This window comes from Chenopodium album, chromosome 13 (assembly GCF_948465745.1).
Source record: "Chenopodium album chromosome 13, dcCheAlbu1.1, whole genome shotgun sequence".
Lineage (NCBI taxonomy): Eukaryota > Viridiplantae > Streptophyta > Magnoliopsida > Caryophyllales > Amaranthaceae > Chenopodium > Chenopodium album.
Genome location: NC_137846.1, coordinates 23727391 through 23799479, shown reverse-complemented (window position 1 = coordinate 23799479; position 72089 = coordinate 23727391). Strand labels below are relative to the sequence as shown.

Sequence of the window (72089 nt, the reverse complement as noted above, 5' to 3'; positions counted from 1 at the left end):
AATGAACTTGTGTTTCCTGCTGATTTTTATGTGTTAGATATGCCAAATGATGAATCCTCTAATGCAACACCAATCTTATTGGGGAGACCTTTTCTAAAAATATCGAGAACCAAGATAGATGTTCATAGTGGGATTTTGACTATGGAATTTGATGGGGATGTTATCCAGTTTAATTTATTTGATGCCATGAGATACCCCTCTGATTGTGAATCCGTTTCTAGTATAGATGTCATTGATACACTAATTAAGCAAGTATTTTTTCTCTCTGGTCATGATGGGTTAGATGTTGTTTTGACCGAACCTATGGAAAAAAGCAATACACTAACCTGCAGGAACATTTTGAGCTCGAAGATGAGATCAAGGAAGCTTTCTCTTCCTTGGAAGTACTTCCAAATAAGCAAGGAAGGTATGCAGATAAATTTATGAAATTTCCTGTCACATCTAACAGAATTTTACCTTCTGTTGTACAACCCCCTGAAGTTGAACTAAAGCCACTGCCTCAACATCTTAAATATGCATTTTTAGGCAAAAACAACACACTGCCAGTCATAATCGTAAGTAATCTTACTCCGATTCAAGAGCAAAAGCTTGTTAAGGTGCTTGAAGAACATAAAACAGTCTTAGGGTGGACAGTTGCAGATATTAAAGGGATTATCCCCTCTATTTGCCAACATAGAATCTTATTAGAAGAGGGAGCTAAACCTGTGAGACAAGTGCAATTACGACTTAATCCACCTATGATGGAAGTGGTGAAGAAAGAAGTATTAAAGCTTCTCGAAGTAGGGGTGATATACCCTATCTCAGATAGCCCTTAGGTCAGTCCCTTGCAAGTGGTCCCAAAAAAGTCAAGATTCACAGTGGTGGAAAATGATAAGGGAGAAATGGTACCCACCCGAGTGCAAAATGGGTGGAGGGTTTGTGTAGATTACAGGAAACTTAATTTTATGACTCGAAAAGATCATTTTCCCTTACCCTTTATTGACCATAGAACGTCTTACTGGTCATGCTTATTACTGCTTTCTTGACGGATATTCAGGTTATGTGCAGGTTCCTATAGCTCCGGAGGATCAAGAAAAAACGACGTTCACATGCCCGTATGGCACATTTGCATATCGTCGTATGCCATTTGGATTGTGCAATGCTCCAACAACTTTTCAGAGATGTATGGTAAGCATCTTTTCAGATTATCTTGAAAATTTCATAGAAGTTTTCATGGATGATTTCACTGTACATGGAGATTCTTTTGATAGTTGCTTAGAACATCTCACTTTGGTTCTTAAACTTTGTCTTGAAACTAACCTGGTGCTTAATTCCCGAAAAATGTCATTTCATGGTTCAACAAGGTATAGTTTTAGGCCATATTGTATCTTCTCAAGGAATAAAAGTCGATAAAGCTAAAATAGATCTTATTTCTTCTTTGCCTTACCCCGCCTCTGTGCGGGAAGTTCGTTCTTTTCTTGGCCATGCAGGGTTCTGTCGCAGGTTTATTGAAGGATTCTCAAAGATTGCGCAACCACTATGCAGACTACTCCAAAAGGATGTGGAGTTCTACTTTGATGAGGCGTGTAAGCAAGCATTTGATAAGCTGAAAGAGAAGTTTGTCAATGCCCCTGTTCTACAACCTCCTAACTGGGGGTTACCGATCGAGCTGATGTGCGACGCTTCTAATTATGCCGTGGGTGCAGTGTTAGGGCAGCGATTTGGAAAAGTTCCTCATGCCATATTCTATGCTTTGAAGACTTTGGATTCGGATCAAGCTAATTATACTACAACTGAGAAAGAACTTTTAGCTGTAGTTTTTGCTTTAGACAAATTTAGATCTTATTTATTGGGTACTAAAATTATCGTGTTTACAAATCATGCAGCGCTGAAATATTTATGGACAAAGGATGTATCCAAACCTAGGCTAATACGTAGGATTTTATTGCTTCAGCAATTTAATGTTGAAATAAAAGATAAAAAAGGTTCTGATAATAGTGTTGCTGATCATTTGAGCAGGTTAGTTATTGAAGCTGATGAAGGTAAAGCTACAATCAATGAAGAGTTCCCCGACGAGCAACTTCATGCCTTGAGCTCAGGAACTCCGTGGTATGCTGATTTGGTGAATTTTCTAGTATCTGGGAAGTTTCCAACCAGCTACACTAAAGCACAAAAGGACCGGATGCGAAGCATAGCAAAATACTACATATGGGATGACCCATATCTCTGAAAATTTTGTGCTGATCAGCTGATTAGAAGGTATGTACCTTATTCTAAATTTCTTTCTATACTAACCTTTTGTCATTCTTATGCTTGTGGAGGACATTTTTGGACCCAAGAGAACTGCACGCAAGGTTTTGGAAAGCGGTTTTTACTGGCCGTCAATTTTCAAAGATGCATATGAAATCTGTAAGGCTTGTGACAAATGTCAAAGGACAGGTACATTAGGCCCTAGGAATGAAATGCCTCAAACTCCTATTTTAATATGTGAAATTTTTAACGTTTGGGGTATGGATTTCATGGGACCCTTCCCCTCTTCTTTTGGTTTTCAATATATTTTGCTAGCTGTAGACTATGTCTCGAAATGGGTGGAAGCTATAGCCCCCCTTACTGATGATTCTAAAGTTGTTGCAGAATTTTTGAAATCAAATATCTTTGCTAGATACGAATTCCCAAGGGCTATCATCAACGATAAGGGGACACACTTCTGCAATAAGACAGTAGGAGCTCTCTTAAAGAAGTATAATGTGTTGCATTGAGTTTCCACAGCGTATCACCCGCAAACAAATAGACAGGAAGAGGTTTCCAACCGAGAAATCAAGTCCATTCTCGAGAAAACTGTGAATCCAAACAGAAAAGATTGGAGCCTCCGCATTAACGATGCTTTATGGGCGTACAGAACAGCGTATAAGACGCCGATAGGGTTTTCTCCTTACATGCTAGTGTTCGGCAAACCTTGTCACCTTCTGGTAGAATTGGAACACAAAGCCTTTTGGGCTGTGAACCAATGCAATATGGAGATGGATGCAGCGGGTGAGCAAAGGAAACTTCAGTTGCAAAAGCTAGAGGAAATCCAAAATGATGCTTTTGAGAACACGAGAATTTATAAGGAGAAGACTAAGGCATTCCATGATGAGCACATCACACGAAAGATATTTGCAGTGGGACAGAAAGTTCTCTTGTACCATTCTCGACTCACACTTTTTCCTGGTAAACTTCGTTCTCGATGGGTGGGGCCGTTTATTGTTACCAAGGTGTATGACCATGGTGTGGTGGAGATTCGTAGTGAGGACACGGGGAAGGAATTCAAGGTGAACGGTCATCGACTCAAGCCGTACTATGAGGGTCATCAAGTCCAGAACATTGAAGTGATGGAGCTAGAAGTTCCAAATTATGACAACTAGCATGCTAGAAAGGCGTTGAGCTAACGACAATAAATAAAGCGCTCTTGGGAGGCAACCCAAATTTAGGAATATTTTCAGATAGTTTATTTTTAATTTTGTTTTCTCGTCATTTTATTCTCAAAATTTATATTTCTGTTTTGCTAAAAAAAAAAGAAAAAAAATCAGCTTTGAAAATTTCAGTTGCTTTTATTTTTAAGCCCTTTATACTATTCTGGAAACTAATGCTGCTTTGATTTGGTGTTGTGTATTACTAGACATAATTATTGGAGCAAAGCCATCTTGCTAGCAGAGTCCCGGCTGTGCAACACTCTTCCTGTAACAAATAACATCACTGTTGGTACACATTTCAGCTGCGTGGAAACATACAACACAAGTTGAAAGCATTATACATATATTGTCTCTCCACCTAGCATAAGCATTTTTCTAGAAATTGATGAGATGTTTATGAGCAGCTCAAAAGTGTTTCCAACAAGAAAGTGTGAGCAGATCCAAGCTTGGGGGATGCCACCAGGTGAGCTCGTTTCCTTTTCTCTGTCTATTTCTCTCCTTTATTAATCATTTTCTTATTTTCTTGCACAGTCACACATTGAGGGCAATGTGTGAATTAAGCTTCTATTAATGTGATGCCTTTATCTATTTTATTGCCGCTCGGATTAAACGAAGCAAAGGTCACAAGCCCGATCAACTCACATGTGTGTTAACCCAATAATGTTATATTGCAAATAGGCAAGTGGGCCTTGGAGTTATGAGATCCGTAATTTTAGGGAGAAAATTGAGTAATATAATCTGAATTTTGGCGGAGAGTAGGGGATCCAACAGTGAACATAGTAGGTAGACGAACGAACAAGGTGGCTTGGTTCAGTGCTTGGTTACTCTGATCATCTACTGGAAGCTTTGGGTATTTTATATATTTTGTTTACATTTAATTGTCAGCTACTTGTTTTTACTTTGGATTAGCAGTAGAAGTTTTGTTTAGAAATTGGAAATAATAAAGTTAGTGCTTTCTTAATTTGTTCTTGAATGCGTCAGTTACTCTTAGGTAATATACTTTGATTACTTAATATAATTTCTAGTATCTATTTCTACTTTTGTTTTGTTCACTAGTTTGACTATGAATTCTTTATGTTCTATTATGATAACCTCAAGTTTTAGTATGTTAGGCTAAACTTCTTAAGGGTAGGGAGATATATTATGCATTGAACTATTGTATTGTGAGAGTAGATTTGTTGTAATTATTGGGTATTATGCTTATGTCTTGGTTGGATTGATAATTTGGTTTATTGATTTGAATTGGTTAAACTATATTTTAGCCCGGCCATCTTTAATATAATCCACTAGTTTGAATGCTAGGATTTTAACTTGTGGTACGTAATTGTCCTTGTTAATTTCCCTTGGTAGCAATTAGGTGTTTAACAGGTGACTAAAACTTGTCGTAATACCTAAGATTATCAATCCTTTGAGTTGCATAAGTCCGAGCTTGTGAGATTTGTGGCTTAAGTTAACTACTTCCTTATTTTTAATGCTACTAATTAGTCGAGTCTAGAGAGCTTATTCTAAATTATTAGTTAGTTAGACAATACTCCAAGAGCTTGTTTGGTTTATTTGCGATTAAGGGAAGTTTTGAATGCTTGTTTGTATTCATTGGTTGACATTAAGATATAACATGATTTTTATAATTCGATGATCAATTAATATTCCAAAGCTATAATAAGTCTCCCGATCCCTACTTCATTATTCTTGGTTTTATCGTCTTTCAATTTTTATTAGTTTATTTTTCCGTACTTTATTTTGTTATCTAGTTAGTGGTTTATTTATCAGATCATATCATTATTTCTTCAAAACAGGGGTTTCTAACTTACACGAGTAATAACTTGATAATCCAATTCTCTGTGGGATCGACCCTAGCTTACCCTACTACATTTTAGGAGGTTTTAGTTAGGTTTATTTTTGGTAGACACGCGACTCTCAAAGAGCAAGACTGTGAAAATGCATGGCCGTGCTCAGATGAATTTTAGAAACCATCTACTTATTAACAATCGAACTCGAATATTGAGAAACGGACGTAATAAGGATGAAGAATAATCTTACCTATTATAGTTAATGAATAGACATTGAGTGGCATAGGAAATAGGCTATACATTATAAGAGCACTTGTCCGGAAGGACAAGTGGGAGACTGAAAGGAATGGTGTCCTTCGAACAAGTGTATTATTCCGATAGTGGGTTTGGAATTATTAGAAAGCTAATTATTCAATGAGGTCAAGTGATCGGAATGCCTAGCTAGAGGCCGCTTCCAATCAGTAATATTAATGCATAAATTAATATTACAACTTAATCTTGACTAAACCCTTCGGGTCACACCCAATCGAGTAACCAATCCGAGACGATAATTAATCCAAAAGATTAAATAAGACAAATAAAGTATTATGACCAAAGACGTCATATTCTGAGCTTAGAGCATCGAAGCCGAGCGTCGTAAGTCTAGTCGAATTTAGCAATCGATAAAGACGAGAAAAATAATATAAACGACATGAGGGTAAAAACCTTGGTCATAGCTCTATACCGATCTAACATGATGTTGACCGTGTGGGAATAGGCCAAGGATAGCTAGCTAATTCCGCAAGCATGGCAGCTAGGCCAGCTTGTCATGTGTGCAGCATGGCAGCTAGCAAGCACGCCATACGAGGCATGGCTAGCAACTGCACGCTAGCGGCTAGCTAGCAAGCCGGTATGTGCACCAGCCCACCAGCCAGCCCCGTGCGCTGGACTGGTAGCAGCCAACAGGCCCAGCCATAAGGGGTAAGGCTGCCATCATGGCATGCCTTGGAGCCCAAGGCTGGGACTGCTAGCTGGTCGTGCCTCTTAGAAGGCCGGTCATGCTTGGTGAGCAAGGGAAGAGGAACTAGTCCTCCTCCCTTATGGTCCTTACCTACTTCCTCCTTAGCTTTGTGCCAAGTGTCATTTTATTATATAACATGTCTTTTAATTTAATTTAGAATTAAATTAATTGCTTACTTTTCTCACTCTATCATTTCTCCCACATGGAAAGATGATTGAAGTTTTTGGGAGCCTTTGCTGATAAATACCAACTTTAGGAGTTGGGATTATTCACTTGAGTTGAACTCAATAAGACATCTCCCAATAGGTGAAAACCTTTAATTTTGTAATACTCTAATCTTTCTTGGTCTATCCCTGACTAAGATTCGGGGTAGGGGTCGTTCGGGTCGGGTCTCGAGGGTGTGAAACGTTGGAGGCTTGCGCATTTGCGGGGCTCAATGCGGTCAAATCCGAGCTCTAATAAAGAGTGAAACACGCATCAAGGGTAATTTCGTCTTTCCTTTCCTTATTAATTAATTATGTTATTAATTATGTTATTAATTAATATGCATGTTTTAGTTTCTTTAATTTATGTGCGGGTCTTGGGGTGGGGTTTTAGTTCCGCGTGGTGTTGGACATCACGAAACCCAATTGGAGAGCATACAATCAAAGAAAACTTTGCCAGCCTATGAATTTCCTCAAAGACCTTTTGGGCCGAAAATGCATCGATTTAACCCTAATTGGTTTAAAAAGTATAAATCTTGGCTTGAGTATAGTGTTAAAAGGATGCAGCCTTTTGTTTTCCTTACTATTTATTCAAGAATGAAAATTCACCAGGTGGAGATGCTTTTGTAAGTGGTGGATTTAAAGCTTGGAATAAAAGAAATGCATATGATAAGCATATTGGAGGACATATGAGTGCCCACAATCAAGCTATGGGGAATTTATATACTTTTAAAAATCAGAAGGGTTCCATTGCATATGGTTTATCTAAGCAAATTGAGGATACCATGAGTAAGTATCGAAAGAGACTACAAACTTCTATTTAGTGTTTGAGGTGGTTATTACTTCATGGTTACCCCAACGTGGTCATGATGAAAGTGAGTCTTCGACGAATCGAGGTAATTTTTTAGAACTCCTGAATTCTTGCAACTGAAAATGTTGATGTTCGGCAAGTAGTTCTTGATGGCAACTCTCAAATGACATCTCCTACTATTCAAAAAGACATCATTAATGCTTGTGCAAAAGAAATAACCAAAGCAATAATTGATGAATTGGGAAGTGATTTTTTTGCTATTCTTGCTGATAAGTCTGCTGATATATCTGATAAAGAACAAATGGCTCTTTGTTTGCGATACATAAATAAAAGAGGAGAGGTGACTGAGCGCTTTCTTAGTATTATCCATGTTGCTGATACCAAATCTCTAACACTAAAAGCTGCAATTGAATCGTTACTTATGGAGCACTCTATCACTTTTTCTAAAGTTCGAGGTCAAGGTTATGATTGTGCCAGTAATACGCAAGGTGAAATTAACAGGCTTAAAACTTTATTAAAAGTGAATCTGCATATTTTGTTCATTGTTTTGCCTACCAACTCCAATTGACTTGTGTTGCCGCAGCTAAGTAAAATGCTGCTTGTGGGTGGCTATTTGTTGATGTGCTTGCACCATTATTGAATTTTGTGGGTGGTTCACCTAAGAGAAAAGAATTTCTTCGACAAAATTAGGCTGAACATGTTGCAGAGGCACTAACTTTGGGTGAACTTGAATCAGGAACTAGCTTAAATCAGGAGCTTAACTTGAGTAGGCCCGGTGATACTCATTGCAGTTCTCACTTTAGAACTATTTTGAATGTGCTTAAGTTATATCCCATGATCTTTGAGTCACTTGATGACATTGGAGCTATTTCTGATCGTGTTGATAAGAATAAAGCTGAGTCACTTACTCACTTATTGATGACATTTGATTTTATTTTTGTGGCACTAACAGGCTAAGGTTGCATCACCTAATCAAAAATAATTCCTAAAACCACTAACTAAAATAGATAGTGAAGTAGGGTTGAATCCACAGGGAGACAAGTCTTTCTATTCCTAAATAATAAATATAATCTAAACTATTAAGTAACAAATTATTTTTGTAAGAATTAAACTAAGGGAAATTGAATAAACTAAAGCAAATAAAAATAAGGATAAATCAATAAATCAAAGCCTAGGGTATAAGTTCACCAATAAATAATATTCCAGGGTAAAAAACAACAATCAATTATCAATGCATCAATTATTTAGATCATGAAGGGATTTCACTACGTATTACAATCACAGAATTAATCTACCGGTATTAAATCACATCTCTCGAATCTTGACCTAACCATTTATAAATTAACCTGCCTATTGAAACTAAGCCTGAACATCAATTCTCATCTCTTGAATCTCGAATTAATATTGCATAACTCATAAAATTAAACCTGGCCAAATCTAATTGCATAGCATTAAATCAATCAATAGGAAATCAATCAAGCATTGACAATCAACAATAATATATTACCCCTTTATACTATTTATGGATCCTTGCGAACCCTATAAATAAAACTACTCACACATATTTAAATTTAAGCTAATCCATAACCCTTAAAAGCCAAATTAAGGGTGAAGGTAGCATTTTTTTTGCTTTTTCCTTATGAACAGTGTAGTTTCAAATTTGCCCTTGCATCATGCCTTTTTTTTTTTTTTTGCTAATTTTCCTTATGAACAGTAATTTGGTGCCTTTACCCTTGCCTTTTCTTTTTTGTTTCTGTTTTTTTTTTTAACTTTTGATTTTGTTTTTCCTTTTTTTTTCTTACTTATGCACGTTGCACATGGAGCTGTGAATTGATGTGCTGCCAAACTTCAGCTTTTTTTGAAGTAGCTTATGTAATTACAAAATGTGGTTTTGGTGTTGTAATTCTGATTTTTGGATACAATGTAATAATTACTTCAACTTATATTGGAATTTCATGATTTGGGTTTGTCTTAGTATGATACAATGTTATTAGAATGTGTTCTTTATTGTAAATATATTGTCAAGCATTTAATTAAATGTTACTTCAATTTACATTGAATTTTTCATGAATTGGGTTGTTTCAATTGTATCTCGGATTAGAATTGCTTAATTGTTATTTAAATTTACGTTAGTTTCATTTGATGTTGATTATTGTGTTTGGAATTAAACAAATTTAATGTTGATTATTGTGCTTGGAATTAAACAAATCTAATGTTGATTATTCAGTTTGGAATTAAATAGTGACAATTGTTTAGTGTGAAAATTGATGTCTAAAGTGGGTGGCTATTGATTGTCTGATGGTTAAAAGCTTGTTGCTTGGATATTAAGGTGATTAACTCAGCTCGACCTATTATCCAGAGGATTTAAAGGTGAGTGCGCATGTTGCTTAGTTGTGTATTTGATGGTGTGGGTTATACCTGTTAAAGGACCTTTTATTTGGCAATTTTAGGTTTGCAATTCAGGTCTATATAAAGGGCTCTACTGGTTTGATTTTTCATTAACAAAATAAACGTAATAGAGACAAAAACAGAGGGGGGGAAATAGGAATAGGTAAGCTTGGGTCATCTTAATGGATTTTTGGTTTAACTGTAATTTAATCTTGAAAGATTAACATATAATTTGCCTTATTTCTGTGTATAATTGCATTGGATTGTATAACCAAATATTGTACCAAACCTTGACAAAAAAAAATTGGACTTCATATACAGAATATAGAACAGATCTATTGATAGCTCATGGCTTGTATTGTCTGGATTGATAAAATGGACTCATGGCATTGTTGGAAGCACAGTTGTTATTTGTTGTTTTAGTTTTAGTGCTTGGAATTTTATATCAATGCTTGTATGAATTTAGGTATCATGAATTGCTTAAAATTACAATACACTTCGTACTATTTTAGGCTGGCCTTAAAACAGTGGGAAAAAATTAAAAAAAAAAAAAAATTGTTTAGATTTGTTAAGACCACGGCTTAACGGATGTTTATGTTTGTGTTTGACTTGAATATGCTTTAGAACTTATTAGTTGTACTGATCAAAGGATTAGAATGGACATTATTGTTGTGGCTAAATTGTTTTCGCTTTGTTAGTCTTGTTTTGTGATGAATAGATTAAATGCAATCTTGGTCTCAGAGTAGTTAGATGTTTGTATTAGTAATAAGATACATTATTTGTTGATAGCTGGCTATAAGAGATTATGGATGATGATTAATGTTCTTGATAATTTTTTGTTTTTGATTTTGTTCTGCCTTTTGGTGTAGGTTTTAAAGCAGTTTTGCTGTTTGCCTATGCTGCAAAGTTTGTTGTAAGTGTTCATGGTCACTTTTTTGTCATTTGCTTTACTGGATGATATTTTTCTAAAATATTAGTGTTTTGTTAATGCATGTGTTATTGTGGCTGAGTGTGTTGGTTCCGTATACTGTTGTTATGTGGTTTAAACTTAGCTTGTTACATGTCCATATTAATTTTTTGTATTGTTTGTTGGGTGGCGCTGTAATTGTGTATGCTTTAAGGGTGATAGAAGGATGTATTTTGTCTGTTGTTGGTCTAATTTATGTGCTTGCTGAATTTTTTGTTAGGGATTTAGTATATTTATAATTCCTGCTAGGATGTTAGAGGTGAAAATCAGGTCCGTCACTTGCTGTTGTGATGCCTTGTAGTTGCTTAGCTTTTGATGGTATATGTTGGTAATGCGCACAGGTCATGAGGCCAGAACTATTGAAAGTTACCATTTCGTTTCAGTGCTTGCTGAATCAGGTTATTGGTTTCCTGAAGTTAGCAGTCCCTACTTACAGCTTGGCTGGTGTTTCTGGGAATGTTGTTAACCTTACTCTAGTTACTGACTGTGTTCTTTCCCCTTACATTTTTTAGGGCGGTCCTACTGTTACCCTTGATGCTTCTCGTGAAAGGGATGCTGAACAAGCAACTCGGTTTTTACGGGCAGAATATGGACTGCAAATTCATGATTTGAGTGTAGAGAGCATGTATAGGCTTGATTTATGTGCTTTCCTTTATGAGATGAAGCGCATAGCCGTTGACTCATTGAATAAGCCCTCACCAAAAGATAAGAACAAGTGGCTTGTTCCACCAGTTAGAACACAGGGTGACAAATACATATGCATTGATTACATTGATGTGTTGCGTGTGGTTGTTGCTGCAACTAAGGCGAGGGTTTCTGCAATTGAGGTAGCTGAGCTTGCTGCAGCAAAGTGGGTGGCTTGGTTGACACTATATCCCCCTGGTAATGTTGGAATGGAGTGTGTTTATAGCCAAATGGTCAGCACTTGCAAGGCTGCAAAGCAGGATGCTGCGAAGTGAGCTATTCAGTTATTGCGTGTCTATTATAAGGTAGACATAGTCGATTTGAACTATGGAAAAGGGGTCTATTCTAGTATTAAGTATGCACTATATAGGGAGAACTACATGTCGGTTAGGGAGCGTGTCATTGGGAAGCAAGGGGAATTGCATCTAGCTCCCTATATTGGTGGGGGTGATTGCTTGACACCTCGCTCTGGTTATCACAAGATTCCAACTCCTGAATTACCTCAAGTAGCTCCTCGTAAGCCTAAGGCTTCATCTTCATTTGGTCAATAGGCTGCTCAGCGTTCTGCTCCTGTTCCTGATGGTTTATTTGTTCTAGTCCCTGCTAACTTAGAAGCAGTTTTTAAGCATAGGAAGGTTCAGTTTAGTTTGGTTGGCACTTTGTTGTTTGGTTGGACCTTTATAGTGTATAAGTTTATGAGTCTATGCTGTGTGAGCACTATTTTGTCGTTTCAGTTTGTTGCTGCTTATTTAGGTCTAGTTTGTTTTTGCCTTTTTTGTAATGTTATCCTATGAGATGTAATATTTAGCTTAATTAAAGCAGGACTATGTATGTTATGCGCTGTTGTTGCTTTGAATGAAATGAATTATGTTTTGTTTGACTTTCCCTGGTTATGTTTTGGTGCTTGTTTATTATCAGCTTAAACTATTTATTGCTTTACATTATGCTTATCTACTTTGACGACTCTCAATCTGTAATGTATTGCAGAATACAGGGTTCTATTAGTTTGTTACATTGCAGCTTGTTGGCTTAGTGACTTCTAAAATGGTATGTGTTTAGCATAGTGTAAGGTGGAGCGAATAAGAAATGTTAATTTTATAAGAAAATATATTTTTGGCTAAAAATAAGTTAGTTGTTTGAAAGTTGCCATTATAATGTATTTTATCGGTCCTGATGCTATGTAAGGGTCATTACAAATAAGTTTAGAGATAGTGGAAATTGTGTGAGGCAGCGTGCTAGCAAACATTCACGTGCAATTGGTGCACTTTCGGAGCTAGATAAAATCAGGTTGGATTAGGTTATTAAGCATATGCTCTTTGTTATTAGGTTCTTGCATGTTAACAGCTTATGGTTGTGAAATTAGTAAGGTGTCTGACAGTAGTGCAAATAAGGCATGTAAGAGCAGTGGACAAACTAAGGCAAGGTTAAAGACAAATCCAAAACAATCTTCTCTAAAGAAAAACAGTAAGCATGTTGTTCTCATTCTGTTTTTCAATTTGATATGGTTTAGAAGTTGTATTTAACCTTTTCTTTTTAAATGTATGGATTGATTGTTGTTGTTACATATTTAGAGGAACTAAATGGATAGTCAAGCATAAATTCAGAAGGTGAGGCACAGAAAATGGATATGTGTTTGGCAAAAATCATTAGATCATTGTTTGGGAGTTGCCACTACAATGTGTATTGCTGATTCTAATGCTTTGTTAGGGTCTATTATAGATATGTTTGAAAATAGTGCAAGTTATGTAAGGTAGCGTGCTAGCAAGCGTTCACGTGCAGTTGGGGCACTTTCAGATCCAGATAAATTCAGGTTGGAATAGGTTATTAAGAGTGTGGTTTGTCTCTTAGTTGTTAGCATATTAATAGTTTATGGTTTTGAATTAAGTGCCATTGTTGACAATAGTGCAAAGCAAGCACGTAAGATCAGTGGCCAGACTAAGGGAATGCCAAAGACATTTCATAAACAACTTTCTCCGAAAAAAGACAGTAAGCATGTTGTTCTCATTATGATTTTGAATATGTTATGATCTGTTTGTGGTATTTAACCTTTTTTTTTAAAACAGAGGGAACGATTATTGCTGTTACTTATTTAGAGCGGATAGAAAGACTTTCAAGAATAAATTCAGTTAGGTTGGGATAGCTTCATTTTATGTTGGCTCTCCTTGTAGAATATAATCATGCTTTGCTTTATTTCTTTGTGCTATGTTTGTGTGTTCAGTGTAGTAGGTGAAAGTAGTGCGCAGGGTGTGCGTAGGAATAGCAAGAAAAATTCACAGCCTAAGGCAAAGCTACCAAAACCTCCAGCTCCAAAAAAGAAGGGTAAGCATAGGTTAGTTAATTATTCCTATTACTGTTCCATGTTTATTAGATAGTTTATGAATTTAAAAGTGATGCTAAGCAGAAGAACCGGCTACTGTTATTGGTCAGCCACTTCCACCAGCTCCTTTACAGATGGAGTCTGCACATTACTGTCTTAAGTGTGGAGCTAAGAAATTTCAGTATGAATGGCTCCACTTTTGTTGTGGGAATGGAAGTATTCGGATTGCTACAAATGACTTTCCTGCTGAACTTCATCGGCTCTTTACATCTCAAGATGAGGATGCATTGCATTTTAGACAATATTCTCGGATGTACAACAATTATTTGCATTTTGCTCTCCTTGAGGCGATTATAATGCGAAGACTTACAAGGGAATTTATGTTTTCTAACTGCATGGTCAGATTTATCACAACTTGCTTGATTTGTTACCAGAAAATGAAAAGCCTAAGTACTTGCAGCTTTATTTTTATGATGCACAGTTTGAGGCTACACACAGAACAAAAACTTTTCCTGAGGTTAGAAGAGACATAGTAGACATTTTTTATACGGGTCACAAGTGCAAACCCTTATGCTCGGTTTTTTAGATCATTAAGAAAGTTGACCATAACTCATACTACACAAATAGCTATTAATCAAAGCACAGTATTAGATCAGCGAGTGTATAATGCACCATTAACTGATGAAGTGGCGGCTATATGGCCGGACAGCATGTCTTCCAGTGATTACAGTAGTCCATATATTGTTATAGTAGGCAAATCCAATAAGCAACATCGGATATATCACTATTATGGATGTTGTGATCCCTTACAATATCCTCTTTTATTTCCATATGGTAAGTGTGGGTGGAGTCAAGGTATATAGAAAATTTATAGGAATTCACAGCAAGAAGCCTTAATGGATGTTAGCCCTATTGCTTCGTGTGCTGTTCATTTAGAGGAGGGTTTCATAGAAGAAGAATCAAAATGTAAGTATTTAGTCGCAGACAAATTGCTTTGCTAATTGAATATACTATAGTTGGAATGCTGCATATGAAGCCTTATTTGACATCCTAATTTTGCAAACAGGTGCAGCAGACTCTTCAAGGAGCTCTAAAAGGCATATTTCTCCAAGAGAATATTATGCCTACAAGATATAGATTAGGCCAGGGAATATGCTTCGTCGTGGAGGCCGATGCTTTTAACAATACATTATTGATATGTATGTCAAAATTGAAAACACAAGGCTTGATTTTTTCAGAAGAAACCAGCAAACGATACGAGCAGATTTGTATCAGGGGATTTTGGATACTATTGAAGATGGGGAGAAAACTGCTAGCAATATTGGTCGACGAGTTATTTTGCCACCAACCTTTATAGGTGGACCTCGTGATATGAAGAGGCGATACTTAAATTCTATGGCTCTTGTGCAGCGATTTGGCAAGCCATATCTCTTTGTTACTATGACGTGCAATTCTAGATGGCCAGAAATAACAGCTGAGCTTGCTGAGGGAGAAGTTGCAGCTGATCGTCCAGATGTTATTGCTCGTGTGTTCAGAGCCAAGTTAATTGCTTTGAAAAAACAAATAGTGGAAGATAAGGTGTTTGGGAAGGTGGCAACCATGGTTTATGTTGTTGAATTCCAAAAAAGAGGTCTGCCACATGCTCACTTTCTCATTATTTTAGAACATGGGTATAAACTTACAAGTCCTTCAGATTATGATAAGTTTGTCAGTGCAGAAATTCCTTCAGTCAATTCTCCAGAATTGCGCAAAATCATTTTAAGGCACGTGATGCATGGTCCTTGTGGTAGTTTAAATCCTGATTGTGGATGCATGAAAAGGAAAATTGGAGATGAAGTTGTCTGTAAATATAACTATCCTAAGTCCTATCTAGAAGAGACCACTACTAATGAAGATGCCTTTCCATTGAATAAGAGGCGGAACACAGGAGAACATGTAAGGATACGTGGTGCTACCCTTGATAACCGATGGGTTATTCCTTATAATCCATACTTATCGTTATTGTTTGACTGCCATCTAAATGTTGAAGTGTGTTTTACTATTCAAGCGGTGAAATACCTTTATAAATATGTTTATAAGGGCCATGATCATGTTTCTTTTAATATTGTTGGGGAAAATAATCAGGGTGTTGATGAGATTGAGAATTTTCAAGCTGGTCGATGGGTTTCTCCATGTGAAGTAGCTTGGAGAATATTTGGTTTTGATCTGTTTGAAATGACTCATTCTGTTATGGTGTTACCAGTGCACTTGCCCAATATGCAAACTATTTACCTAAGGTCTTATGAAAATCTTGATTCAGTAATTCAGAATGACAAAAGAAGCAAAACTGCTTTAACAGAAATTTTTTAGCTTAAATGCACGCATTCCCGGGGGTACAGGTCTCTGGTATACTGAAATGATTGCAGATTACAGGTGGGATAGCATCCATAAGGTCTGGGTTAAAAGAAGTTACAAAGAAAAATGTTGAGGACAGATGGCCTTTGTGATTCTTGCAGAAGGAGAAAGTTTCTTTTTGCGCTTGTTACTTGGTAAGGTTGTGAGTCCTGTGTCATTCGAACATGTGAGGACTGTTAATGGAGTTTTATACTCTACTTTTCAAGAAGATGCAATCAAACAAGGCCTGTTTCAGGAAGACAATGCCACTACTGCCTGTTTGGAAGAGGCAGCAGAGGCACAGATGCCTTCAGCAATGCGGCAATTATTTGCAACACTGCTCATATTTTGCCAGCCAAGTAATCCGAACATGCTTTGGGTTCGCTTTTATAGTTCCTTGGCTAAAGATTTCAAGCATAAATATCCTAGCTGCCAGTCTAAGGTTATGAAATAAACTGTGAGGGAGGTGGAAAGCAGCTTAGAATCCATGGGAAAGTCATTGGAAAATTTTGGGTTGGGCCATTTGATAGATGAAACAGATTATAGAATTCGTGTTACAAAAGATATTGCATATGCTCTAGAAGCACCTATTCCTCCAGAATGTCTTGATTATTGAGGCAAGCTAAATGCAGCTCAGGTAAGTGCATTTAACAGCATTATGTATTATATCAAAAATGGCAAGCCTGGATTTTTTTTTGTGGATGGGCCAGGTGGAACTGGGAAAACTTTCTTGTATAATGCCTTGTATGCTGAGGTGCGCTTATCAGGGAAAATAGTCTTGCCAATAGCAACATCAGGAATAGTAGCTTCTAACATTCCTTCTGGCAAGACAACACATTCTAGATTTAAAATACCACTGGATTCAGAGACATCCCTTACTTGTGATGTTCCTAAGCATAGAAGCTTGGCTGCTTTAAAAGAAACTGCTATTATCATTTGGGATGAAGCTTCTATGGCGCGTAGAGAGAATATTAAGTCTTTAGATCTATTACTACAGGATCTCTGTGATCCTGACAAGCCTTTTGGTGGAAAGGTCATTGTTTATGGAGGAGATTTTAGTCAGGTCTTGCCTATCCTGCCTCGTCGAACGCAAAAAGAGGTTGTTGGTGTAAGTGTAGTTAGCTCCTACATTTGGCCTCTTTTGATCAAATTCCGATTGACAGAAAACATCAGAGCAAAAGAAGACCCTATGTATTCATCTTTCCTTCTTGCTCTTGGCAATGGGCAGTTACAGTCAATTGAAAATTCTTATGTTTAGCTGGCACAGCATATTATTAGATATTATGCTCCGAATGAGGATGTTGTTTCTACATTGGCTGTAACAATATTCCCTAAAATTAATGTTCCGGGATTTGATAGCAGCATATTTAATGAACGAGAAATCATCACACCTATGAATGAGGATGTTAATATCATAAATGATCATATGATTGGCATGTTTCCTGGCATATCTACTACATATGAGAGTTATGGCTCGGTGCTTGATGATAGCTGCACACTATACCCTACCGAGTTCTTGAATTCACTCTACCCGGGGGCATGAGTCCTCACAAACTTGCGTTGAAAATAGGCAATCCTGTTATTTTACTGCGCAATCTAGCACCCTCTAAAGGCATGTGTAATGGAACTCGCCTTATTTGTAGGCGGTTCCTTCCTAATTCTATTATATGTGAGATATCGTTAGGACGTTATAAAGGCACATTCTATTTTGTACCTCAGGTGAACTTAAGGCCTTCAGCTTCTTCTAAGTATCCCTTCCAGTTTGAACGTAAGCGATTTCCACTGAAATTAAGCTTTGCTATGACAGTAAACAAGTCTCAAGGTCAGACACTGAATCGAGTATTAGTATACCTTCCACACCCATGCTTCTCTCATGGGCAGCTATATATTGCTCTTTCACGTGCCAAGAGATCTAATATGGTTAATGTGTATACACCTCAACCACCAGTTACTGTTCCCGAATCAAGTGTTAAGAATATTGTGACATATGATGTGCTTCGACTAGCTAATATCATTTAAATGTTATCTACTAGGTAAACTTAAGTTTATCATCACTGCTTTAAAACGCATAAATTGAAACAGTTTACTTTGTTTATTATTATTTTGTTTGATATATTGACTTAATCTTACTTTGTGATTTTGCAACCACTCTAAAGGTCGACTTGTAAAAGTGTCCTGTTTCGTTAGGACATTGGCTTGAACAAGTTATAATTGTGATGCTTAAATTTCCTTTAAAAAAATGTTACATATTTTAGAGATTTCTACAGTAGCTAGAATAGCCAGGCTACTTAAATATGCCACATCTTAAGATAATGTGTATATGCTTTCTGAATTTGCTCATTATATATATATATCTAAATTGAAAGGTTAATATAATATTTAGCCAGCTTAGTTTAATACACTACTATGTATTCACAACATTAAAATACAAATAGTATATTATAGTAAATAATTAAGCTGAATAAGTAATGCATTTCTATGTTGTTTTGTAATGAAAAAATGAAAAAGAAAGCAGACAAAAAAAAAGGATTTTTTTATTGTATTTTCATATGTCAATACAAAAGTCAAAGTCACATTAGTCATATGTCTCAATAAAGTTACTTACAGCTGGGTTACTTATGTCATTATGCATCTTGAACTATGAAAAACTTACTATTATCTAGGTAAAATGTATACATTCTTATATCCAGTGGACATTGCACAGCTTTACTTTTCTAGCCAATCAAAATGCTACAGCTATAGAAATAATCCAGTTTTAAGGTTTATCTTGTTCTATATAAAGATTACTTTCCTCGACTAAAACGTGCACCTGAATTCTGTTTTAAAGTTGAACTTCTTTGCAGATTATTCTCCCTGATAATCAACTACTAAGGTAAGTGCATTAATGGTTGTATTCTTATATTCTGAAGTTACTGATTTAATGCTAATTTGTATTTATTAGCATGCTGTGTTAAATCTTATTTACTGTCATATCTTAATATGTGTGGTTGTTGTTGTACCTTACAATATGAAACATATTTGTAAATTAGTATGTGACTGCTTACTGATGACCATAATACAGCTTACCTATACTTTCTAATTCAGCTTGCATCTAATAACATGTCATATTTAATGTGCTTCAGTATAGTAGATCTATTTGGGGGCTTTCTATGTTGTTGGCTACTGTAGGGTAGATGCACTTATGGTTGCCTATATTGTATTAAATGCATTATGCATCTTGTTTATATATACTGACTTTAGAAAAACTTTTTATTAGTTTATGATGTTATTGTCTTAGACTTGTGAGTAGTGCATCAATGTGTTCCTTACTGATTTACCATGACCTATGTACCATTCAACAATGACAACCATCTTCTAATACTATTTTTTACATGCTCCTGTATTAGATGAAGCCTCAATATGTTCCTTTAGACAAGCTAACTCCCAAAACCAAGAAATACAAGATTAAAGTTAAAGTCAAAGAAAAGTCTCCTGCAAAATACCCAGAAAACAAAAAGGCTTACTAGAAACTTGTCTTTGAAGATGATGAGGTACATTGCTATGATGATTCAGTGCTTATTTTAACAGTTAAAACTAAATTCAATCTGATTTTATTCTTGCTATACATATAGGGTAACAAAATCAGAGGCACTTTATTTGATGATGAAATTGAGAATTTTCAGAATAGATTAGAACATGAGAAGGAGTATATTATAGCAGATGCACCTATAAGAAACACTAATGCAATGTATCGCTACAAGGAAGGTGACTACTATTTGTCGTTTGGAGGATCAACTACAATTCAGTCCCTGAATCCTAATACTAGTCCTGTTTTGCCAAACTACATTTCTATTGCTGAAGTTCCACCCTAAAAGTTAGTTTACACCAATACATATACATATACATATATATATATATATATATATATATATATATATATATATATATATATATATATATATGTAGTTATATATATATATTAAATGGTTTTTATTTTATCATTTATTATGATAATAACTTGCCACATCTACAGGCTTGGTGATGGCCTTGTCATTTCTCTGTATGGAGAACTTGCTACTAAAGATTGTGCTCAACTATCAGCTTGGTGTGAATCTTTCATGAAAGTCAGCTGCCGGCACTTGCAGCCAGCTACTCATACTAGTTTTGATTCTCTTTGCCCATTATTGTACTAGTTATTCTACTAATTTCATACCTTAACACATATTTTATGACCCAGGCTTCTCATTGGCATCCTCTATGTCAACAACTATTGATCCTAATCCTATAGCCTAGAAGTTAATGCATTAAAGGCTTGGTGAGCTATTATACTTTACAGATTTAAGTATACCTTATTTGGCTACTTAATTCTTAGTAGTAACATATCTCGTGCAGGATATTGGAGAACCAGGATCGGCTTTCTGATCACATGGGCCATCAGCTGACTATCAAAGAGGCTAGCAACTCAACTATTATGATGACTGTTAAAGATCTGAATAAGAAAACAGTAATTATTCATTGCTTTATTTATTTAAAGCATCCTAATCTACAATGGATCATTTTCACACATGTTTATTCTCTTGCAGTTTACTACAACCACTGCATATGAGCGCCATTGGATTGAGATTACAATTCCGGATGCTAAACAGGAAGATGTTAATGCCTATATTGGATGCAGTGGATATAGAAAACATTGTGATAATGTGTAGACTGTCAAATTCTATTGCGACGTATGCAATGCTCAATACACTGCAGAAAAGAGGTACATGATTCCAAGCATAAGGCATTTGTTCTGCAATCCTTCATATCAGTAGCTGAATATGTTTCTTTTCAGGATTAGTATTAGCTTCACTGCAATTGATGACACTGGTAGTATCTGCATGACTGCATATGGAAAGCAATGTGAAACATTGCTTGGCCTTAAAGACATAGAACTCGCACAGAAGAAGGTAAAGTCTTTAATTAATGCTTAAGCATGTACCAACTACTTTGCATTGCAAACTTAATTAGCTTTGCAGGTCATCTCTAAACTAATGTACTGTCTTTTGCTATGTAGATGACAGAGTGGCCTAAATTTGAAAATATAGCTGCTAGATTAAAAGAAAAACCACTTAAGCTTGAAGTAGGCCCAACTGGTGCAATTAAGAGGGTTGGCTATCTTAAGTGGGTTGTGAAATCAGTTTTTACTTAGTGAAGTTGTAGCTGCTTATGCTTCGGCTTCTGGTAGGAACACAGTTTCTTACGTACGACTATATAGTCCTTTTGGATGTGTTCCTACTGGACACCTTTTGCAACAATGTTATATTCTTAGCGCCTATTTCATATCTTTAAACCTTTCTTCAGTGTTATGTAATTCTAAGCTACACTAACATTGCTACTATGTCATATTTTGGAACTTGGTAGGTAGCTTCTACATGCTTATAAGTATCTGATCTTAATGTTATTATGTTTGTTGTGTACTAAATGATGTGAGTTTGAAGTAATATATATTGGCACTCTTAATATTTATTTATATTATGTGTCTTTAACAAATGCACTGCATAGTAAGCCAGTTATGCATTACCTTTATAGTGAATTTATCGCTTTTTGTTATTTATAAAGTGCTGATAATACTTCCACCCTTACATAGTAAGAATGCAAATCTATCAAATACCAGCTCAATACCAATGTCTCTAAAACTAATATGCTTATAATGTGCTGCAAGATTTGCTCATAATTATCCATTACAACACACTATCCCAAATAATTTACCAATACTACAAACTTACTTAGCTCATCACATTCCATAACATGTAAACATAACATTATTCTGATGTCACCTTAATATAATCACATATTCTAATTTAAATGTTAAACAAGATCTTTGTCTATTGATTTAATCATTTCAACGATCTCCATGAAATCTTTCATTGTTAAATCTACAGGAACTCATATACTTAATTAGAGATGTGGTACAACAACTTTACTAGAACCAGTAGCCAACACTTGTTGCTTTATGATCTTCATCTCTATCACCTTTAGCCAGCACATCAGCTTCACTATGATTAGTTGCTAATTGTCCCTCAACATTTTTAGCTAACATAGCTTCCTCAGTCATTTTACCTCTGCATATTGGGAATTAATTTGAATTACCCAAAAGAGCAATCTTATCAAAATTTTCCAGAAAACTTTGCTTCTTCTTTTTTCCTTATTTCAAGCTCCTTAATTCAGATATCTCATTTTCTACTACATGCAACTGCATCTCTATATTGACCATTTTTTTTACATCTAAGCAAAAACCCCTTGCATTAGATAGCTGGCCTTGCAAATGAGTTTCTCTATATTTGAGCTCTAGTAGCCTATCTTTTACAGTGCGCTTATAGCATGAAGGATGTTGCCTAAGGCATGGGAATTTATTCTCTTCTGCCATCTTAAGATGTAGAACTAGGATAGCAAATAAGATGTTCAGTATGCTTTTGTGAAACCAACCAAGAAAGGCCAATTTAAACTAAATGAAACTATAGAAAAAAGTTAACACTTGCTGGAAAAGCATCACACGCTGGTCAATATTTTCCACACATTTAATATCTACAAAAAAAATAACCACACCAGCTTATTATCCAGGAGATAAAACACAAGCTTTCAACTGCATACTTATTATCAATCACAGTCTCTGCACATTTCTTTGTATTCCAGTAACACACAATTTAGACAACACTTACACAAGTTTACACTCCACAGAAAAGCAAAACCATACCATTATACAGGATACTAAAGCCAACATCTTAACTTTAGTAGCTTTATTAGCTACAATTTCAGTATATTTCCTACCAACTCAAAAGGTTGCTTAACATGTAATATACTGATATTAAATTATGCAGTGCATTAAAACAATTTAAAATATAAAGAATATTCAGAAAAGTTACTATCCAAACAATAGTTAGCATTCATGCATCTATTTAAAGTTCAAATAATAAAAAACTTATAATAAATACAAACCAATATAACTACAATGACTTAATTTAGTTACTTTAACTTACAAACAAATTTACATCTACCTAACCATCCTAGCTGAGTTTGTGTGATTATCTCAAAAGCTAAGTCTTTTGTCTTTATTTATAGTTTCTTATTATCATTACTAACACTTTTTGATTAAGTTTTGAGTTTTGTTTATTTATACAATACATCAACGCTTAATTATTTAGTACATTAAAACAAAACAACACATAATGTTCAAGATATTCCTATTGCTAGTAGGACCAACTCAAAATTTCACTATTATTTAACTTTAATTATTCACATTGTTGGTTAGTACGAACCACTCTTGCTAATAAATTCCATCTACAATTCCATCTACTAAGCATTCATATAATGCATAAAAAGCACAATACAAAATAATCCAACAATTAAAACCAAAATATTTATATAACCTTCAAATCTTTAAAATTCATACAAAATATTTATATAATCTACCAAGTTCAGCCAAAATGCAATCATTACAACCTACTTAATTATAAGCTTTTAATCCTTACATACAAAAACTTTTGTCAAAATAGATAAAGGCCAAATGTACCACTACTTTCAACATCTAAATGGCCCTTACATAGATATACTACTTAAACATTATACAGCTTAATCAAATTAATTAATCAGAATTAAATCCATAAGCACCATTGTCATCATTAGAAACTTCAGGGGAGTGATAATGGTATGGGCGACCTACATCCTCTTCGGAGCTAGCATCCCATTCCCCGGGTTCTAACTCAAGTTCATTTTGTTGGTCTCCCTCGTCTTCCTCCTTCTCCTCTTCGTCTTCCTCCTCCTCCTCATCAAGTTGAGGTTGTTTCTGCCCCTTCTCCACCAAACTATCGTTTTATTCAGGAATTGCAGGTTGTTACTGCACTTGTTCAGCCTAAACAACAACCGTTGAATGAATAACCTCTTTCTTTTCAACCTCTCCATCGCTGATTTCCATATCAGCCTCGCCTCCCTCAACGCCAACACCCAGAACCTCTCCAGCATTACTAGGTTCACCTCTGCTTTTAGATGACTCACCTCTAAAGCGCGGCATTTTCCTTCGTCTGATTGCATCATCATCACTTTCACTATCAACTTGAATAGCAGAATCACAATTGCTACCACTTTTAGGCCTCTTTCCATTGCTTTTGCTCTCATCAACCTTCCCACAATTTGCTAATTGTTTATTAATCTCATCCATTTCTTCCATTAGCATGTCCATTTTCCGTGTTGCATCTAAACGGATTTCAGTGAATGTCGTAAATTGACCCCGAAGATGCTCTTTCCTTTTGACTAAGTAATCTCGGTACCAAACTGACATTGAAGGCTTGTCACCATTTCCAGCCATGGCAAAACTTAGGTTATTAACTTTTAATGTAGAAGAAAGGGGTTTCAAGCTTGCAAGAAAAGTACAGAGAAAGGTTTTGGGATTGTCTCAATCAAAAGTATCTTTCTTTTTTATACAACATCAAACCGTCACTTTACATTTATGTCTTTTCGAATGTCTCTGCTAGCATGCAGAAGAGGAAGGGTTGCATTATTTCACACAACGCACGTTGTTCGAAGAATCACTTCAATTTAGGAAATCTAATAATCCAATTCTTGCTATATATAAGTACTATATAAGAATATTTCCAAAATTATAAACAAATTTCTTTCATATTTGTTAAGTACGAAATACTAACTATATTAAAAGCGTGTAATAATTTAACCCGAGACTTTTAGACAATCATTTTTTTTTCTTTTTAAAGGAAATTAAGGTTTTAAGTAGTAATCCTCGAAGATAATTCTCAACAATTATAAAACCATATTTCAATAGCATGATTTAAAATAACTTGATTATAATAGCATGATATTTCATTTGTACTTTTGAAAATTATCATGTATAATGCTAAATCTCATTCGTATATTTTATGTAAAATATCTGAATAAATAAATAAATAAATAGTAAATGAAAAATATGGATGAAAAAATGATATGCATAGAATAGTAAATAGAAGTACGGAGTAATTTTCCACCAGGAAAAAAAAAAGAGAACGGAGTAATTTTTTTATATGTACTTAAATAAAGTGGATCTCATACTATGTATTGGACATATGTGATCGGCATGTCAATTATCTATCAAGAGTAACCGAATTATTTGGTGCAACAGATTACGCCATGCGACAAAAGTTATCTGAGTTTTTTTTTTTTGTTAGGGATTATCCGAGCTATTCAGTTAGGTATTACTCGAATTACTCGGTTAGGGATTACTTAATGGGCTCAGATAGAGGATACTCGAGGGTTCACTTAATCAAGGGTTACTTGAGAGGTTATTTGGTCAAGGTAACTCAAATTACTCGATCAAGAATTACTTGAGACTCTTAGTTAGAGGTTACTCGGTCATCGGTTACTCGAGTTACTCGGTTACGGGTTATTCAAGTTTCTCGGTCAAGGGTTACTCGAGTAATTCGGTCATGGGTTACATAATGAGTTTAGTCAAATGTTACACGGTTATGGGTTACTTGAAAGTTCAGTCATGCTTTAGTTGAGAGGTTATCCAATCAAGGGTTACTTGAGAGATTACTCGAAGGGTTTGGTCAAGGATTACTCGAGGGGTTACTTAAGGAATTACTCAATCAATAATAACTCAAATAACCCATGACCAAATAACTTAAGTAATTCAATAACTACAACTTACACAATCAATCTTTTTATGCTCATTATAAGGTTGCCCATGAAATAACTAAGTCAAACCCAATCAATTGGCCCATTATTTTGCACAAAAATATTATAAACTTACCTAACAAAATCATATATTCATCCATCATTTTTTTTAATAGTTTATTTTATACTATTCTATATGAAATACAATTATTATTAAGTCTTGCTAAGTCAATAACATTGAATGTCTTTAATTTTGCTAATGAACAATTAAATTCAAGTTATGAATGTTATGATTGATGCAAGTTTCAATAGTATATAAATAACAATATTAGTATTCCACAGTTGTCCAATTAGCTACATTTTTTTTTTGTTGAAAAAACAATATTTACATTTTATTTTCTTAATTTGACACTTGTACATGTGTAATCCCCCGTATTTTTAAATATTTTATAAATGAAAATTTATTTTATTTGTAATATTTATTTGTTATTTTTCATAATTTAATTTCAAAAGTTTCAAATTATTAATCTGGGTCGAAAATTATTTGAACAAATTATTTTATGCACCTTTATTCTACAATTTATGTCCAATCACACAAGCCTAACCCATTTGTTTACTTAATCGACCCATTATTTTTATGAGGCCCAATCTTTCTTTTTACCCTACAATAATTCTCTCTTATAAATACCCCATGAATCTCCAAAAATTTCCCACACAAAAAGGTTAGTCTTATTTTCATCTTCCTTTGTTTCATTATTTTGCTTAATGTTAATTTAATTGTTTTGGGTTTTGATTTTAGTATAAAGATTATATTTTTAGTATCAAATTATATTTTAATGGTATAAAGATTATAAATTTCAGATTATATTTATGTTATAAATTTCATATTTTATGAATTATAAACCTAGGGTTTCAATTTATTGAAAATCATGATTTTAGGGTTTTTATGAACAATGGATTTAGGGATTTTATAGTAATGATGTTTTGAAATTTTGGTGATTATAACTACTGATTAGTTTAACTTAATTCCAGATTATTTTGAACACATAGATTCGTGTTTTAATTTTTAGATTTCCGTTCGTTAATATTAATCCCGTTTTAATCCCGATCAGGTTCCAAACTCATCCGATTTTGACAAAAAAGTAGTGTTTTCCATGTGGAAACAACGTTTTAAGAAAGATTCACTACCTTTGGTAGTGAGTACCACCCTCTCGTGGCCAAATTCAGCCTCTAAATATGATTTTCGGGCAGTTTTTGGTTTTTAACGAAGTTTTTTTAAAATTTTATCCTTGAGTTTAAAGGGTAAGAGATAATTTAATTTTTCTATGGATAACTCAAGTATAAAGATGTATTTTGATGAAGTTTTGAAGTGGTTTTCGATTAGTTTAAAATGCTAGAATTTTATTTAAAGTAGTATAATTGTGATTTTAATAAAAGGGTGTGATTACCTATTAAAAGGGAGATTTTTAGGGGTTTTTATATAATTTTTAGATTTTTATTAGACTTTGAACTTGCTGTAATTTCATGTATAAGAGTGTATTTTAAGGTTTTTACGAAGAAAATTTAAAGAACTATATATAAGCCTTTAAGTTTAACAAAAGGGAAGGTTTTAAAGTGTTGTTTGATTTGGATTTTGAATGTTTTAAAGTAAGTTAGTATTGCTGTAAATTTGATTGATTGGGTATTGATTGAGATGTTATTATTTGGCTTAGGAGAGGAGTTTATTGAAGGTGATTTCTAGTTAGTAAAGTGGCATACTAATTCGTTTGCTCAAGGTACGTACAAGTTACGAAACCTTTCTTTTAGGTGCATGTTTAAGGACGACGGATCGAGAACTTAGTATCATGTATAGGGATGACTGAGTTAAATTGTTTGGTTATACATTGTGAATTTCGTATGACGTGCACTATTTTATATTGCAAGTATTATTTGTGCTCTAATTATGCAAGGTGCGCTTAGAGGCAAAGGTATATGATTGGTGTAATGATTAATTTATTACTCATTCATGATTATGCAAGCAGGATGAGTAAAGAAAGAATTTAAGTCTTCTAAGACGAGGTTGAGGTTTTGGGGTGCCTTATGCACTCAAGGTGTTTATACACCGAGGTAGTAAAGGAATAAATAATAAATGTTGCTTGCCACTAATAAATCAAGAATTGAAATTGAAAAGTTGTTTTACTTGATTGAATTGATATTGGATTGATTGTATTGTTATGCATATGAGTCATCACCAAGTCTAAACCTGTAAATCACGTAAAGTGCAAGATGGATGAGCAATAAAACTCTGGATTGGTGCACTTCTGGAGTAATGACAATCAGGGGTTGGGGTACATGGGGTATTAGCCGTGTACTTTTCTCGAGGCCGTCTGATCTACGAGTCTCTTATTTCAAATATTTTTCAAAACTAGGAGTTAGGTGAGATCTCATACTAACTACGGTCACGGAGTCGCGCCTGTGGTCGTTGGATGTTTATTGATGTTTCCGAAAGGAGGCATGGGGTTTTTCTTTTATTGATGTTCCAAATGGAGCATGGGTTGGACAACCTTGTCTATTGCGTAATCCAATGAATAAAAATAATGATTTACCTATTATTAATTAATGGAGTCTTAGCAATATAAATAGTTGAGTCGTGTGTTGAGTCTATAATTTAATGATGCATGATGATTGATTATTGGTAGCATGTTATGGATTTCTTAATTTATTTTGCAGCTTGTATGTACTCAGCTTTGCTGATTGCGTGCTTTGTGTGTCTTTCTTTGGTCATGGCCTTCGCCTTTCAATGACCCTGTGACGATCCAATTTTTACACTTGTAATATTGGGGAGCAGAATTATCACAGGTTCTTACACATGCAGCATTCATCAGGGTTGTGGGATCTTGAGTAGAGAGTTGGTTGTTTGCATTTTATTTCTTTTGCAAGTTTGAATTTATTTTAATTCGATTTTATTCGACACTATTTCTTTTGGGTTTGAATTTATTTGAACATTGAATTTAATCACTTACTACTTTTATTGGGTTTTGAATAAGGGCCTTAATGGTTCCAAGTTGTATGACTTAATTTGGTTTCATTCGTTGGTTTTGAAACTTATTTATAACTGATTTAGTTTTTCCGCTGCTATTTTCTGATAAAGCCTCAACGTTTGAACACGTGGCGGTAGCACGCCAGTAATTCTCTTGAATATTGTTCAGGGTCCTCACAAGTTTAAAGAGAGAATTATTGGGGTGTTACAACATGACTAATTGTGCAATGTATATTTTTTTTTTTTTTGAAAGAAATAGGTAGCAATGCTTTATTAAAATTAAAGGTCTAATTTCGCCAAAGTAGTAAGACTTTGCGGAAATGATCCCAAATGTATTACCTTCCTTATGTGAATGCTGATTAATATGTTTTTAATTTTTGTGCATTGTATATTAATACAACACAGTAGTTTCATTTTACTTTTATTTATTATTACCTTCCTTGTGTGAATGCTGATTAATATGTTTTAAAATTTTTAAAAACTTTTAGTCTTCTTCCAAACATTTCCTTTTCATTTCTCTGACTCTTCATTTCTTTTCATTTCTCTTTCTTATTAAATTATTTTGAGAGCTACAAAATTGCCATGTGAATTTTTTTTATTGTCCATTTTCTCTAATTTTTCATCAATTTCTCTATGAACAGTTGTGTTTTTTTTCTTCTTTTTTTAATTAGTAATCTCCTATTTTATTGTCTCAGTGAAACATGGCCAACAACAGGCAGTGCAAGATCTCAAGGCGCAGCTTGGTGTGCGTTACAATGAGATGGATGCAATTGCAGAACAGGAGAAAATGAAGAGAGAAGAATTGGCTAGCATAAGAGCAGCATATACATTAAATTACAGGAAGCAAGGGTTCTGTCTAGCCAATTGCAGAGGCTTCGAGAGCAGCAAATTGCTCAGCTTTTTTGGCAATTAAATGAAAACACTAGAAGAAAATGGCTTGTCCATGGAGGAATTGGGTCCGCTGTTGGAATAGACAGACTTATTGAGGAGGACAGGGGCAGCACTGTGGCTGAGAATGATGTAGCAGGGGTAACCCTGTACAGCAGAGGGGTAGTAGTGGAGTTGATAGAGGATCTGTAGCACAAAATGAGATTGTTGGTGGTGACTTTGAGATGGAGGAAGTAAATCAAGACGAGAGTGTGGAAGATAATGTAGAGGAAGGAGATGATGATGATCATGAGGGTGGTGCTGCAGATGAAGATGTTGAGGATGAGGTTGAGGTGCAAGATGAAGACCAGAAAGATCATTTTGAGGAAGAGGATTTTGATGCTGCAGATGATCATCAAGAGTATTGGTTTACTGGCAATGATAGTGGGGACGAGAGGATGGGCTATGAAAACAATTACGGGTCAGAGGCTTCGACTGATTCGGATGGTTATTGGCACACTGCAAGCAACTTTGATAAAATTTGTTAGTCATGTTAATGTTATTATTGATTATCTGAATAGTTTTTAAGAAAACTTTTAGTAATGTGCAAGCAAGGGGTTATATTTTGTGAATTGCTACGAATGGTGACTATTTTGTTGACTTGATTGGAAGATAATGTATTTAAATTTATGGATGTGGTAAGTTGCTTATACTTTATGTTATTGAAATGAAATGAATGAAAGTTGATTTATCTTCTTGGTTGATTTGAAATGAATAGCTTTTGATGCATGGATATTGAATTGAAGTGTTGCTTAAATTTTGATGGTACTTTACTATTTACAGTAGGTATTAGTACTTATTCAAAGATTATGTTTTGATGGTTGCTTATGTATTCATTGACCAGAAGCTATGATAAATTAAATCATAATTAAATAAGATACAACCAAGACAATACTTACTCAAAGATGCATAAATAAGAACTCATTCAAGGTTCATAGATAAACAATAACATCAACAATTGATCACATTAGATCACACTAACTAAGCACTTAACAAACAATACACTAGGATAACTAGCAAACCTTACAATCATAATATCTTTTGACAAAATTACACTAAATTAGACAAGTGAATCAAGAAAGCTAGAACACCTTACAGCCATAAAAGAAACACAATACATATTCTAGACAAATGTAGCCTTAGAAGTACTCTCAACCTTGGAATGAACCACCATATGAGGCATCACTTCCGGGTGAGTATGATGGACTAGAGTGATGATGAATCTCAATGCCATGAAGACTAGGCTTAGCAGCAAAAGTGTTGGTTCCTTCCTCGGGTTTCTGTTTTGCCTCAGTTTCAGCAAGGTTAACGGAACATCCTCTCTTAGAACTAGGTTTCTTATCTTCTGGTTCACCAAAACAAAGAGCAGACACAACAGCTTTTAGCTCTTCCACCTTCTATTCAAGATAGGTAACACGTTCCTCCACCACTTCTAGACTGATGTGTTTGGCTAATTCACACTGAACACTGCTATCAACCTTCTCTTCACCCTTACTTTTCATAGTCACAGAGCTACTTCTTTCACAGCAAGATATTTTTTTGAATAATGTATGCAAGTAGAATATGAAATTTCTAGCACTTTACTTTTCTTCTATATAAGCCAAGAGTGCTACAATATATTACCCGGTGGTTAATTACAAGTGTCTTATAATAACTTACATATATAGCACAATATTAAGGAACTCTTCATAAAAACTTATGTACAATAATTTGCACTCTTCAGTATACATGTGATAGCATTAAACAGTTCATATATGTATAGCATGCAGGTCATTCATACCAGCCTTTAGTTATCAAGCCTATCTAGCTAAATAAAAGATGCTTAAACAACACACCATGAAAGCACATTTAATCCAAAGCAACTATGACACTATACAGAATAAAGGTGTTCAGTAGAAGTTATAATTGAGTCTAAGCATTGTGATTGGATGAGACAAACTAATGGATAAAACTGAGCAACATTGTAAATCTAAAACATAAGAAGATATGTAATTTGAAATAGCATAGTAAATCAGATAATCATAGAAAGAGTGCCAATACAGGAACTTAAATTAAGCTCTACCTATTTCACAATTCTTATTATGTCCTTTTTAAATGCAATGTTAGGACCTATTACATTAAGCTTAAATAACATATTATCTTCAATGACCTACACCAACACTAGATCTATATCAAAGATTGCAGGATATCCTTTTCGATACTTAATTAGTGCACCCTCATCCTTTTGAACATTATACCGAGCAATGAATTCCTTCACGCCGCTTTGTAGTTCACATTTGGTGATGACATCATCCTTCTTCATAACTCTCAGCTTAACATCAAATTGTGTGTCAAAATTCTAGAGTAATACATTAGTTGAATCACCAAATTCACTTAACCAGTTGTTTGCAAAGTCAAGAGGGACATTCTGCAAACAATGACATCAAAATAAACAGAATTATTTCAACTAAACAAAGAGTTTACACCACAAAAAATATACATTAACACAATGAATACTTAGTATCAACACATACAATTGTTTTTTTCTTGAGATAGGCTGGAGTAAAAATAAATTTGAAATGTGGCTCACGACAATTATGTGCAAGCTCATCGATCCATGAATTTGTTTCAGTCATTTTTTCTGAGCTACCATGATAGGGAAGTCTGCGCCCACGTCTCTTACTCGAACTGCAATTATCCTTGCCAACTCCAAATCCTTGTGTGTTTTTGCTTCCTGTTGGCGTTAAAATCTGGACCGTGAAAGAGCTATTCCTTGTATATGTAAACTTTAAACCATCACCAGTGCTTATCTCATTATCTCTAACAAAATCAATCCAGCCACCTTCTAAAATAGTTATCTAATCATCTCCTTCTTCTTCATGTGCCATAGTAGCTTCCCAAATTCTAGAGTAACCATGCACTAGGAGGTCAACACCTTGGAAACCATCATATAACATATCTCTAAATTCATCAGGAATGCGCTGAAAATGAATATGCATTGGCAAAATACAATACGAACATATTAAGTTAGTAATAAGCAAACAAAAGAAAAACAGAATATAGCCTTACCAAACCACATAAATCAGCTACATTTGTTACAAGCACATCAACAACAATAATTCAATACATTAACAACTCATATCAGTTTCTCTTCCTGATGGGCCTCATAGCGGACAGTAAACGTAGGAGCAAACTCAGCCATTCTAATTCCTAAACAAATTACTAATATATATCCATATACTTAGCTTCTAATCACAATTCAGTAGCTCATTTGTATTTGATAGCAAAGAGTGCTATATATACAATAAAAACAACGCCAGAAATTCTTATCACACTAAATGCAATTAAATATAGCTTTGACAATAAAAGATTTGAATAAGATTCTATTTTCAAAAACTGAAACAAAAATTAGTTTCAATATTTTTTCCCAATTTTCATCACAGTCATAATGGCAAGTCAAATAAGTTCCAAAAGGTCATAATGATCCACACATATACCACATTAGCTTATATCCCTCTTCATGCACTATAGTTACTTTCCAATATCATACAAATATAGCAATCTTTAATTCAAAATCTACTGAGCAGAATTATCAGTGTATAAGTTTAATAAAATCAACCTTAAAATAGTACAGGACATAGTTGCTAAGTGAATAATAAATCTGATTTATATAACAAAATCCCAGTTGACTTTAAAGTAATACACTAAACAAACATTTTTACTCAATTCATGCTTAATACATACTTGTTTCAATTGTGTACTCCAAACAATAAGTTTAATTATTTATATAATAACTAGCACTAAATCCACAAAATTATTAGGCTCATGTATGCCATGCAAACCAAATATATAATAATGTCTTGCAATTGCTGCCTAAGTCAAATTATCTTAGTTAATAGTATTTCACACTTATTTACTTAGACATAATTAATTTCTAAAATTTAAGGTTCCTCAAATTATACATTATGCTTTTTACAAATATCACTACATAAGATTCTTTGGTCAAGAATATTAAAAAAATATGTTAATGAAAATCTTAATTCATAATAATAGCATTTCATACATATTTATTTAGACATAACTAATTCCTAAAAGTAAAAGTTCCTCAAATTATACTTAGTCAATATTCCGCATGCTTTTTAACAATATCACTACATAAGGTTCTTTGGTCAAAAATATCAAAAATAATTTCCTTCCTCATATTCAATAATACTAATCATGATAGGTGAATCAAGGTAATACATATATAATAACTTAATTACATGGAACCCATTCTTCTTTTAAAAGACTTCTCAATCGTGTGTGATGTAAATAATTTTTTTATTATAAAATAGATTATCTTATACATTTCTTATAATAATTTATAAATTCATACAAAAACTTTAAAAAGCTAAATCAAGTAATTTATTTATACAACTCGCTAATAGATTCTTAAATTCTATTCACAACACGGTGCGCGCGCAACGCGCGCGTACAACCGCACTAGTCAAAACAAAAGTATAAAAGAGACTTATCAGGCACAATTGATGAAGAATATATTTTCTATTACAAATGAGTTGAACATGGCATTGCAAAAAATAATTAGGATATTGTGAATGCAATGACAATGGTTGATGTAACTAAGAAAAATTTACAAGAGTTACGAGATGATGGTTGAGATTCTCACATGGAAAAAGTAACCACATTTATGGTTAAGTATGACATTGGAATTCCTAACATGGAGGGAAATAAAGTATGTTGTCCCAGGGAGACGGCAATTTTGTGGTGGTAGGCCACAAGTGACTAATCTTCACCATTTTCGAGTTGAAGTTTTTCTAAGTGTCATTGATCTACAATAGCAAGAACTTGATTATCGATTTGATGAGGTAAGAAAGGAATTACTTATATGTATGTCTTGCTTCAATCTCATCAACCAATTTTCTTCTTTTGACATTAACAAATTAATCCGACTTGCTGAATTTTATCCCAATGAATTTTCAAGTGTTGAAATTTCTCTTATGGAAAATTCACTTAAAATTTTTATTGTGGGTATAAGAAGTGATGAGAGATTTTTGAATTTAAAGAACCTAAATGAGCTTTCCATGAAACTTGTTGAGACACAAAAGAATGAAACTCACCCGATAGTATACTTGCTTTTTTAGTTAGTGTTGCTTCTCCCTGTGGCGACAAAAAGTGTTGAAAGAGTTTTTTCATGAATGACTCAAATTAAAAGCAACTTGCGCAATAGCATGAGAGATCAGTTGTTGAATGATGGTTTGGTTACTAGCTTAGAAAAAGATTTATTTTTGAATGTAAACATAGACGCTATCGTAAACCGATTCCAAAATATGAAAACTTGATGAGAACAATTGTAACTTTTTAAGTAAAACTTTGTTATGATTGAATTTTTTATTACATTATAAATTTAACTCTATGAATAGATTTTTTTTTTCATCTATACTTTTTATGTTGGTAGATATTGGTGCCCCCCTTTGTTGAAAATCCTAGATCTGCCACTGTTTTAAGGTTTTTGACTGTAGGATATATTTAATTTAAATACTTATAAATGATTTCACTTATGATTATCAATCAATCAATAACTATATACTAAAAGTCACACCAGCAATGACACGTGTTATCTCCTGGTGTGTCCTTAAGTTTTTTTTTTAAAAAAAATTAATTATAGTATAAATCTGATACAAAAATAATTTCTTATTCGAAGTATAAGTTAACAAAGATAATTACTTTAAATAAAAAAGAATTGATATATATCTTTCCACACAAACATTTATGACTATAGTAGAAAATATTAAAATAATTTGTGACACATTTTAATCTTTTTGACAAACGACATATTTTAATCTACTTCAAGGAAGTATTCATATTTTTTCCCTAATAAAAATAATTGTTCATTTATTTATTAGAATTCACATCGAAGTAGTGTGTATATTTATTAATTTTTTTTTTTAATTTTTAATATTTTTGTAAATAACCAATTATATTTAAAAGTTGATACGGAGTATTATTTTAAAAAAATTACCAATATTACTCTTATAAAGGTTTTGATAAAAGGTGAAGTTAACATAAGAAAAAAAGAGAACCCATAAATAAGAAGCACAAAAAGGGATGAGTTGGGGGCTGTCATTGCAGCTGCTGATCGTCGAGAACCTGCTGGTTGGGGGTGGAGGTAGCTGAAGCTGCAGCATGCTATTTTGGCCTGGTGATTACGAGAAAGCTGGGGTTTGTTCATGTGCAACTTGAGACAGATGCATTTAACGTGGTGAGGGCAGTAACTAAGAGATCAGTGGGCTACTCTCCTGTTTACATGATTTATGAAGACATTATCAAATTATTTTCCTGTTTTAGTTTATTTTCTTTTTCTCATGTCAAGCGCGCGGGTAATACTCTAGCACATAGCAAGATGGGATGCTAGAGGTTGTAATGAGTTTGTTTCGCTCGGTCCTTTTCCTCAAAGCCTAACAACTTTAGCGGAAATTGATTTCTTTAATGATATTCGCAGCTTTGTTTCAAAAAAAAAAAAAAAGCACAAAAATAATTTCACAATCTAGGGTTTAATTTCACTTTTTTTTTTTGACACACATAAAAATAATTTCAATTAAGTAACAACAATAATCTAAGTTTGGTAAAAATCTATCTATCTATAACTAATACTAAAATAGCAACCGCTTACATCATCCTTTCCTAAAACTAAACACATGTCATATCGTCATTAAAAATTTTCCCTCCAAAACTATAAATGATGTCATCATGATTTTTTATTTGATTTAATTAAAATTCTGATCAACTATTTTATCATTAGTATCAATTTTCGAAAATAGTCTATCTATCTAATAATAATAATTTAATTTTTCTTCCTCGCGTAGCCCTTTTATTATCCAAATTTTATATGAACTCTAAATTGTATTTTTAATATTTGAGGCATTATTTATTTCGGGATTTTTTTATTTTATTTTATTATTTTGGTATGAAAAAATAAACAAACTCTTAAAAATTTATTTATAATCGTGCATCGCACGAGTGTGACGAAACTAATCTAGTGAGTTCAAAATAGAAGGACCCATAAATAAAAAAAAAATTAAATAAATAAAAAATAAAAAGGGAGCCGGATGAACGTAGCCCTACATCCTCTTCCTCTCTATTTCAGTTCGTCCTCCGTTGGAGCGCACTTGACGATCTCCATTGAGGCGCCCTCTAATTCCTGTATCCTCCATTGAAATAGCTTCTGAGGTAAGCTGCTGTTGTTTCCTTTTGTAATCATCATATCAATTTCACAATCTAGGGTTTAATTTAATTGTCAGTGTAGTAAGTTTAGGGTTCGAAAATTTAAATGCATACATCACATCTATAAGCTACTGGAGCAAGATTTTCATGTGAACTAGTTTACTAAACTCATAGTTTATCTACTCAATATATTCCATTTGGTAGATATAATTCAAGTGCACACAGTAATGGATGACATCGTTAATCCGACACATTCGAATGTTTCATTTTTGTTGCGTTAGATTTCATTTAATTTGAATGTATTATGTTTGTCGCGTTAAATTTAATTTAATCGTGTTAGGACTCGTTACCCATTTATCCATTTATTAGGTGATGGACTCAGGAGGTAATTCGCTTCCGTCTGGACCAGACGGAGTGAAACGGAAAGTTTCGTATTTCTATGACCCAGAAGTTGGGAATTATTACTACGGGCAAGGTCACCCGATGAAGCCGCATAGAATTCGCATGACACATGCGCTTTTAGCTCACTATGGTCTGCTTCAACATATGCAAGTGCTTAAGCCTGTACCTGCAAGAGATAGAGATCTTTGTAGATTCCACGCCGATGATTATGTGACCTTCCTTAGGTGCATTACCCCTGACACGCAACAGGATCAATTGAGGCAGTTGAAGAGATTTAATGTTGGTGAAGATTGTCCTGTATTTGATGGTCTGTACTCGTTTTGTCAGACTTATGCTGGCGGTTCAGTTGGTGGTGCTGTCAAATTGAACCATGGGCTTTGTGACATTGCGATTAATTGGGCAGGTGGTTTGCACCATGCAAAAAAGTGCGAGGCTTCTGGGTTCTGTTATGTGAATGATATTGTTTTGGCAATTTTGGAACTTCTTAAAGTTCATGAGGTGAGAGAAGTGATCTTCATCATCTTTCGTGATTTTAATTTATAAATGTTTATGGAGGTGTTTTTGTTGTGTACAATTTTTTATGGTCTTTGATGGTGAATATTGATTACATGATATAGCTTTATAGCCTTGATAACAACTTTTATCAGAAGGTTTTTTACTAGAAATATTTAATTGCTTTTCGCAATTGGTGACTAGCTACTTAGTTGGATTTATAAAAAAATGATTAGATGTTCAAATTATATGTTCTTTAGATTCTTTTGCTGTGAGCATTCTTGTATAATGAAAAAAAAAAATGATGGTATCGATGTGTTGGAAACTAAATTCCTATGAAAAAGATTGTTTCATTTTATAACCTGTCTAGATATTTCAGAATCCATCAATAACCCGATTAGAACCTTATGACATGGTTTATGGCACAGCCAGCAACTAAGAAACAATTGTGTTTTCAATCATAGTAGTGCTGTCTTCAGTTGCTATTTTGTACCTGTTTTCTCTTGCCCAATGAATTAACTCATTGGCCTATAAGGTGTTCTGCACTATATTGGTACTGTTATTTTGTGTTTTTTGAATCAGAACCATGTTATACAAGCATAATGCAGAAGCTAATACTAAAAAAATGTAAAGAGTGAAAAGCCTGGTTTTAATTATAAGTTGTAGATGAAATATGTCTTTAGAATTGAGCTCTTTTAGGTGTTTTGCACTATATTGGTGCTGAATTGCCGATAGTATGTGTTTTTTTTTTTTTTTTTTGAATCAGAACCATGATAGGCAAAATTCAGAAGCTAATATTAAAAAATTTGGCAAATTGGCCATTGAACTTGCTTTGTTGTTGTTGTTGTTGTTGTTGTGGTAATCTACTACACTTCTACTAACATGTCCTTTTATCTACTTGCTTTATTTACACTAAGCACATTTGAAATATCGCAGCGTGTATTGTATGTGGACATTGATATACACCACGGAGATGGTGTAGAAGAGGCTTTTTATACTACAGATAGGGTCATGACAGTGTCTTTTCACAAATTTGGAGATTATTTTCCTGGGACAGGAGATATTCGTGATATTGGATATGGAAAGGGGAAGTATTATTCTCTCAATGTGCCCTTAGATGATGGTATTGATGATGAGAGCTACCAATCATTGTTTAGGCCCATTATGGGAAAAGTAATGGAGGTTTTTAAACCTGGGGCTGTTGTCCTGCAATGTGGTGCTGATTCTTTGTCCGGTGACAGATTGGGCTGTTTTAACCTCTCCATCAGAGGTCATGCAGAGTGCGTCAAATACATGAGATCCTTCAATGTCCCGTTACTGCTGGTTGGTGGAGGTGGCTATACTATAAGAAATGTAGCTCGTTGCTGGTGTTATGAGGTATGATATATCTTCCTTGCAAGACATCAATGTTCATATATCCCTTTTAAAGTAAATTTCCTGAGGTGGATCATGTTTTTGGAGTATCATTAGACATCATTACGTTTATTACTTGCATTTAATTGATCGGATTCATCTTACTGGAAATAATTTATAGTATGACATTAATGAAACAATCCTGTTCCAAAATTTAATTTCTAATTTGTTATGGGATTTTCACCAAATATAATTATTCTATTAAAATGGACTGGTGTAATATTCCTTTGCAGGATAACTTAGGCCTGCCAATTTGGATGGGGAAGTTTGATCGGTGATGTTTGTAGTCTTTATGCTGCTCATATTTACTGGATAGATACATTTATTTCAGTTGGTTAAGTCTTAGTGTTTTCAAATATTGCGTACATGAATAATTATATTGATTTTACACTAGTGTAATACTGTCTTTTGGGAAACATTACATGCTATGGTGGATTATATTGTCTACTTGAATTGGTTATTAAACTTTTTTGGAGAGTAAAAGTCGGACAATTTACATCCAGGGATAATTGTTCCTCCTTGAGGCATTTATCTGAAGGCTCTTGCTGCCAACTCTTCTGTCTTAATTCTTATATAATACGATGATAGAACTTACTGCAAAGTGGAATACAAGTGATGGGCAGCTTTCCAATTTCTTTCAGCTTTGGGCTGTGAAGTCTTCTGAGCTGTGCTTATCTTTGGCTCAAGCTAACCACTTATCTTCACTGCTTGTTGGGGCTGAGTTTATTATAAATTGTAACATGGTGAAGTGCAGTTCTGCTCAAATGCATCCTACAATCCAATGGCGGATGTAGTCTACATGGAGGGTATGCAAGTGCATATCACTCATGTACAAATGAAATTAGTTTTTGTCCCTTAAAAAAGAAAATAGTAATAAATCCACCACATCAAATTATAAGTCATCAGCAAGTGAAGACTGCAATCGAGAATTGTAACTACCCAATGTTTATGTAATAAAATATTTTTAATTTTATAATTTCACTTTCTCATTGGCACGCACAAAACAACATACCTTATGTATTCTACTTTTCCCAAAATGTATCGGATATGGAGTATATTTTAAAACTCTATTAGATTTAATCCTATACTCTATATAATTTATATTGTTTTATTAAATTATATGATGATTTATTGTGTTTGAATGTTATAATGTTATCACTATTGTAATTGTGCACACTGTGTTTTGAAATTCTAGATACCCCACTTCTACAATCTTGGTGTGAATTTTTCACTGTTGCCCATAGGACTCTTCCTGACTTTGTAAATATATTGTTCTTGAATGCGCATTAGAATCTCATTGACGTCTACATTGCTTGTAAGATTTGTCTCTTCTTATTGAGGAATCATGACAAGGTTGTTAAGCTGAATACAACACCTATGCATGCTTTTTCTGCTTTAATAAAAAGGAAAAAGAAAAAAGTAAGAATAATTTAAGGCTAACTGCCCCTTTCTTATGTCTTTATTGATAACTTATTATTGCTATTGCAGACTGGTGTTGCCCTTGGGATTGAACTTGATGATAAGATGCCACAGCATGAGTACTTTGAGTATTTTGGTCCAGACTATACTCTCCATGTTGCTCCAAGTAATATGGAAAACAAGAACTCACGCCCTATGTTGGATGAAATTAGAGCCAAGCTTCTTGAATACCTCTCAACCCTACAGCATGCACCAAGCGTTCCATTCCAGGAGCGTCCTCCTGATACCGATCTCCACGAGGTAAATTTATTATGCTTCATTCATTATATGAACTTAGCAAATCATATTTATAGCCTTGTAGGTGATACTGGAAAACATTAAGCTCTGTTTGTGTGCCTCTCTTCACTGATACTGCGATACCATGCAGCAATGAGACTTGCAATCATTGAAATACTGTCCTGCTGACTAATATGAACATTTGTCTTGTTTTATGAGTCTGGTGAATAACTTTGCTTTTCTAGAATACAACCTGACTTTGGGTTGATAGAAAACCCTGTTGACATTGATTATATTAACTGGCAAGAATTCTGTTGAGACCTGTATTGTGTCATCATGATGTCTGGTTTTGCCTACTCTGTGCTTGTACTCTGATTGACAATTTATTGTCCCTTTGTTTATTTAGAAATAAGAATGTCATCCTGATTCAAAAATTGGGAGGTTTTTAGATTCATGGAGATATCACCTTTCATAAGGTGTCTCCTATTTTGCAGTTCTTAACTTTCCCTATTATGGAATGAATTGATTGATCCCTTCCTCGGTTATGCTAGTTTCAGCTCTTTGGTTAATTTTCTTGGTTCTGTTTCTCTTGAAATTTGAGTTTAACTCATCTTATTTATCTCACTATCTGAATTGAGATGCCTCACTTTGAAAATAAAATCCTTAGAAGTCATAAGGTTTTTGGTGTATATTTTTTTGTAAGATTCATGAATGGGAGGATTAGTAACAATAGTCATTGTGCTTTTGAGCTAGGTAAAGTCATCTCTCAATATCTTTCTTCCTTTTTTTGATGATAGTTCTTGTTTTTAATTGGCAGATCCAGCCCATCCAGGGTTTTACTTTCGAACCTTAGATCTGGAAATTAGGTTGAATATCAAATCTGCTTTATTTTTCCATTAAGTCTATCTTCTTCTTACTTAAATATAATGGCAGCTACATTTATAAAATTGTTATAGAACGCCATTCTATCGTTATTTAATGGCCGTTATTGTGAGTTGGGTGTGATTTTAATGCGCTATTATATGACGGCATTTCTCGGAATGGCTAGGCCCAAACCCCTTACAAAGCGTAGAGAGCGGCCAAGTTTTAGTTCCATGGATGCATCCTGCATGTGGTATCTTTCAAGGGGACCAGACTATAATTGGACTGGAAAATATTGTAAACTATGGGTTACTGCTAAAGGCATAAGGATATTTCTTTGTTGGCTGAGTAAGCTGTTAACTCGTGATTATGTGCAAGAAGGGTTTTGTTGTTAGTATTCTTGTCTAGGAGTGCTGCTGCATAGTGTTCTAAATTGCCTTTTCACCTATCTGTTTGTTGTTTGAAATGTATCTAATCGTCATTGGCTGGGAATGGTTGGAGGGTTGTAAAATGAATTTAAATGAAAATTTTCTTGTCAGTTGATGAAGGAATCTTATTATGTATGGATGGGGAGTGTTGTTTAGGCAGAGTATTGTCCCCTTGATTATTACAACATAACCAAAGCATTTGTGGTTTTGTGTTTTTTATTAGTTTGGTCCCAAATTCACTTTGATTTTTATTGGCCTGCCCATTATATTTTGTCAACCATTGAGTCAGTGAGAAGGAGGGGTTTCTCTGGAACTTTTATCTCTATATTATTTGCTTTTGTGATGGCTTTAGCTAGAACATAGAGTGGTCTACGAGATGTTTTTGTGGTCTGGAGTTGGAGAAGAGAGATCATCTTGTTGGCTGGGAGCGTTTTTGTTAGGAAGAGAGAAGCCTAAGTTTAGGAATTTGGTTTTTTAAAAAATCTCATTGTAAAAATTTTGTTGTGTATTCTCTTTCGCTTAGAATGATACTCCTTTTGTCTCTGATTAGTTCTTACACTTATAATGGCACAAAGTCTTAGGTGATAGTTATATGTTTTGGATTAGGCAAAATTGGCCTTAACACCTTGAACTATAGTTTGGGTGCTTTCACTGAACTTTGAATTTTGACTAGTAGCTGCAACACAACCAACTATTGATTAGGGTGCAACGCGTGCCATTAATGGATATTTGTTAGCATTCAAAATGAGACATTTCTGGTAATTAAAAGGCAGTTAATGACACACTTTGCATCTCAATCAATAGTTGGTGGTGTTCTAGCTATTAGTCAAACTTTGGGGTATTGTGTGCACCTGAGCTACAATTCAGAGTGTTTAGGCCAATTTTGTCTTTCGATTATTGTTTTATTGGAAAAGTGCATTTTAAAGGATATAGTGGAGTATTATTTTATAAAAGAAGGTGATGTGATAAATTATAGTGGGATATTTATCAAATGTGAGATAGAGTGAGCCATAAATTCTTGGTAGTAGAAAGAGATTTGCATTAAAATAATAATGTGACCATTGTATGAAATAACTAATGTTAGACAAATGAAAGAGGAAAGTTTGTAACTAATATGGGACAGATCAAGTATGAAATAGGCATTGGCCTCAAAAGAATGACCGGGATCAAGTGTAATAACTAATAGGATCCTTTACTAGACTTGGAAGTCCCTTTCACATATTTCACAATCCTTATTTTTTATAGGAAGCATACTTTTTTTATTTTTTATGTATAATATTTTTTCTAAATGAATTCTTGGGTAGAAGAGCAACCTTTTAGTTTCCTTTTGCTTTGTCAACCAAAACAGACAAACACACTCATGTTTAAAGCTACCTTAGGTGATAACTTATCTTGGATGTTTCAGATTTGGAGGGACCATTGTGATTATTTGATTCTGTTTAATATCATGATCCCCATGATAGAAGAGCATGGTTGGTTGATTCCTCAATGTCATTTACTTGTCATTCTTCTTATAAAAACCTTGCAAGAAATTCACAGCTCACAATTTTTTCCTCTTTTAACTTTTATTTGAACGCCAAGGGTCCAAAGTGGGTGAGAGCTTTTGTTTTGGTTGCTAATTTGGGTAAATACAACGCTTGTGGCAAATTGCATCTTCAGATACCAAACTAGGCTCCATCTCATGTGAAAATGATGCTTTGTAGTGAGGAGCTTTAGAGTCATCCGTTTTTCATTATTAGGTAGTGGTGTTCTATGGTAGAGTTTGTACAGTTTGTTAGGTCTTCATTGTGCTTCTACATTTATGATTTAATTGCTTATGAAGTTTGCGAGGTATAACCATGTAAGGACCATAAAATACTGTGCAATCTGCTTTCATTGCTGTTATGCCGATGCTTTTGTTGGATTGAAGTAGGTGATATTATTCCATGGCTGATAGTGTTTGCCTCTTTGTTTTTTTTTGTGGGATTAATTAGTTTATTATGGCTTTCTTTGGGTCCGTTTTAATCACATACCTTATCATATCTAATTTCGATGAAATGAGGGATTTGCGTTCTTTTATTTTTCCCCATTTAGTTTTTGGTGGATTTAAAGTCCTTCTAGTTTTAATTTGTTTTTCTTCTTTGTTTGACCTTTTTTTTTCTCTACTTAATGGTGTTTGATTTCTTTTCCTCAATCATGGGTAAAACATTTTTTGTCCCTAGATAACATAGATAAAAATCTGCTGCTTAAGTCAGTCCTTTACTATGTAATGCTAGTAGGAAAAATGGAAATTAAAAATCCAACCTTTCACTAGTCTTCCCTCAAAAATCCAACCATTTGATTATCCCATAAAAATCCGACCTTTAACCCCTATTTTCATCTAAAGATCCATTACATGTTGGTGACTGGTTTTTGTAAGTTATATGCCACGTGTCAGCTTTTAATAGGTCTATTATTTTTTTTAATTATTAAAAAAAAAACAAAAATAATTAAAAGAAAAAAAATCAAAGCCCCCACGCCCTAAAATTCAAGCACAACCCCTTGCCACCTACTCTCACAACGCACAACAACCCCATGCTACTCAAACACCTGACCACCAATTACGCCAACCACTTGACCATCAGCCCACCGGCAACACCCTCCATCTCCAACACCGCAGCGAGCAAGCAACCCCAATTAAGCTGCTGCCACACATCTCCAACTCCACCGTCAAAGCCAACCAAAACCGCACCAAAATTGCAGCCCAATGATTCCGGCCACCATTAATTCCGGCGACAAATATCAAAATACTCTGCACAAAATGGTCATGGAAACTCCTCCCTTACGTCATCATCTCCTTCAATATCCTCAAATCCCATAAAAATATCTGTAATTTCCCAACAATAAAACCCAAAACATTATTAAAATAAATTACCCAAAAATTGAAAAAAAATAAATTAAACGCTTAGAAACAGAAGACAAACGAGCAGCCCAAGAATCACATCCATAATTAAAATCGGGAAATAGAAAATATTGATCGAATAATTTGGGTTTAAAGGTGGCGTTAATGGTGGTTGTGAGCAATTGCGGCTAATGTTGATTGTGGGTAGGATGGGCGGTAGGCAGTGGTTGCGGATTAGTTGAGCGGTTGTTGTTGGAGGCTGCGTTGTTGGAGCTTTGGTTGTAATGTGGGCAGTGGTGCAGTGGCGATGAGGGGTTGTGTGGTGTGGTAGTTTCGGGCGAAAGAGGAGAGAGGTTGTGTGAGGATGGTCAGCTAGGTTTTCAGGGCTAGGGGTGTGATTTTCGGGGTCGGGGTTGGGTTTCGGAGCGGCAGGAGGGTGGCGCTGGGGGTTTGGGGGCAGCAGGTGGGTGGGGCTTGGGCCTTTTGGTGGTGACTATAGTGGTTGCCATGGAAGGGGGATGGGGAGGAAGGAGGAGAGTGAATTAAAAAAAAATCATTTTAACCTGTTTAACAAGTTACAGGTCCAATGGATCTTTAGATGAAGATAGGGGATAAAGGTTGTATGTTTATGAGATAAATAGATAATCAATAGGTTGGATTTTTAAGGGAAGAGTAGTGAAAGGTTTGATTTTTAATTTCGATTTTCCCATGCTAGTATAGGATATTAAAATAAATTAGGAGTCTCTTGCCTCTTGGGTGAGAAACTGAAGTATATCAGGATTTTATTTTATTGATTAGAATAATCAGTTTGTGAAACCAGAGGACTAGACACCCTCACATGTGAAATCAAAATAGAAAAACAAAAAGTCAAAGCCAGTCAATATATATTTATCCAATTATGACCATCATTTTTGTTTTATCTATAATTATCTAATGTCTTCTTTTTAACCAAAAATAAACATGCTACATGGTTTGAATTTTTCTTTGGCGTATTAGGCTTTGAAACTTTTGTTGTAGATAGCTGCTCATAGCTAATTATAATAATTATTTTCTTCATGAAAGTTTCTTTACCTATCATGTGACATCTTCAAGCTTATCTCTTTGAGGCAGTAATATGGCACATTAGTATGCTATCCTAAACAATAAGACATGTCCACCCAGTACTAAGTTCTGCTAATATTCTAGTCAATAGTTGGTACTTTTCAAGTCTACCGATTGCGTCTTGAAGAAATAGGAGAGCTATAAAATTCTGTAAAAGGTAACCTGGTAATAACATGCATGTAATTATGTGTATAACATCATCTGATCCATCAACCTCCTCACTATTGATTTCCAAAGAATGCATGTCTAAATTTTGCAGATAGAGATGGGTTAGAGTTTACGAGCCTTGAAGGGTCTGTCCATCAGATGAAGAGAGGTGTGGAAAGAGACATTATTGAGAGAGATGTGGGGATAGATAAGAGAAATTGTTGGTAGAAGAAAGAGAGGGGGAAGCATAATGATCGCTAGATAAGTCTATATGTTAGGAAGGGTTAAGTGAAGAAGCTAATCTAGGGCTTTGGATATTTGAGTTGAGAATCTATGTGAGAATTAGGAGCTGCTATTGGATAGCTAGGATAGTTTATGGTTTGTTACTTGTTAGTGATCCATTTGCAACTTTTATGGACTTTATGTAGACTGAGAAATAAATCCTTGTATACAGCAGTCTTACCTGCCACAATTTTGCTAGGAGATAGATGTGTACAATGCTCAAATATACTCTAGATTACTTCTAAGCTAGAAATTCTTGTGACCTGGAGACAATGTCGTTGCTAATGCCATGTTAGATCTTGTTTCTTCCAGCTCTTATTCTCGCGTGTCTTGTTGGTATGGTTTTCCTTGTTAAAGAGCAAACAAGTCTTAATGACCAAACCTTGTGCCCTTTTTTCCTCTGGTGCCTTTGAAAACACAGAAATCATCATGAACACATCATAACCAATTCCAAAGCTTTCAAGTAGTTTTATTCACATAAATAATTTAGACACTTAAAAACTATCTGAACCTATTTCTTGTGGAGTAGACTAGGGTTTGAGTGGAAACGTCTTATTTGGTTTAGTTGGCGTAAGTTTGCTTGCATCTGAATCCCTCCCCTCGTTTATCCTATTTGAAGTGGGAACTTTGCTGGAAGCATTGGGGTAATGATGTTGTATCAGCAATTTTTTTGTATAACTATCAGAAACATAGACCTCTTTAAGGTTTCTAAAGCATGCCTTTATTTAGTTGTGTGTCACATTCACAATAATGATATGGAACTACTTTTGTGGGCATTGTGGGGTTGTTAATATTGTGGTCATGGTAAGCTCAACAACCTTTACAATGCGTTTGTTACGCAGTGAAAGTCGAATTTAATACCATGTTCTATAGTATAATTTGGATGGCGATGTCACTCTTTTAGAAAATTAGTTGTGGCTTGAATGGAACCTCATGGGATTACTTATGTGCTCTAATTGAGCAACAGACAGTGTTTTCTTGAGGATTGCTTATGTTATAACTTATTTGGATTGTTCCAGTAACCAAAAAAAAAAAGAAAAAAACCCTAGGTATCATACTTTTTTTTCTAGACACAAGAAGCAGATTATAGGTCCTTGCCCTTAAATTTACATATGCTACTGAGCATTATTGTAGTTTTTTGATCGTGAAGTTTTTGCTACTGTTCAGGAAGATGAAGATCAACAAGATCCAGATCGAAGATGGGATCCAGATTCTGATATGGAGGTTGATGATGACCGGTGTGTAAAATCGATTTTCCTTAGCTTATTTTAACGTTTAATTTTTTTTTTTTTGGCCGATCTCAGTTTTGTGTTGCATATACTTTGTTTACTTGGTGCAGTCCCTTATCAATACGAAGCAGAGTGAAGAGAGAGATTATGGAGCCTGATCATAAAGATTCAGTATGTCTCTAGCTATCTTGAGGTTGATTTGCTGTATATAGTCTGTGTGCTATGGATTTAAATTATTTCGGGCAATATTATCCTTAAAGTTTAAACCTTTCTTTGGTTAACTAGGATATTTCTTTTTGAGGCATGGACATAATAATAGGGGTGATGATGCATCTAGGTATTTGGGGAAACGCTAATGTCTGTTGAGTGATTATAAGCTGAAACTTTTTTAGTTCTCTTGTCAATTGATGCCTAAAGTAAATTTCGATATCAAAATCAGTGAGGATGCACCCAGGTCTGCTGAACTTGCAATGTTGCATTGACATGTCATCATAACCTTCAATTCCTTTTATTGCTGCATGTAATCATGTAGAGTGCGGATAATTTATTTCTTTCTAGACCGTAAAAGTCTTAATGCTTCGCCGCCTTTAGCTTGTGATTGTGTAGCCAGATTGGTGTATCTAGGTACTTGAACTTCTTTAGTCTTTATTGCAAAGTTTGAGCGGGGTGGTTGTATCCTTTTTTTTCTTTTACCTTTTCTGCCAATATAGTAGTAATGGGAATTACAGGAACAAAAGAGAAACTAACACTGAAACATTAGTTCTGTTGAAGCACACAAAAATAAGGTAATCAATGGTCTGTTGTGTTTGGGATATTTATGAAATGATATAAGAAAAAAGCTTAGTTATGGACACAGCTTATGTGCCCTTGTGCAAGCCACTAGGTTGAATTATTATGAATTAAGCGAGTTGTGGACCAACTTTAAAGGATGAACCATCAGCCTGTGAATGAAACACCATCGGAAGTGCAAGGAACCTAGAAATTGAAAGGATCATAAGCAAGTGAAGGTAACAAACTATAAATCAGAGGTAATTAACTTATTTAATATAAGGACATTACTTAAAATAGTGTGAATTATCCTTCCTAAGCATTGAAAAACTAGTTTAGCCATCTAGGAGTTTCCATTCACCATATATTCTGTAATTATTTCAACTATTACAAACAAGCATTTTATTGAGTTCAATACATTTCTTAAGCTGGATAATCTGATTAACTCATGCAAATATTTCTTAGAGATAAGCAAAATGAGTAACAAAAAAAAACGAAATCAAAATGTTCTATGGCTTCTACAAGTTTCAATGCACCTTCTCCCAATTGAATTGTTGGCAATATTTTGAGGAAGAGTTTCTCCTTAAATATCTTTTGAAAAGTACTCTTTATTGTGCAATATTATGTGCAAGTTGACTCTTGAAAAGTTGTCAATTAAAAGTCACAGAATTTTTTTTTCTTTTCTTGGTTTAATTTTTTAAAGTTTTGAATAATTGAGTGCGTCGCCATCCAAGTGTCCTTTAGATATTTAGATGTTCCCAGAGAAGCGATCTTAAGTTTAGCAAATAGAATTTCCCACTTGCAAAGTTGCAATGCCTACTTTGACTTGGGATATAGGTAAGGTATCCATACATGACACTTATATTCAATTAGGTAAGGTATCCATACATGACACTTGACCAGTTGACCTTGCCACATATACTTAATCCCCAAGTAAGGATGGGAGCCTCCTCTTAGCAGCTTTAGGGGACTCTTATATTCAATTAGTTTATATATATATTCTGATTTCTACAACAACAAAGCCTTGGTTCCAAAATGATTTGGGGTTGGCTAACAAGAGCATTACAAGATAATCAACTGGATAAAAGTTATAGAATAAAGAAGGTGTGTAAAGTCTGCTTACGTTCTGATTATTTTGAAATAGAATGACATATCCCCATTCCCAATGTCCAAATTTATGAGTTCCCATGTCCTATAATTTTAGCCATGGTCTAATCACTCAGATATGTACCTGTGTCCGGTATACATACTGTAATCTTCATTGTATAGCCTACTTGTAACTACATCACTCGGAAAGCAAGCTCAATCTGGCATGTAGTCTGGCAATGTTTTTTTTTTGGGCTTCCCCTCCTGCTTTTCCCCTCATCCTCGCATATTGCCAGCATTGTTTACCTTAATGGTGCATTTAGCGTGGTATCTTATTAAGCAGTAACATTGGGTGGTTTTTTTTTGCTACGCATGTACCTGCACCAAGAAATATCATACTCTCTTTCCAGACTCTTATGTGATCTTTATAACTTCCTTTTCTCTGGGTTGTATTAACTTGTAATTGTGTTTCAATAGAGAGAAACATTCTCCTGTTTAGACTTGGTACATTATAAAAGCTCTTTTTCTAAAGGTGTGAGCTTATCTAAATACATCAATAAGCACCAAGGCATCAAGACACTTTTCTATCTGTGGCATGAAGATGAAACTCATTACTTGGCTGTACCTCGTGGTACTAGTGATAGTGACCTGAAAGATTATAATTGTTTTAGATTTCTCGAGGTCGTAGAGGAGCAACTTATTGGTTTGCTGTTATTATGTGTTTCAGGAGGATGTCAAAGAGCCTGTGGATCATGCAAGAGACATGGTCGTCTCTTATAATACAGGAAATACATCTGTGAAGGTGAACTGATGTCAAATCATCTACCTTTTTCGAGCCTGTCAAGCATTTGAGACTTACTTTTTAACCTTTTATAGGTGGCTTACTTGTTTACTTTCTTCTCACTTGTAGGCTCCAAATTTGGGCTTAGATCAACCAGAAGCCTGTATTAAAATGGATCAAGACAGCTCATATAAGCCCTCCGATCAGCCGACTGATATGAATTTATGAGAAAGTCTGACACATTTTTACCAACTGCCACCGCGGTGTAGATTATTCAGATTTGTTCTTTCTCTTTTATTTATTTTGTAAATTGTTGGGACATTGAGCATACTGCAAGTGTAGTATATTAGTGAGTGCAGAGATTTTTGTAGTGAATGAACATGGTTGAGGAAAACCTCTGTAGACTTTAGCAAATGTAACTAAGTCTTTCGACACCTTGTGCCGCACCTGTAGGCACATATTGTATTAGATGTCTAAAATCTTATGAATGATATTGCATTGCTTTTGGGCAGTTTTTAGTTATAATTTAAGCTTAATGCAACCAAGCTAATTTCAACTTCAAGGCTATGTATTGAATCCCCTCTGTACACTTTGGGTGGTTTTTAGTTATAACTAGGTTAGGTCTTTAGTCACGCACGGTAACTTCACTACATTAAATTAGAAAAATATTTTTATTTTCACAAAATTAACATGGATAAAATACAATTATAATGTAATTTGTATTTATTTTTCTTTTTTATTTTGCATATATAATGTAATGAAATTAAATATGGAATATAAAGAAAGAGTCTATTACACCAATGAATATTTAAACTACAAACTTATATGTGTTTAAAAATTCTAATCATATAACTTATATATAAAGTTAACTTTTAGCCAGGTCACGAGACAGCGACACTTGACATTCCAACTTTTCGCCAAGTGTCACGCCACGTTGGATAGATTTAAGTAGATTTCATACGATAAAAAAGTTAATTTAGAATTCTATTTGTATAGAATTTTAGGATAAAACTGTTAGTTTAGAGTTTTATTTTCGATAAAATACCAATATTTCAGATATACAAATTGAATTATAATTTTATTCAAAAAAAAATTAGTAAATTATAATTCTCAATAATTATCATATAGATTTATTTTTTATATCATAATATTTTTTGGAGCTCTGGAAGTAGTTCAAAGCATAAAACATCTATTTATAATATATACTAATCAGTTAAAATAATATACTTGACAATCTAATAGAATTGTATAACTATGTAGAGCTGTCAATTAGGGTCGGGTCATGACTCATGAGTCATCTTGGATTGGGTCACTTCAGGTTACGAGTCAAGAAATGTTCAACCCTTGCTCAAAGTTTTGGGTTCGGGTCAATCGTCGGGCTTTGAACTTTTATTTTATTTAATTTTTTTTTGCTAATTTTTTATTTTTTTTAATGTATTGAATCGAACATTTCCACCAACATTATTATTAGTCATTACATACCTAATAGATAGAAAATCATCACAAAAACACATCATTTCCTAACTAATTTTGTATCAATGATATATTTTAAAATTGATATATAGATTAAAAATTTATCTTAAAATTGAATAAACAACCTGGGCATCACACAGGGCACAAAACTAGTATATATATATATATAAAGGGGAGTTTTTTCCCGAGATTTTAAAGAGCCATGTAGGATTTAATTTCTTAGCGCGCCATGTAAGATTATAAATTTTAGTTGTAACAATTAAATAAAAGATTATTAATTTCTTTTAGAATTAATCAATTCAAATGCCACGCAAGCAAAATTGGCGAATGATATTTTTAAGTTTAAATCAATTAAGTATAAAATATTATCTTCTAATATTAGGAATTTTATCTAAATATGCAACAAATTTTAGCACATAAATACAATATATATATATATATATATATATATATATATATATATATATATATATATATATATATATATATATATATATATATATATATATATAAAATGGGATCATATGATACCACATCCCTTTTGTGTGAATCCTATTATATGTGAGGACATATTACATCCGTTAAATCAATTATATCCAATGGCTACAATTTATCTCAATCAAACATAATTTCAAAAACAATTTTCCAGCGTTTTCTCTCCTCTCCTTCATTCGACGCGTCATTTTCTCTCTCCTCCTTTAATTTCTCTGCTCCCTTTCTTACTGTTATTTGCTATGATTCTTCATCAATTCTTCTTCAAACTTCATTGATTCTTTCTCAAGGTGATTTTCGTTGATTTTAGTTTGATTTTCGTTGATTTTAGTTGTATTTTCATTTATTAAAGTTTGATTTTCGTTGATTTTAGTTTGATTAATTAAGGTTTTCGTCAATTGAATTCTTCACTAATTAAGGTTTTCATCAATTTTTTGCGATTTTTGGCAATTTTCGATTTAATTTCCGTTCGAAATGTTTGCTCATTTGACAAATGAGCAACTAAGTTTGCTCATTTGTTAAATTAGCAACTAAGTATTTGCTCACTTGACAAATGAGTAACTAACTATTTGCTTATTTGGCAAAAGAGCAACTATTTATTTGCTCATTTACTAAATGAGCAAAAAATTGATTGCTCATTTTCCAAATGGTCAAAGAAATGTTTGCTTATTTTATAAATGAGTAACTAATCATTTGCTTATTTGACAAATGAGCAAACTAATGGTTGCTCATTTCACAAATGAGTAAAGAAATGCTTTTGATTTAATGAATTATTAAAGAAATCTTTGCTTATTTGTTAAATTAGCAACTAAGTATTTACTCATTTGACAAATCAGCAACTAACTATTCCATTTGCTCATTTGCTAAATGAGCAAAAAATTGATTGCTCATTTTTCAAATGATCAAAGAAATATTTGCTTATTTTACAAATGAATAACTAATTATTTGCTTATTTGACAAATGAGCAAAGAAATGATTTTGATTTAATGAATTATTAAAGAAATCTTTGTTCATTTTACAAATGAGCAACTAAGTTTTTGCTCATTTGTAATATTAGTAACTAAGTATTTGCTCATTTGACAAATGAGCAATTAATTATCTGCTCATTTGCTAAATGATTAAAAAATTAATTGCTTATTTTCCAAATTAAATGATCAAAGAAATGTTTACTTATTTTACATATGAGTAACTAATTATTTGATTATTTGACAAATGAGCAAACTAATGGTTGACAAATGAGCAAAGAGATGCTTGTTGATTAAAGAAATAATGTTTGCTCATTTAATTTGACAAATGAGCAACTAACTATTTGCTCATTTGACAAATGAGCAACTAAGTTTTTGCTCATTTGTTAAATTAGTAATTAAGTATTTGCTCATTTGACAAATGAGCAACTAAGTTTTTGCTCAATTGTTAAATTAGCAGTGAAGAAGAGGAGAGAGAAATCGTTGATCTTCAATTTTTAGTTTTCATTGTAATCCCACCTTCAAGCTTTGAAGAGAGATAAAGAGGAGTATACGAATTGTACGTAATTTCGATTTTGGGGGCTGATGTGTTTGTTTTAAGAATTACATTATCGTAATCTTAGCTTGGATTTAATATAATCTAATGGCTGTGTGTGTGTGTGTGTGTGTGCGTGTAAGTGATTTTAATAAAATACTTATGAAAATAAAAATAAGATTTCGAAAATCGAAAATTATTTTTTGTAAAGAATAAAAAGAATTAAAAATAAAAGAGCGTTGACCAAACATTTTTTTTAAAAAAGAAAAATCAATCAATAACATTTAAAAATAGTCAGAGTTATTTTAAGAATAACCATAGTATAAATTTTATTTCAGTTGCGGTGAAAAATGGAAGGTTAAAGAAAAATAATACTCCCTCCGTTTCATAATGTTAGTCCTATATACTCCCTCCGTTTTTAAATACTTGCTCCACTTTTCTTTTCTAGCCTTTTTTAAATACTTACTCAATTTCCTTATTTTGAAAGTTTTTACAATATTAAATTAATTTCTCACACCAAATGGATCCAACAATATTAATTTCATATTTCTCTCCTTCAATTCTCTCCATTACTTTTGGTTTTTTTTACAATTTTTTTTTATTCTTCCACCAACCCCACTACCTCCGTATTTTAAAACTTTCTCCAATTCTTCTATAACTCTGCGTATGGAGAAATGGAGCAAGTATTTAAAAACGGAGGGAATACTATTTTGGGCGTTTCAAAAAGATATACCCATATTGAACATATTTCATTTATAACTTGATTTTTTTTTTTTTGAATTAATAAGTTGTGGATTGATAACACGACTTTAAGTAAGGAAATTTTTATAAAGTAAACAAATTATGAATTATGTTGTACTTTAATTTTAGATTCCAAATATATTTATTTTCCTATTTTATCATTTTTATGTGATTGATTCCATAAGAGATTAATATTATGAAACGGAGGGAATACATTTTTTTTTTTTTTTTTTTTTTTTTTGAGAAAAATACCGTAATTTTAAAAAAGGTTTATTTCTATTTTAAAAAAACAGCCAGATGAACAAAGCCTTACGCCCCCTATCTCTCTCAGTTGACGTTCTCCATTGAAGCGCACTCAACGTTCTCCATTGAAGCGCACGGCGCCTATTAATACTTGTATCCCCTATTGAAGCAGCGTCTCAGGTAAGTTGTTTCTTTTTGTAATCAATTTCACAATCTAGGGTTTATCTTTCATCTAATCTAATTTAATTGTCAGTGTATTTAGTGTAGGGTTCGAAAATCTCAACTATTGCTTCTAATTACTAAGATTATGAATCATAACCAAAAGAATAGAAAATTATGAGCCTAATTTGATTCAATTTGATTATTGAATCAAATATCCCTAAAATTATGAATCAAATTTGGTTGCTAATGTATTGTACAACCCTTTAATGTTAGGATTGAACTGTGTATGAATTTAGACCTCTTTTCCCTCCTGCCCTGCTTAATTGGAAAGGAGGGTGCTTTTTAATATATAAATTATTGATTATTTTGCTTTTTTAGATGCTTAGGAGTGGTAGTTTTATATTTTATGATAACAAAGTGTTCCTTTCTCATTTTATTGATTGATTAGTCAACATGATCACCTGTTCAAAATTTAAATGCATATAAGGTTAGTTCCATGGATGGGAAATGCTCTTAAATCTCGAGTTGGAGGCCGAGGTAGGACTTCCACTTCAACCACTATACTCGTGATTGTCATAATTACTCCAAAACTAGAGCATACCCGTGCTAATCGGGATATATTATAAGCTAAGGAAAATAACATAAAGTGAAATGTTGGTAGTTACTATATTGAAATCCGTTGTAAAAATATTGGGAGGGGTAGTTATTGAATTACTTCAAAATATCTATGAGTGAGTATTTCTCCTCTAACCTTCCCTTCCTCTCCTTAACAGATGTGGACTGGAGGAGCTGCAGGAACAACAATATCAACAATGGCTCACTGCTCTACCTCCTCCTCCCTAAACCCATCAAATCTCTTCTCTCACCCTACTTTCCGCACAAAATTTTTGCCAATTCTTAGATTACGTCCACTTTCTTCCATTCGTATACCCCAATCCCACTGTGCCACCTACCGGAGCTCCCTCCACCGTCTTCCGGTGGTTGCCGGAGCAGTTGCCGTTGACTCTCCGACTTCGTATACCAAGGAGAAGGACGGGAAGAAGCTTCTTCTTGAAGTTAAGGATCTGACCGCTGTTATTACTGAATCTCATCAAAAGATTCTCAATGGTGTTAATCTTACTGTTTATGAAGGAGAGGTTTGTCTTTATTTTAGTTGTTTTTCTTGAATTGAATTTCAAATGAAATTGATTGAATTTCTATTATGATTGTTTGTTAATATTTTTTTCTGTAACATAATTGGAATGCAATTTATCTTATGTTTAATTAATACCCTTGATACATATGATGATTGAATTTACATTGTAGTTATGTGCAAATTTTTTGTGTTGCTGATTGATATATGAAGTATTAATTTATAGGAATGTTGAAATTATTGGAATATACTAGCTTCGGTTTTTCATTGTTTAATGTACTTAATTAGTGGAACTATAAAGATGAAATTTGAGCAGGATTTATTTACGTTGTTGATAGATGTAAGATGTACAAGATATTGTTTACTTTACAGGTTGGGGTTGGGGGGAGGAGAAGAAGGTGTATTGTTGTATAATGAGGTGATTGCATCAATTAGAAGTGGGGTAATAGACTAAAAGGGGTGTTCCTTGTATGCGAAGTGCGCCTCGACAATGTTGGGTAATAAAATTTGCTAGTCAAGGGCTGTGTCACTCTCTATAGATGATTTAGGGCTTCGTTTTCCCTTAAGTTTCATCTGGTAGTTTCATGTGGAAGCTTCTCCTTCCCCTCCACCCTCTTATCCAATATGCCTTTTTGTCAGTTAATCATAATATTGTAACCTATTTACTCATCACTCTTATTTTACTTTTTTTTTTCCCCCAAAGTTTCCTAAAAACAAGAGTCTCCAGTAAGGCAGTAAGTGAATAGAACATAAAAAATAAAAATAAAGTGGCGGGAGTATTTAATTTGATGCAAGTAACTTTTTTGTGTTATAGTATGCCTTGGTTTCTTATCTTTGCGGTAGTTTCTTTTGAGCTTACTTTGTCATAAGTAGCTCGTGACTTGTTTCTGGATAAGGGAAAGATGAAGTGGCATGGGCATTGAATTGCTACCAACTTCTGTATAACTTAGGAAATTTTGTTGAGTTGTTAATCTCTTTTTTTTTGACACATGTAAGGGATCCTGCTTAAATAGTTAAGTATACTACTGGTACAGATCTAAACAATGAAATAGTCATGATAGTCATGTCTTATGCTGCGTTATTGCTTGCAGGTCCATGCAATCATGGGGAAGAATGGTTCTGGGAAGAGTACATTCTCAAAGGTTTGTTTTTGTCATCAATAATCAATAAAGTATCTAACTGGCTGAATGTAATTTCATTTATCTTTTGCATCTTTGACTTGAAGTTGAAAACCCAATCTGTCTTTCAACTTGACAAGTCTGTATCTTGTACAATATTTTAGTTTATTTGAGATTTTTAATTTATATGTTTATAAATTATTATCTTCTAGGTTCTTGTAGGTCATCCAGATTATGAAGTTACTGGAGGGACTGCGATTTTCAAAGGTCAAGACCTACTTGAGATGGACCCAGAGGAAAGGTCCCTTTCAGGTATTTTTATGAGCTTCCAGTCACCAGTTGCGATTCCTGGAGTGAGCAATGCAGATTTTTTGAATATGGCATATAATGCTCGACAAAGAAAACTTGGACTTCCAGAATTGGGTCCTATAGAGGTATCACTTTTGTATTTTAAATATTATTTCTATAATGAATTCCCATCTGTCGCCATCTTTGAATCATGCTAGACATGTATATCTCAGAGAATGATCTGTCAATCTTTCTAATGTGTTGATCCTTAAATTTTTTCTGGATGTTTATTGTTGATCATCTTGCTGATCATGCTGTAAAGCCATAAAGGTGAGGTCATAGCTTTGGCTTGTTTAACAGTGACAGTGGAAATGTGCAGTCTATAACTGGTGGGAATATTTGTTGATCTCTGTTTAATTATATTGGCAAAACATATTTCTTTTCAAAAAATCAAGAAAGAGAAAAAATGATGTGAAGCTCTAACTTATTATTTTTTTTTTTCAATTCTTTGCAGTTCTTTAGCCACGTATATAGCAAGCTTGATCAGGTGAACATGAAGATGGATTTTCTGAATAGAAATGTTAATGAAGGATTTAGTGGTGGAGAAAGGAAGCGTAATGAGATTTTACAGCTTGCGGTATGTCCTACTTTAGGGTGAGGGATGTATTTTGTTTCCTGTTCTTTTAGGGGGATGCTTTTAATAATTTGATCTTAACCAGTTGATTTTGTCTTCTGTAATTTTCTATTTTCCTCTCTAGTGACCAATGTGGTAATGATATTTGAATTTCAAAACAGTGAAGGTGTAGAGTGCAATTAAATAATTTTATGTGAATGAATAAATCTCAAGAAATGCTTTTTGTGTAGCAGAGAACAATTTTGTGTTGTTCTCTTCTTTGAATGCTAATTCATTATTTCTTTTATGTAAATTGAAGCTGAGGCTAGAACCTAGATACTTACTAAACCGGCCCCTAAATTGGATTCCTGAATCCGGTAGTTGCATCTGTAAACTGCAGGTTTTGGGGGCTGACTTGGCTATACTAGACGAAATTGACTCTGGGCTAGACGTTGATGCACTTCAAGATGTAGCAAGAGCAGTAAATGGTCTTTTGACACCAAATAACGCTGTGTTGATGATCACTCACTATCAGCGTCTTCTGGATTTTATAAAGCCTGCTTATATTCATATTATGGTAAGTAAATTAGCTAATGATAGCTGCCTTTTTGAATTTGACTCTATATAGATGATATATCTTTACTGAGAAGTTAGATAGTTAGCTTTCTGGTTTCTTGAATTATATTTTTTTTTTTAAATTAATTTAATTTTAAGATGATGAAATTTTAAGTAACGGTTGAAAGATGATAAAGGAGGATAACAAGTCCACCATATAGTCAAGTTAAGGGGATAAAAGAGTCCGAATATCTGATATGCCCATGCTTGGAAAGGCCCTCTTTCCATAAGCTGAAAGAAAAGCTAAAAACACTGTCCTCTCCCATAAGAATTATAGGGACAACCTTCAAAGATCCTATCAGTCTTCACTATGCAGATACTCGTGAATGTAGGAAAAGAATCAGTTCACGGAAAAATGCTATCCACCTAGTGCAGTCTAAACTCACATAGTCATCCTGTAATTGTTCCAAATTTGTTATTGGCCAAGTCATCTTATTCCTACAGCACTTACAACTAGTGAGCTTACACTACATTGAATCAGAAATATAGTAGAGGGAAAAGGCCTGCACATATGAGACCACCCTTTACCTGACTTTTCAAATACAAGTATAAAAAGAGGAAAGGCCGTTAATCAGCGAATTCCGTTGTTTTATTCTTTTTTCCCATGGCTGTAGGAAGAATGACCAGTATGAATGCCTGATATACTACCTCCATTACATATTATTTGCAACTTTTGCCAAAACGAGCTGGTGTACTTTAGTTGCAATTTTCCATTTGTTTCCTTTTTAGCAAGTTTTTTTAAACTGAAATTACAAAAGTACCCTTGCTAAAGATTTCATAAACACAATTAGCTAACTAAATAGAACTCATTAAAATACTAATCTAACTTAATTAACATAATTAGTCTCACCCAATTCATTCTCCCAAAACTAAATTCAATCAACAATCAACCTAATTCAAAAAATCATTCAACTTCCATCTATGTTCATGTTCCACGATACGACCACCACCTTCAATGTCACTGCAACCTCTGACCACCACCTTCAAAGTCGACACCTCCTCCTCCGGTGTTCCTTCAATAAGACTTTTGCAAGTTTCTGTATACACTTTTAAAAAAACTATGTCTCAAAAATTGATATCCTCTCATAAGTCAAGCTTCTTGTAGCCAGTATGAAGTTGGTTGTTTTTAAACTGCAACATTCTTCAAGATAGCTTGTGATTAAATCTGATGTAGATAACTTGGCTGTAAGTACTTGATAAAGAAAGTCAACTATCAAAGCCTTGGGCTTTATGGGCCTTTACCAGGCTACTGCCAAACAAAGTAGCATGACTGTGCCTATGATTATAACTGCGTGCAGCCACACATTAAACCTAGCACTGTGCCTGCCCTAGGTTTTGGATAGGTATTGGTCTTCATGAATGTTCTGGCAACTCCATAGCTTAAATCTTCAAATTGGTTCGTTTACCATCTAAATACAGTAATCAATATACAGCACCAAATAAAGAATTTTAAATCTGAACATTGTTACCTATGTGGGCCAATGCTAATTTACTTTTCTTGTCGCGTTTATTGTTCCAATCATTTAAAACCCCACCCTCTGCTTCCCAATGTAAGAACGAGTTAGAAAATTGAGGTCCTTTTTCTGGCTGTGTTTAAAGAGGATACATTGCAAAACATTTCACTGGTTGATCTGGGTAAATCAAGCCTTGTTACAAGGAGAAATATCATCTCCTATAAAATCTTACTAAGATTATGACCATATGGACTAATATTCCCTTGAACTGCTTTTTACTTCACCATTTCAATGCCTTCAACTTTGTGCAAAAGCAGTGCAGGCATCTCCTCCTTTTCCAACCAATAGAACCCAGTTGATACCCACTTTTGTAGCTTTCTTATTCTCATGCTTGCTTCTTTTTTTTTTTTTTTTCCTTTTCTTTCAGTGATTAACTTGTTTTGCTCCTCTTCCATCAAGAATACTCTAATCATATAACGTAGTTATGCTATGCTCAGAATCTACTAATGAGACTGTGGTGCTGTTATGAGAAATGAAAGTATTTCTTGAAGCTTCTGTTTTAGTTCATTATGTTTTATTTTGTCTCATTGAAAAATTATCTGTATAGCTGTTTGACCCTTGATTTGTGTATGGAATTCTGTGTATGCTATATCTGGAAAAGGGCTAGCTGTTATTATTATTATAATTCAAAACTTAAATCAATTGTGGGGAGGGGATGTTTCCAAGTTGATGAGTTTAGGGATATGGTTATTTTTCCGAAGGTTTTTTTGTTTTCATTTTGGTCAGCAGTGAACCCCCCCCCCCCCCCCCCCCCCCCCCCCAAACACCCACCCACAAACACACACACATCCTAAAATAAAATAAAATTTAGTGGGCTTTGAATCAATGATTTTTTGTGAATACTAACCTTCTAGACATGGATTCATGGTTTTACTCAGGAAAATGGAAGAATTGTGAAGACAGGAGACATTTCTCTCGCATCAGTCCTGGAAAAGGAGGGGTACAAGGGAATAACAGATGCATAAACAATCTTCATATGGTAAGTTTTCTCCCTCTGCCTCTCTTAAGTTACCTGTCTTAACCTAGAAAGTGGGTTAGAATTACTTTAGTATGGCCTTAAACAATCTTCAAATGTGATGTTTGGATATTTTGAATTGTCAGATGAATTGACATCTCAAGGTATCGAGATTCAAATTCCAAAAAGGCCCGGTAATTTTTTTTCTCACCTCTCTGTTGTTCTCTCTGCCTTTCAGCCATTAAAGCTTAGTCGCAGCTCAATTTCAAGGCTGCATCTTTGTCACTAGTCCAACCATATTGCTTCTTTTCTATCCTGGATTCTCTTCTTGATATTATCCCTTAATCTTTTCTTTCCTATTCCAGTCTTCAATCCATAGTTATTAAAAATAAATCCAACCAAAAGAACACCACAATATCATTCAGAAAATCGCCAAGGTTCGAAAAATTTGTTGGAGCTGGGCAAGAAGATCTTAAATTCAGAAATTCCATCAATGGCGGAGGTGATGGTGGCTGCAGGGCCTGCAGTGGCCGCCTTTTCAAATCAGAAAAAAATTTAAAATTTGGGGAATCTAGTTAGGGTTTGAATTGTTTATTGACATTAGAGTCTGGGACTCTGACCAATCAAATAATTATATACATAGTTGAAGATATTAATTCCAAAATTTTAAATTCCACTCAATTCCCAAACATTAAGATGGAATTTGAAACTCTTAAATAGCCTAGTGTTTGCCTAACATTATATCTGGAATTGAAATTGAATACATGTTCTAAAACACAACCTTGAAGTAATCTCATCAAATTTTGAAATGAGTTTTACTTTCTTTTGTATAGTATAAGTTGTATTCTACCATATGTGCTGCTTAATGCTCTGATTACCCCATTTGTAGTTGGGTATGAATGGAAGGGCGAGGAGACGGGGTTTTGTTGGTATTAGATTAGCTGCTAATTCGTGCTGTAAGATATTTGCCATTGGTCTATTCTTCATTATGTATTCAGCTTTCTTGTTGGTCTCAATATCGCTTGGAATGACATCAACATGGTTTAGTATGGGGTTAGAGGGATTTAGCTTAAAACCTCATTGGCCATGATCTTTATTATTCTAAAACTCATCATCTTAGTTATTTGACCAGGTTTCATTAAGATTGTATTCAGCACTGCAGTATAGCATGAATATCATCTCCATCTAAGAACATTGATTATAGTCAACTTTTGTAATTAGTATTCCCTCAGTTTCATATTGTCCTTCTCACTTGGAATCTTTTTGTGAGACAAAATTGGTCAAAGTGGGAAGAAAAATATAAAACGGAGGGAGAAGTTGTTATGTTGAAATTTTTGAGAAGTGAATAATTTTCATTCATTAAATCCACTGATTAAAGATGCTCTTTCCTTCTGAAAGCAGTTTTGGTAGAATTATTTAAATTTTTAAGATGTGAAGTAAAGATAAAAGGTTTATAAAGGTACATAGTAAAAGGTTTAAAAAGATGAGTAATCCTTACCCATAATCTTTAGTTTTGACCAATAATACAACCTCCCTCCTTTTGCACAAAAATGATTAAGTATTTTCTGCTTCTCTGGTTCAAGGTAGAAAAAAGGCTGGAAATGGTAAATGCCCTCTGCAATGTCCTACTAAAAAGACTTCTTAACTGCTGGAGATTGTAGGTATGAGTCATATGATGCTACAATCTTGAAAAGATCATATATTGGCCCCTTGGCTCCAATTCTGCAATTTTTTCAACCCTATGTTCTATTGTTTGATTTCAATTTTCCTTTTGGCCAAAAAAGCGTTGCATTTATATCTTTGGTAACTCTCTTTGGAAATAGTTAGGCAAACATGTATTTATTTTCAATATGGATGGTTAGGGGTTTCAACGCATTACTCTGTGAGATCAAATTGATATCAATTCAATCAATCAAAGTCTTCATCTCGTAAGTGTGGTCGGCTACATGAACCAAAAGTGATTATTCCGTATAGTAATCCACAATAACCTTCCTCCTTCATCCCTTGCGATCAAATACCTCATTCTCATGTAAATCCATATGCTTCATATCCTTCCTAACTCCTTCCAACCAAGTCATTTTCGGTCTCCCTCTACCTCGTTTAACCTCTCCATGATCCCACTCTTTCAAATTGATTTGGTTGAAATCATTGAGCAATCTGTACTATGGGAGAATCAATTGTATTAAATGTGGATAATGAAACATAATTAGAAAAAGTTATAAAGCTCCCCCCACCCCTACCTACTATTTATTATTATTTTTTATTTTGTTTTCATCTCTTGTGGAGGAGGAGAAGCTGAAGAATGAGTTTAAAAAAAAAAAAACCATCAAGTTCTTGTTGTTTCCATCATTACAGGAGGAAAAAAAAACTGTTAAGGACTTCACATTCTATACTTCCTTTGTTCTTTATCAATTGCATCCTATGTTTCTTAGACTCTTCATTTTGTCTTCATACCCCTGTAATTAATACATTAAAACATATTATGTTGCTGGAAATGAGTTAGCTTTTCAGCACTTCATTTGAATGACTAGTGATTCCGAGCCTTCTGACATTTCACCATTCCTTGCAGATTTGACTCTCATGTCTGAAAGTCTCATAAGAGCAGGCGAACAGCTGTTTAGAATCAAGAACTGATCCAGGACCAGCTGATACCTGATGTGCAGAAGTGATCACTACCTGGTAGGGTTCCCGTGGCGGAAAATCTTGCACTGTACTTGTTGCTGTAATACAGATGATTCACATGTATAGCAGTGACTTTTTGGCAGAAGGATCCACCTCTTGATTGTAAAATTTGTTTTAGCATGATATAATGTAAATTTTGTGACATTAAAATAATGTCACAGTTGTAGTTTCTCCCTTCTCATGATTCAGCTATGTTTCGTTCCCTTTATATTGTTTTGCGGTCTACAAATGAGTAATCTTGCCAAGACTTTGATGGAGCTTACAGTGAATAACAAAGTGTAAACAAAAATTTTAGGATGCATTTTCTGTCTTTTGCTAAAAGAAGATAAGAGGAATTTTTTTTCTTAATTTTTGTGTACAAAATGACATTGATATTTTAATACTTGTGTCGAAGATCATGAAAATCATATACTACCTCCGTTAATTGTTTTGTGCAATGTTTGCCATTTTGGGATGATCGGAGTTATGTGCAACTTTCTGTTTTCTTTCTATTTTTAGCTAAAAAAAAAGGTTGAAATTACTGATTTACCCTTACTTAACCTCTTTTTTTTAAAACTTTACCCTTATTATAATCTAAGTACATGAACCTAAAACTAATCATATTCCCTAATCTAATGATTCTCTCCATTTAATACCCCAATTCCCACCCAACTCTCCTCATTTACTCACTTCCCTAACCACCAAAAATTAAATTCGATGGTTGGGTTTCCCTATTTGTTCTAGAGTTTTTTCCAGATGAACCCTAGTTCATCTTCTGGGTTTTTCTCTCTCCTCTTCTTTTGCGATATTTTCACTTCCTCCCTCCAGGTCTGCTCTTCTCTTCTTCGATCCTTTACAAAAACAAGCCCCCCACAACCATGGTTAACCTTGATCCTTTACACGACGCTTTCATGGCGACGAATGACGAAGGTGAGGGGAATTTGATCCTTTCCCTAATACAATCATTTGAGACGGGTTCTCCTTTCCCTCGCAAATTTTACGAATCCACCGAAACTGGTCCCTACTGTAGTTTGTACACATACAGAGCTTTGGGTAGGGTTCTTCAGAGTATAGATGAGGAAGTAAGAGTGAAGAGGGAGGAGGATAAAGGGGAGTCCCGAGGCAAGAAGTCCCTTGATTTTTCTGATGTTGGTATAGATCTGGCGGCGCTGAGTGGTGAGGGTAGTGCTGTGGCCACCACAAAGCCCAGATCTAAGAGGACTAGGCCACCCCCCAAGATCCGTGCAAAAAGGAAGGCTGCTCTGGTTGCGCTAAGGCGGATGCGTGGGATTCCAGACCAAGAATTAATCGTCCTTTCATCTGATGAGGAGCCTAAAAAGGAGGATGGTCCAGCACCTCCTTCAATTGAGGCCTGCTTGTGCCTGTAGTTCTGGCCCTGTTGTGAAGCACTATGTGAGGAGGCTGAACCCTAAGGTTCAACCCTCTGAGTGACTGCTTGCGTAACGTTCTCTAACCCTAATTTATTTTTTGTTCTGATCTAAGGCCCCGTTGAATGATTTTTTCTGATTGTGTGCTGGTTATGTGCTTGGTATACATGCATTTCAATTCTGTTTGTTGGTTGATGGGTGATTGTACTTTTTAATCATATGAGTCCCTATTCACTAATTCAGATCTTTATTTGTGAGATTATAATGTTGTGAAGCATGTTCTGTGTTAATTATGTTGGAAGTTGATTGAATATGTTGCTGGCTTATGTTGGTTGCTGGTTTGTTGTGGTTGGATTTTGGAGAATGATTATGTTGGAAGTTGATTGAATTTGTTGATGGCTTTTCTTAGTTGGTGGTTTGTTGTTGTTGGATTATGGAGTATGATTATTTTGGATGTTGTTTGATTATGTTGCTGGATTTTGTTGGTTGATACTCTGTTGTCATTGGATTATGGAATATGTTTATGTTGGGTGTTGGACTATGCTCTTGTGTTGGTAATTTGAGTTGGATTATGTTGTTGGTTGGATTATGCACATATTGCTGGATTGCACTAGTAGAAAAATAGCAAAGGGCACCGGTTCAAACCCGGCCTAAGGCACCGATTTGAACCGGTTTCAATGTGGGGGGTGCCAATTACCCCACCTTTTGCCACCGGTTCAAAACCGGTGCCATAAAAGGTTTTGGCACCGGTTAACCGGTGCCTTTAATAATTTTGGTCACCGGTTAACCGGTGCCTTAAATACTCCCGCGCATTATTTTTTTTTTGGTGGCAGCTTTTTTTGGCACCGGTTAACCGGTGCCTTTTCATAATTTCTTTTTCTTGCAATAATATTAAAAAAAAACCATGTTATTCCAGCAATAATAACCTGTAATTCCAGCAATAATATTAAATAAAATAATTAATAATATTATAATTATAATTACTAATAATAATAATATTATTAAATATTATAATAAGATATAAATAATATTAAAAACAAGAACTCATATATGTATAGATATAAATATTCCCAAACGCAATACAATAAAAAAAAAGGTGTATTATATATATACAAATGATAGTAAGTAAATAATGAATAATAATATAGTTAAAAAGTTAACATAAATTTACAATTAAAATAACATTTACATGTTGAAGGTGATAAAAGACGCAAACATGTCACGAACTTCATTAAGTTCCTTGATTGTCAACAGACCATCCTTTTGTACCTTGCAAAACTTGAAATACAAAAAAATTATGTTAGAAATAATTAATTAGGGAAAACAATATGTATTTTATCAAATATGACCTATATGACTTCTATTTAGCCCATTTCCTACATTTCTTATCAAATGAACTATTTTTTTCTCATAACATGTTAATGTCACCTAGTTTTATGTGTCTAAGCCCTAAAATTGAATCAAAAGAGCATTTTATTAAGGTTTAAGACGATTTTTACTCAAAATGGCCCGAATATGGCCTATATGCTATGACTTTACTTTGCCCATTTCCTACATTTCTTATCAAATGAACTTTATTGATCTCATAACATGTCAATATTATCTAGTTATAGGTGTATAAGGAAAGAAATCACATCAAAAGAGCATAATAACACAAAATGGCCCAAATATGGCCCATATGACTTCTATTCAGCCCATTTTCTACCTTTCTTGTCAAATGACCCATTTATTTCTCATAACATGTCAATGTTGGGTAATATTACGTGTCTAAGGCTAGAAATCACATCAAAATAGCATTTCATTAAGTTTTAGGACTTACCTCATCAAGTTGTTGACTGTCCGTACAATGAGTCACTATGTCAAGCATGAATCTCATCACATACAAAGCACAATCAAGTCCATTTTCTTGTTGTGCGCACTGGCATATGACGAAAAAATCACATCAGTGAAACATGAAAAGGAAATTAGAAAATATTTACTAATATAGATTTTGAAGATAATCACAATATCATGTAAATTACCAACGGTGACTTCCATGTTGGACCCTGAGGAGCACGACAATGTAGCTTCTTTATAACACTGTAGTAAATAAATTACATTCAATTTTGATTAGTCGTTTGACTACTAAATTAGTTATTATTAGCAATAATCATCACTAGGTAGCTATATGTATTTACTTTTGCAATATAGACTTCACTAGCCACTTCTCCGATGATCGAGCTGAATCAAGGTGATAAATTGTGTTATTGGAATTACAAATCACCATGAGGCTCCAATGCTCCCTACATAAGTTCACAATAGACAAGCAAATCAATATTTAGGAGTCAACATATAATAAGGCCAAATCGATTGAATTTGAGATGGTTAGACTTACTCTCTATAACATGGGGCGAATATGAACTTGTCTCCCGCACGCGCTGATTCCCTGATACTCTGTTCAACATAGTACAACACGTCACGGGGGTTGCCTATGATTCTAGTAGTGGGTAACTGCTCGGGGCATAACCACCCAACTTTACAAGGAGAATCAGTTTCAGTTAAGTGTACCTGTAGTGCTCTGCGTGCATGAACATTGAATAATTAATCACATGTAGGATAATCACCATAAATTTGAATAACTTGAAAAAAGTGTACATTATGTGGGCATTGAAGTACCTCATGAATGTTTGAATGAGGGAAATGTTAAGCTTTGCACCACGTAGAAAGTCCTTCACATCTTCTTTGCTGATCCATGCAACTGCATCCTCATCATAGTGGAACATTGCCTTAGGAAGTGCAACTTCCATGGGATTGACCAAATGAAGAGCACGGTTGTGAAGAAAGGTCATGTCAGCAGAGAGCGATTGAAGAACAATGTCTTCAACAAGTGGAGTAGGTTGCATGGGTGAACCTTTCGAAGAGTGCAACTTCGACGCTTGTTCACTCTTGGACTGTTGTTCACTTAGCTTCTTGTTAGGTTGATAAATGCTTTTAGACTTCTCCACCCTCTTTCTCTTTGAAGTTTTGCTTCCATGAGAAATCTGATATAGTTTGAGAAAGAATAAGTTTATAAGTTGAGAAATGAAGAAAATAGGCATATTATAAGTTATTTTGGCTTAAAATGGTTTTATTTTGATGGAATGGACCCATAAACTTAGAAATTAGCTTCTTTAATGTAATTTCAACTCACAATCACTTATAAATATGTAATTATGAGATGGTTTGAGAAAGAAAAAGTTCATAAGTTGAGAAATGAAGAAAATAGGCATGTGAGAAGTCATTTCGGCTCAAAATGGCTTTATTTTGATGAAATGGACCCAAAAACTTAGAACTTAGCTTCTTTTATGTCATTTCAAGTCACAATCACTTATAAATATGTAATTATGAGATGGTTTGAGAAAGAATAAGTTCATAAGTTGAAAAATGAAGAAAATAGGCATGTGAGAAGCCATTTCGGCTCTAAATGGCTTTATTTTGATGAAATGGACCCAAAAACTTAGAACTTAGCTTCTTTTATGTCATTTCAAGTCACAATCACTTATAAATATGTAATTATGAGATGGTTTGAGAAAGAATAAGTTCATAAGTTGAGAAATGAAGAAAATAGGCATGTGAGAAGCCATTTCGGCTCTAAATGGTTTTATTTTGATGAAATGGACCCAAAAACTTAGAACTTAGCTTCTTTTATGTCATTTTAAGTCACAATCACTTATAAATATGTAATTTTGAGATGGTTTGAGAAAGAATAATTTTATAAGTTGAGAAATGAAGAAAATAGGAAAGTGAGAAGCCATTTTCCCTCAAAATGGCTTTATTTTGATGAAATGGACCCAAAACTTAGAAATTAGCTTCTTTTACGTAATTTCAAATCACATTCACTTATAAATATGTAATTATGATATGGTTTGAGAAAGAAGAAGTTCATAAGTTGAGAAATGAAGAAAATAGGCATGTGAAAAGCCATTCCGCCGAGTGAGTTAAGAAAAAAAAAATAATGGCTCAAAATATTTTTTTTTAAAAAAAGTGCACCTTCCGCCGAGCCCGGAACAGCCGAGGGAGCCGCCCCCGCTGCCGGAACAGCAAAGGTAGCCACCGCCGCCGCCCTGGCAGCTTCGCCGAGGCCACAACAAACCCGGTAGCTGCCTGCCGAGGCTGCAGCAGCCCAGGTAGGCTGCTGCCGAGGCTGCAGCAGCCCCGGCAACCCAGGCAGCCGCCGCCGAGGTTGTTGCATCCAAGGCAGCCAGATGATTCCGAGGCTGGAGCAGCCCCGACAGCGGATGCCGAGGTCGGAGTAGGCCCGACAGCGGCTGCCGAGGCCGGAGCAGCCCGGGCAGCCGCTCCGGAGGCCGGAGCAGCGCAGGGAGCACCAACCGAGGTCGCCGCTGCCTCGGCATCGGAGATGGGGCCGGGGAGTCGTGCTATTTCGGCGGTTTTATTTTCAGAGGTGCGGTTAGAGAGTGCCTAACGGTTATTTAACAATAAAAAAATTGAAAATAAATAAATTAACTCGTTAATCAACCTCACCCACGCACGTGGCCAATCAACGAAGCTACCTATAGCTTGCCAAAGCTTTGTTATCTCAACCTCCTCTATCGGTACGGGTAGTGGGATGTCTTCGAACCCCTCAACCACCGAAGCGATCCCAACCGAGTAATGATGTGGCCCCGCCGTAGCACCGGTCGTCGCTTGTGCACTACCATACGCCACGAAACTCAATTGCATACTATTTGCATGCCCCGGGGCTAGAAGTGCACACCGGGTGTCTTCCTACAAAAGTACAAAAAGAAGTTATCTAAATAAGTCTTTTACTACACCATAGATAATATAACGAAATTCATTAAGGTAGAGGGTTACAAATCACCTGTAAATCTGGATATTCATGCGGTGTTGGATTATCAAGCTCCCTCGAGTCCGCATGTGTAGGAGTAGGAACCTGTAACAGTTCATCAATCATGCCACCTCAGATCTCAATTAACTTAGTATTTTAAAACTTTTAATAACCCAATTGAAATTACCTTAGGTGGCACATCTTCTCCATGTATCTCATCTCCTCCATGTCTATCACATTCTCCTTGTCCTTTTGGTTGAGAACATGAGTCGACTGATGTAGTCGCGAGGAACGGCAAAGTCGGTAAGTTCATTTGCTTCGCCCAAGCATTGAATTCACCTACTAACTCGTTGCGTACTTGTTCCTTAATTGATGCCACCTTGGCATCCAACTCCCCCGGTGAGTTAACACTGGCTCGAGATCTACCCGATTTCGTGTATTCTGGACCCATCACCTTTTGCCATCCTAGCAATGACCCTCCCGAACCTACTACTCGTCTTGGATGGTACGACCTTCCCAAAGCCATGGTGAAAGGGTCATTCTCCACACTTGGGACCAATTTTCCCTCCACCAGTTCTTGAGTGTGCTCAAGCTGTAGAAAAAGGAAAAAGGATGTCAGTAATACAATTAATGTTTTGTATAGTGATTTTGATGCAAAAGCGACTTAAAATTCAACAGTTCATAGGTAACTTACAAGTTTCTCTGCCATTTTTTTTGGTTTCCGGACCCTTGATGACCCATTTTCCGGTTTCCTTATCAAACGTATGGAGAGAACAAAAGAAATCACCAGCACGACTCACCAAAGTAGTGATCGTGGAACTAGAGGGTTCCTTCGATGCCACTAGAAGCGATTTAGGGTATAAACCCTTTTTGATCCACTCAGGTCTCTTTTCAGCAAATGTCTTAACCCCCATACGATGGACGTACTCCTTCTTCTCTGCATTTTTTTATTTTGCTCTCGAAGTTCCTACATAAAAACAAATGTTAGTATCAGTACTACAAAAAGAGTCAAGCTATTATTCAATTGAGATCAGATTTACACAAACATACGATGGCTTTCTTTTGAGTCTTCATTCTAACAAACTCTTCCTAGTCTTCTTTTGACACGGTCGGCCATTTTTGCCACGGGAGAAGGTCATCCTCAACAGCTTTCTTCTTCTTTGATTTCTTCTTCTTGTAGATCCATCCATTAGTCAAGGTGGTCTTAAAGCCTCTGAACCTTTCCGCTAATAAAGATTCAAACACCCTTATCTTCTCGGCATCATTAGGAATAGAAAACAGCCTCTGCAAGCACAAACACAAACCGATTATTAGTTTCTATTTACTAACAACCATAAGGTGAAGATTTCTTAAATTGTCTAAATGTACCAAAAACACACTTACCCTTGTATCATCCCAAAAGGTTTGAATCAAACCTAAGGTACTTGCCGCATTACAAGTGTAATGGGGATTTTCCGCGCACACATGCCAACATGATTAGCATATTGTCGACGCCATTCGCCCCCGGGTTGGCCGTTGTTGTCATACTCCATGACCATGGGACCGTCCGGTTTCTTAAAACTTCTCGTCGGACCCCTTCCCTTTCTTTGAGACGGTGCCTTTACCCCCCCTCCACCACCCGTGTTGTTTTGATCTTGTCCTTGGCCATGAGTTTCAGGAGTCGGGTTCTCACCAACAATCTCACATGCTGTATTTACAATAGGCGGTGCACATTCAACTGAAATTTCAAATTCTTCAAGCCTACGCTCAAACTCATCTTGAGCCTGATCCTCTAGCTCACCCAAGTCATTCTCCTTGTTCACATCATAAGGCTCATCCTCGTCCTCAACCTCGTACTCGTCATCATAGTCATCATCCTCAATGTCCTCTAGACAATGAGGGTCATGATCGTCCTCCATGAGATATAAGCACCTGTCAAAACAAACATAAAACAGTATTAGTGTATAGTAAAGTATTAGTGCAAATGAGTACACTTAGGCAATTTCAAACTACAAACATGTTAAATATAATGAATATGAGTTGTTAGAATGATTAAATGTTAGTTCATACACAAAACAAAGGATTTGGGTTAAGTAGAAGCTCATTTAAGCCATTTTCACCTACTTATGGTCCTA

General features: G+C 34.7%; 4 protein-coding genes across 5 annotated transcripts; all 4 read left to right on the top strand.

The window, feature by feature from the left end:
* Nucleotides 1-2288: 2288 nt before the first annotated feature.
* On the top strand, nt 2289-3383 carry LOC145575398 (uncharacterized). Its single transcript, XM_081633275.1, has 2 exons — nt 2289-2418; nt 2749-3383. The coding sequence occupies exons 1-2, from the start codon at nt 2289-2291 to the stop codon at nt 3381-3383; spliced, it is 765 nt and encodes a 254-aa protein (XP_081489401.1).
* Nucleotides 3384-16451: 13068 nt separating this feature from the next.
* On the top strand, nt 16452-17507 carry LOC145575397 (uncharacterized). Its single transcript, XM_081633274.1, has 3 exons — nt 16452-16566; nt 16675-17072; nt 17223-17507. The coding sequence occupies exons 1-3, from the start codon at nt 16452-16454 to the stop codon at nt 17505-17507; spliced, it is 798 nt and encodes a 265-aa protein (XP_081489400.1).
* Nucleotides 17508-36577: 19070 nt separating this feature from the next.
* On the top strand, nt 36578-50835 carry LOC145576528 (histone deacetylase 19-like). The gene is made up of 8 exons (XM_081634274.1): nt 36578-36734; nt 37098-37628; nt 38559-38999; nt 40524-40754; nt 47577-47647; nt 47749-47809; nt 50220-50294; nt 50403-50835. Exons 2-8 carry the CDS (start codon nt 37101-37103, stop codon nt 50499-50501), a joined length of 1506 nt encoding a protein of 501 aa, XP_081490400.1. The 5' UTR covers nt 36578-36734; nt 37098-37100; the 3' UTR covers nt 50502-50835.
* Nucleotides 50836-54747: 3912 nt separating this feature from the next.
* LOC145574702 (ABC transporter I family member 6, chloroplastic-like) lies at nt 54748-64149 on the top strand. Of its 2 annotated transcripts, XR_014098143.1 has the most exons (9): nt 54748-54902; nt 55658-56020; nt 57108-57158; nt 57347-57568; nt 57937-58059; nt 58436-58612; nt 61043-61143; nt 61266-61313; nt 63689-64149. XR_014098143.1 is itself a non-coding variant. In XM_081632552.1 (8 exons), the coding sequence occupies exons 2-7, from the start codon at nt 55658-55660 to the stop codon at nt 61127-61129; spliced, it is 1023 nt and encodes a 340-aa protein (XP_081488678.1). In that variant the 5' UTR covers nt 54748-54902; the 3' UTR covers nt 61130-61143; nt 63689-64149. The 2 variants fall into 2 exon arrangements, 1 of the variants encoding a protein (XP_081488678.1); XM_081632552.1 differs by lacking the exon at nt 61266-61313.
* Nucleotides 64150-72089: the final 7940 nt, after the last annotated feature.

Coding starts and splice junctions, on each gene's coding strand:
- LOC145576528 (XM_081634274.1), top strand. CDS start 37,101: ATGGACTCAGGAGGTAATTCGCTTCCGTCTGGACCAGACGGAGTGAAA. Junction 37,629..38,558: donor AACTTCTTAAAGTTCATGAG/GTGAGAGAAGTG, acceptor GAAATATCGCAG/CGTGTATTGTATGTGGACAT. Junction 40,755..47,576: donor CTGATACCGATCTCCACGAG/GTAAATTTATTA, acceptor GCTACTGTTCAG/GAAGATGAAGATCAACAAGA.
- LOC145575398 (XM_081633275.1), top strand. CDS start 2,289: ATGCTTGTGGAGGACATTTTTGGACCCAAGAGAACTGCACGCAAGGTT. Junction 2,419..2,748: donor TGACAAATGTCAAAGGACAG/GTACATTAGGCC, acceptor GAGTTTCCACAG/CGTATCACCCGCAAACAAAT.
- LOC145575397 (XM_081633274.1), top strand. CDS start 16,452: ATGGGAAAGTCATTGGAAAATTTTGGGTTGGGCCATTTGATAGATGAA. Junction 16,567..16,674: donor AGCACCTATTCCTCCAGAAT/GTCTTGATTATT, acceptor TGGATGGGCCAG/GTGGAACTGGGAAAACTTTC. Junction 17,073..17,222: donor CGCAAAAAGAGGTTGTTGGT/GTAAGTGTAGTT, acceptor TCTTATGTTTAG/CTGGCACAGCATATTATTAG.
- LOC145574702 (XM_081632552.1), top strand. CDS start 55,658: ATGTGGACTGGAGGAGCTGCAGGAACAACAATATCAACAATGGCTCAC. Junction 56,021..57,107: donor TTACTGTTTATGAAGGAGAG/GTTTGTCTTTAT, acceptor TATTGCTTGCAG/GTCCATGCAATCATGGGGAA. Junction 58,613..61,042: donor CTGCTTATATTCATATTATG/GTAAGTAAATTA, acceptor GGTTTTACTCAG/GAAAATGGAAGAATTGTGAA.